Consider the following 72,089-nt stretch of genomic DNA (forward strand, 5'->3'; position numbering starts at 1 on the left):
AATTGACTCTATTGAAAACAGCTCCAAAAACGCCTGAAAAGAAGCCTCAAAAGAAGCTCCAAATTTCATTTTCAGCTTAAAAAACGCCTGAAAATCAGAGGCTGTTTTCTCTGAAATCAGCTCCGTATTTTCAGACGTTTTTTGTTAAGCGTGTGAACATACCCTAATTATTATGCTGTGTTTCAGAAACACCCTACATGTGACCCTAAGGGTATGTGCACACGGTAGCAGGCTTTAATGTCTGAAAAGACAGATTGTTTTGAGGAGAAAACAGCTGCCTCGTTTCAGACGTAAATGCTCCTCCTCGCATTTTGCGAGGCTTCTCTGACAGCTGTAAATTTTGAGCTGTGCTTCATTGAGTTCAATGAAGAACGGCTCAAATTATGTCTGAAAGAAGTGTCCTGCACTTCTTTTGACGAGGCTGTATTTTTACGCGTCGTCGTTTGACAGCTGTCAAACGACGACGCGTAAATGACAGGTTGTCTGCACAGTACGTCGGCAAACCCATTCAAATGAATGGGCAGATGTTTGCCGACATATTGTAGCCTTATTTTCAGACGTAGAACGAGGCATAATACGCCTCGTTTACGACTTAAAATAGGTCGTGGTGAACCCAGCCTAAACCCAGCCTAAACCTTTGCCTGGACATTCGACCAGGCTCAGGAGTGAAAGAGTACCATGTAAAATTGAGGCCTAATTTGGCGATTTGCAAAGTATTGGTTCACAATTGCAGAGGCTCAGATGTGAAATAATGAAAAAAACGTGACCCCATTTTGGAAACTAAACAAAATTACAAAATTACAAAAGTAATTTTAGGCTGGATTCACACGAGCATGTTCGGTCCGTAAAGGACGGAACGTATTTCGGCCGCAAGTCCTGGACCGAACACACTGCAGGGAGCCGGGCTCCTAGCATCATAGTTATGTACGACGCTAGGAGTCCCTGCCTCTCCGTGGAACTACTGTCCCGTACTGAAAACATGATTACAGTATGGGACAGTTGTCCCGCAGCGAGGCTGGGACTCCTAGCGTCGTACATAACTTTGATGCTAGGAGCCCGGCTCCCTGCAGTGTGTTCGGTCCGGGACTTGCGGCCGAAATACGTTCCGTCCTTTACGGACCGAACATGCTCGTGTGAATCCAGCCTAAAATTACTTTTGTAAAAATAATGTATTTTTTCTGTTGCCAAGTTGTGAGAACCACAACTTTTAACTTTTTCGTCGACGGAGCTGTATGAGGGCTTGTTTTTGCGAGACGAGCTATAGTTTTTATAGGTACCATTTTTGGATACGTGCGACTTTTTGATCACTTTTTATTTCAATATTTGTAGGGCAAAGTGACCAAAAAACAGAAACTCTGGTATAGTTTTTTACGTTTTCTTTTTACGCTGTTCATCGCGTGCAATAAATAATATAAGATTTTTATACCTCAGGTCGTTACGGTCACGGTGATACCAAATACATATGGTTTATTTATTTTTTTTCAATAATAAAGGACTTGATAAGGGAACAATGCGATTGTGTTTTATTTTATTACTTGAAACTTTTATTATGTTTTCAAACTTATTTTTTTCACTTTTTTGACACTTTTTGTCAAGTCCCACTAGGGGACTTGAAGGTCCAACTGTCAGATTTTTTTTTTTTCTAATACATTGCGCTACCTACGTAGTGCAATGTATTAGATCTGTCAGTTATTCACTGACAGCAAGCCGATTAGGCTTCGCCTCCCGGTGGGGCCTGATCGGCTTCCGTAATGGCAGAGCAGGAGGCCATTGTGTCTCCTGTTGCCATAGCAGCAGTCGCCAGTCCTGATTGCCTGTCAGGGCAGGCGACCTGCTAGCAACCCCTAAGATACATTGATCGCTGCATCGAAGGGGTTAATGGCAGGGATCGGAGCTAGCTCCGTTTCCTGCCCTTACAGGTGGATGTCAGCTGTAACATACAGCTGACTTCCACCGCTGATGATGCCGGATCAGCTCCTGAGCCGGTGCCATCTTGCCGGCGGCTACGGAAGCCGTTCATTGCCATTGCAGCCACCGGAACCCTGGAGATTTCATTGCTGGGGTTCCGATGAGCTGCAAACACCTTAAATGTAGCGATCGTGTTTGAGCGCTGCATTTAAGGGGTTAATGGCGGGGATCGAAGCTAATTTCGGTCCCCGCCATTACAGCCGGATGTTAGCTGTAAGATACCGCTTCCGGCGATGATGGCACCGACTCAGCTTCTGAGCCGGTGCCAAGCATTTGGCGTATGGATACAGCAAAATGCGGGAAGCACTAGCTTTCCATGGCGTACCCATACGTCAAATATCGGGAAGGGGTTAAAAATAACCTATAATTATCGATGGGTTATTCTCTTTATTGTAGTTTTTATTCATTTACATATAATATACTATATAAAAAAATCTAATGAGATAAATAAATAAGTATATTTACTTAATTTTCCCAATTCATAAATATTAACTTATCGTGATCTTGTGGGATATATAGATACATGTGTAACGTCTATGGCCCGTCGTTCTGACTTACCCTTCGACGGCCGCGACCATGGACATGTGAGTTCCCTGCAGCGTCGTCCTCCTGTGAGGCGCCAGCACTCACTTCCTGGTATCGAGACTGTCTCCAGAGGGCGCGCGCACACGTGCGTGCAAGGTCTTAAAGGGCCAGTGTGCGCATAATTGCAGGAAGTCTGCAATCAAGCCCAGAATGCCACTGGACTATAAAAAGTGCTCTGCCCTCTTGTTCTTTGCCTGAGCATTGTTCGTTACCCAAAGTTTGTCTTGCTAATGGTCCCCTAGTGTCTTCCAGTTCCCAAGTGTTTCCTTTATCCTGTACCCTGTGCTGTCCTGGTCTAGTGCCGTGCTGAAGCTGTTGTCGTTTTCTGCTACTCCACGCCTGATGTCTACCTGCTGCCTGGTCCCAGCCGAGCCTGCCTTGCTACTGTCCGAGTTGCCACAGGTACCCTTTCTGGACTATAGACTCTGTACTATACCTGTTTGGCCAGCTGCCATCCCGCTATGTGGTACGGCCGAGTGGGTCCACATCCCGCATCATGACAGTACGCTCAGGCCATGGACCCCGCTGGTCAATTCAAGGGCATGTCACCCTCCCAAGCCATGCAGGCGGACCTGCAGGATCTCCGAGCAAGACAGGATCAACTTCTTGTGGCAGTGTACTCTATTGCACAGCAGCTAGGGACGCTGGCTGCTTCCCTCTCGTCTCTTATGCAAGCTCCTTCGTTCAACCCTCCTGCTACACCTCCTGGCAGCTCCGGTTCGGATCATTGGTTCTCGCTGCCATTACCTTCTTGGTTCCATGGAGATGCAAGTACGTGCAGAGGGTTTTTGAACCAATGCCATATCCATTTTACCCTGCACACCCAAGCATTTCTGCCGGATGGAGCCAAAATCGCCTTCATCGTGTCTCTGCTTGCCGGCAAGGCCCTGGCATGGGCGAACCCAATCTGGGAACGTCAAGGACCCGAGACCCAAGACTTCCAGGGGTTCGTGCGGTTGTTCCGTACTGTTTTTGAGGAGCCAGGACGAGTCTCGTCGACAGCCACTGCTATCTTTAACCTTCGCCAGGGGGACACATCCGTGGGCGAATACACCATCCAGTTCTGCACCCTGGCAGGAGAACTGTCCTGGGACAATGAGGCCTTGGTAGTGTCCTTCTGGCATGGCCTATCGCCCAAGATCAAGGACGAACTTGCTGCTCGAGATCTACCACCTGCCTTGGACGACCTGATTCTACTTGCCACTCGAGTGGACATAAGGCTCAAAGAAAGATCTCAAGAGGTCCCACAAGAGAGACGGCTTCCTAGACTGCCGCCCAACTGTCCACAGGGTATGGCATGGCGTTGCAAAATGGAGTGATAGCCTTCCTTATTCAAAATCCCTTTTACCTTGTACAAATCTCCCACTTTACCAGAACCAAAGCAACCCCAGACCATCACATTACCTCCACCATGCTTGACAGATGGCGTCAGGCACTCTTCCAGCATCTTTTCAGTTGTTCTGCATCTCACAAATGTTCTTCGGTGTGATCCAAACACCTCAAACTTCGATTCGTCTGTCCATAACACTTTTTTCCAATCTTCCTCTGTCCAATGTCTGTGTGTTTTTGCCCATATTAATCTTTTCCTTTTTTTAGCCAGTCTCAGATATGGCTTTTTCTTTGCCACTCTGCCCTGAAGGCCAGCATCCCGGAGTCGCCTCTTCACTGTAGACGTTGAAACTGGCTGGTACTATTTAATGAAGCTGCCAGTTGAGGACCTGTGAGGCGTCTATTTCTCAAACTAGAGACTCTAATGTACTTGTCTTGTTGCTCAGTTGTGCAGCGGGGCCTCCCACTTCACTTTCTACTCTGGTTAGAGCCTGTTTGTGCTGTCCTCTAAAGGAAGTAGTACACACACCGTTGTAGGAAATCTTCAGTTTCTTGGCAATTTCTCGCATGGAATAGCCTTCATTTCTAAGAACAAGAATAGACTGTCGAGTTTCACATGAAAGCTCTCTTTTTTAGCCATTTTGAGAGTTTAATCGAACCCACAAATGTAATGCTCCAGATTCTCAACTAGCTCAAAGGAAGGTCAGTTTTATAGCTCCTCTAAACAGCAAAACTGTTTACAGCGGTGCTAACATTATTGCACAAGGGTTTTCAAGTGTTTTCTAATCATCCATTAGCCTTCTAACACAGTTAGCAAACACAATGTACCATTAGAACACTGGAGTGATGGTTGCTGGAAATGGGCCTCTATACACCTATGTAGATATTGCATTAAAAACCAGACGTTTGCAGCTAGAATAGTCATTTAGCACATTAACAATGTATAGAGTGTATTTCTGATTAATTTAATGTTATCTTCATTGAAAAAAAACTGTGCTTTTCTTTCAAAAATAAGGAAATTTCTAAATGACCCTAATCATTTGAACGGTAGTGTACATGTGAGTGTAGATATATATAGATTTGTCCCTCCAGAAAGGTGTATACCCATCCCCCTACTAGATAATGGTACTCCATGAGGCCCAGGCCCCCTCCCTTTCACGTGCATGAGCCTGTGACATCACACAGGTGTGCACGGGGGGGGTTTAAAAGGACAAACGGTCACAAAGTTCCCTCTCTTGTTCCTGCTACCTGGCTCCACTAAGGGTCTCCTCTTCCCTCCTGGCCTGCTCTTGCCTCATGGCCCTTCCTGAGAGACCACACCAACTTGTACCACATGGACTGCTAAGTATCCACGTGTAGCAGCAGCTACACGTTATGCTCTCCCCCTCCTTACTTCAACCCTTGTAGCCCTGAGTCCCTATTTACCCTTGCTGCCCTGAGTAACTTGCTAGCCCTGCTGTACCTGTTTAACCCTTTCCCACCATTTACACAGAAACCCATTCCCCTTGTTAACCCATTGCTGAACCCTTAGAGTATAGGGAAACTGATATTAGGTAGCGTGTATTGGATTGTAACGTAACTGTATCCATATGTATGTTTAGATAAGTGGGTGGCGGTATAATTAGGATTATGATATCATGTTTATAGTGTACTACGTATAGTGTGAGTATACTCAGTATATATTAACGTGTTATATGTATTGGGGTATACTGATACTATACGGTGATCAGTTACTGTGTTCTGTGTTTAGTTTGGTGTATTTTATATGTAAGTGTGATTATTGTTAGTAATAAATATTCCCCTTTATTTACTATACAATTGTATTTATTGTACGGTCTTATTCCTTTGAGTAGAAGCAAGCAAAGCAAGTAGGCGTTAGTATAAGGAAAAGGTAGGGGAACTAGGCATAACCCTAGTGACCCTGATTATAAAGGGGATAGTAATAGTGGGCGACCAAGTAGGTGAAACCCAGCTATTATATCAGCCCTTGTACACACGTGGGTGAGTGTGTAGTGAGTATTCATTATATATATATATATATATATATATATATATATATATATATATATATATAGATATATATATATATAGATATATATAGCCCTTTTTCACAGCGCACCTCTGGACTCTGTTTATATTGCGGCCTCGCTGGCCATGTCGTGCGTCTGTGTCCTCAAAAGCCCAAAAAAAAACAACGCCTATGTTTGCTGGAGAGACAACCCTGGGCGCTACTGCATTTAATCGAGAACTCTCCTCCAAACTGTTCATTCCCGTGACCATCATTGCTGGCGAGAGGCCCCATCCGGTCTCTGCTTATCTGGACTCTGGCTCTGCAACCAATTTCATCTGCCAAGACCTTGTGGATCTTCTTCAGTTGCCCACTGTCCTGCTGGAAAGGCCGTTGATCGTTGCCTCGGTAGATGGACTGCCTTTGCCTGACCCAGTTTTGTATGTGACCAAGCCATTGAGACTTCAAGTGGGAGCTCTTCACTCTGAGCTCATCTCCCTGTTTGTCTTGCCCAAGCCGTCAACCCCGTGCTGCTGGGTATGCCGTGGCTTCGTTTGCACGCCCCAGTCCTGGATTGGAACTCCGGAGAGGTTCTCCAGTGGAGTCCCAAGTGTCTCGACCGCTGTCATCCATCCACCACAGTCTCCTCCGCATCAGTCATTGGCAGGGTTGCCTTCTTTTTACTCTATGTTCTCTGATGTCTTTGATAAGAAGGAAGCAGAAACCTTGCCGCCTCATCGAGCATATGATTCTCCCATCGACTTGGTTCCTGATTCGTCTCCTCCTCGCGGTAGAGTGTACCCTCTCTCCTTGCCTGTGACCCAGTCAATGTCTGCCTACATTAAGGAGAATCTGGAGAGGGGCTTCATTCGTAAATCCTCATCCCCGGCCGGAGCTGGGTTTTTCTTTGTCAAGAAGAAAGATGGATCCCTTTGACCCTGCATTGACTACCGAGGCCTCAACCAGATCACGGTGAAGAACAGGTACCCACTGCCTTTGATTTCGGAACTGTTTGATCGTATACGGGGGAAATTTATTTTTCTAAAATGGACCTTCAATCTGATCCGGATTCGTCAAGGTGACAAGTGGCAGACTGCATTTAATACACGTGATGGGCACTATGAATACCTAGTTATGCCCTTCAGCCTACGTAACACTCCCGCAGTGTTTCAGGAATTTGTCAATGACATTTTTCGTGATCTCCTCTATGTCTGTGTTGTGGTGTATCTCGATGACATTTAGATTTTTTTCCCCAGATCCAGTAACTCATCAGAATCATATAGAAAGAATTGTATTCGGCACACTCTTGGAATATTTAACGTAAATTTGTTTCAATTTTTTCGTAATGCCAGTGGCTACATGTGCAATGTTTCGGTCGTGAGACCTTCGTCGGGCACTAAAGAAACATATATAGGTGATTATAGTATACTATACAGATTCCATAAATAAATACAGGATGTATGATACATAGATTTACATGGAAATGCATTCAAGAAAATATATACAAGGAGACAAGTACAATATTGGGTAATAAAAAAGTAAGGGACGGCGTCTGGCATCCTGAGACTGTGAAGCGCATCAAGTGGCGTGGAGATCTCCTTATAGAAAAACAATTTGTTTTGTATGTGTGACTGTACATACATGTGAGTGTGTTCCAACAGCAGTAAATGACATATATCAGAACCGTCTACAGGTGGTAGTTAGAGGAAATAAGTGAGCCTATGTAGAATACGTCAGCATAGAGCGCAGTCTATCTATTGATAACACACCATGAAGATGCATGAAATGGGTGTTGATGCCCATGTCAAGTAGGTATCTAAGAGGCAGTTGAGGAAGTAGGTCAATATTTTTCATACAAAAAAGCACAAGATGTACATATGTGTGATACATAGGGGGTGAATTAGGTTATAAGGCGGTACAGGAATGGACTCAGAAGCAAGATACATGCATATGGAAGAGATAAATAAATGAATAAGTCAATAGGAGAAATCAACAGTAAAAATAAAAAAAACAAAAAAACACAACTAGATAAAAATTTAATATACCTGAGCCGTACTGGGGACTGGTTTAGCGATTTTGCTGGCGCTGTATTAGTAATGGCGGCTTACCACTCTAAGTGGTGCTAGTAGTCCCTGGTAGCGTCCTGCTTTATGTACCAGGAAAGCAGGGAATATGGCGCTCAGGAGTGTGGGGACGTCATAACAGGCGTCAGCGCATGTGCCTTGGAACGCCCGGCAAGATGGCCATGCGTTTCACAGCAGTGATTCAGTGGGAGGCGTGGAACGCATGGGGGCACGCAGAGCGTCGTCAGAGACGGCGTTGTCTAGGCCATATGTGATGCAGTCCAGGACATCGCCGTTCAAGTGAAGAGAGGCCGATGCAGGAAAAGAAGAAATAGGTAACGTTAATTTGTAGGGGAAATTAAGAATGTGAATATAAAACCGGTGGAAAATAGAGGAGTTGGCATGAATCGGGTAATATGGTGTAGGTAAAACTGGTGGAATAATAATTAGACGAAACGCATAGAGTAGAAATAAAGTGGGGGGAGGGGAGAATGAGATGATTACTCTAGTATGCCCTATTATTCAAAGGATACCATGTCGATGGCGGATAGGTTAGATAGTCGTGAAAGCAGTCCCCCTTGCGGTACAGAGAGGCTCAGCGGGTCTATGACAGGAAAAGAATATATATTATATTAGAGCATGATGTGATACATGCACGTAGAGACAGTGGATGTACTTAGAGGAAACTACTAATCTCATACTCTCTGTTCAGACCTTTTGGTTCCAGAGTCTGGAGTTTGTGTATCCAGAATGCTTCCCTGCGTTTGAGATGTTTGATTCTATCACCCCCTCTTGTAGGTGCTGGAACGTGTTCGATCACTTGGAACATCAGTTGTGAAATGTTATGTTGGTATTTTAAAAAGTGTGTGGGAATGGGTAGTAGCGTTTTGCCACAGCGTATATTTGACTTGTGTTGGCCAATACTATCTTTGATTCGTTGTGTGGTTTCCCCTACATATGCTAGACCACAGGGATATTTGATCATGTAGATGACGTAGTTGGTGTTACAGTTGAAATGGTCACGCACTGGGATACTCTGGCTGGACAGAGAGTGATGGATTTTGTTTTCCCTGATAATGTGTGAAATATCCTTTTTATTGTCAGTTTTCACATTTTCTTACAAACATTTCACGTAAGAGTTACATCATGAGTGCGCAGCACTCAACTGTCATGGGATTAACTTTTAAATTAAATTCAACATAACATATAAACACACCAACATAGAAACATGGCATAATTGTCGATCTTCAGATGGACCAAACAAACATGACTCCCCCAACTCCAACACCACCTAGATCATCAATGAGTTTCCACTCATCCTTACTCCCCCAGTTGGTTCACAGTTGCATCCTCCCTAAAACGCCTGCCAAGAGCTGTGTGCAGTACCACTTTGTGTACTGGAAAGGCCTAACAATTTCCGCTATTTCGGCTGTTGTACATTGCGTTTCTATAAATACTTGCCACTTATCAAATAGCTTCTTGGTTCCCGTTTCCTTCCGCCTTTCCACCTCCACCCTCTCAAGAACCAATAACTGTTTCAGCCGTGACACAATCAATTCTAACCCCGGCGTGTCTGCCTCTAACCAGTGACTCAGGAGGCATCTCAAAGCTACCAGTAAAATCGTGTGCACCAACACGGGAGGTGATCTTACTCCTCGAGCACCCTCTTCCTCTGGCGGCCGCGCCTGATGGAATAGTAGCGCTTGAGGCGTCATTGGGAGATTCGTTTTCCAATGGTCCTTAATATATTTCTGTACCATCCCCCAAAATCTTTTCGTATGTACACACCCCCACACTCCATGCCACAAATTCGTCAGTGGTGTATTGAACTTGGGACAACTTGTAATGCGATCAGGGAAAGATTGTGAGGGCAAGATATTAAAGCCATATATAGCTGTATGCATCAACTTGAAATAGGTTTCCCTCCAGCTCTCATTTATCACACTCTTCCGTACCGTCTCCCAACCCCCCAGTATGGTCTCTCCTATATCTGGATCCTGAGTCCACCGTTCCCAGCTTTTAAAACTAATCCTTAATTGCGGACGAACAAAACCCTCTCTCAATGCTCTATACATTTCTGAAATGGTCGCCCGCCCAGTTGCTGGACCTATGACCACATCCAGAGTGTGCGTAGTAGCTTCCTTACTCAAATCCCTGAGCCTGGAGGTACAAAATGCTCGTACCTGAAGTACTTGCAAAAAATTGACTCTATCTACTATGGGTCTGAGTTTAGCGGTGATTTCCTCCCCAGTTAACCACCTCTTTTCCTCTGTATGCATAAGATCCCCTGCGCTACCAATGCCTACCCTCCCCCATGAGGCAATTCCGTCCCCCTTGTCCATTCCCGGTAAAAACTCCGGATGACCGCTCAACGGCATATACTTCGATACCAGGTGGGGTAACCCAAACTGCTTACGTACCACTTTCCAAGCTAGAACTGTATCTCTCAATACAATGGAGGTTTTGAGACGGCACGGAAGAGAAGCGATTCTACAATGTAACAAAGCTTTCAGGTTCCAAGGTGAAGCATACTCCCCTTCCAGATCTAAATTGGAATAATTACTTGTTTCATGAAGCCAATCTACAACATGACGCAAAAGACAGACCACGTTATAACCCCTGACATTCGGAAAGTTCACACCCCCTTCTTGTTTACCCATCATGAACTTGGTGAGTGCTATACGCGGCCTTTTTCCTGCACATATAAATTTAGTGAATGAAGCCGTAAATTTCGAGACATCCACATGCTTCAATAAGAGAGGTAGCGTTTGAAAGGGGTATAGCAATCTAGGAAAACTAACCATCTTGATCAGATGACATCTTCCCAAGAGGCACAACGGCAATTGGCCCCATCTAGTGAGTTCCGCTTGTATTTTTTTAATTAACGGGGGATAATTTAAGCCATACAGAGTGTCTGGTACCCCCCCTATTTTGATACCCAGATAGGTAATGCAGTGTTCCACCGGTGATATCCCACAACCCAAGGATTGCCAAAAGGTCTTTGGCAATGGCCTGCCCAACTCCAGCAGTTCGCTCTTAGCTATATTGACTTTGTATCCCGAGCATTGCCCAAATTCCTGCAAAAATTGAAAAACCTTCCCTAAATGCTCCTGAGGGTTTGACATAAAAAGTATGATATCATCAGCGAACAGGGCTAATTTCACTGCACAAGATCCCACTTGAATGCCTCTGAACATATCCGATTCCTCCAAGAATCTGGCCATAGGTTCCAGTGCTAGATTGAATAGCAGGGGCGACAAGGGGCAACCCTGTCGTGTTCCTTTATGTAATTGGAAGGGATCTGATAGGAACCCCGAGGAGTGAACACGTGCTTGCGGGCTATTGTAGACTCCCTTCAGGAAGACCCGGAAATCTCCCTGAATGTTCATTTTGTCTAGCACCATCCCCAGCCATTCCCATTGTATGTTATCAAAGGCTTTCTCTGCGTCTAGCGCTAAAAGTGCCGGCCTGGTACCTGGCTGGGGATCGTGCCTGACTGTTTCTAGCACCGTCAATACCTTGCGTAAATTTGTCACTGCAGCCCTGCCCTTTACAAAGCCTACCTGAGATTTTCCCACCAGTATGGGTAGATACATAGCCAGTCGATTGGCCAAAATTTTTGTGAGCAATTTCTGATCTTGATCTATCAGCGAGATGGGGCGGTACGACCCCGGGTCAAGAGGATTCTTCCCCTTCTTGGGTAACACTTTTATATGCGCTACCTTGGCCTCTGCTGGTAAAGCTCCCGTTCCTAGTAAAGTATTATAGTATGCCACCAAGGTAGGGCTGATTTCTTCTCTCAGAGATTTTAAAAACTCCCCTGTGAATCCATCCGGACCCGGGGCCTTTCCGTTAGATAATGTTTTAATGGCGCTCCAAACTTCCTCTAGTGTAATCTCCGCGCTCAAATGACCATTCTGCTCCTGGGTGAGCCCTGGCAACTTCACCTTCTCCAAAAATTCCCTCCCTTTTTGGAGATCTATGGGTGTTTCTGAGTAAAGGGCTTGGTAATATTTACTTAATATGGTATTGATTTTTTTGGGGTCCGAGGTAGGAGTTCCGTTTGATTCTTTAAGTGTTGAAATATGTGCCGGTGCATACCTCCCCTTTGCTAACCGCGCTAATAATTTGCCCGCCTTATTGCTGAAACGCATTAAATCAGCATCAAATTGGGACCGGTAAATACTCTCTCTTTTGTCTAACCATTGATCAAACTGTCGCTTGGCTTCCTTCCATTCCTCCCCCAATAGCATTGATGGCGAATGTAGGAATGCTGTGTACGCACGCCGTAATCTGTCGCTCGCTGCCTTGTATCCTTCAGTCGTCTTACGTTTAAGATTAGATATATACTGCATGATTTTCCCTCTTATTACCGCCTTGGCTGTACGCCAATACAATGACGGTTCCGAGCGATGCGCTACATTATCCCCATCAAATTCCATCCACCACCCCTTAAGCTTCTGTGTAAAGCCCTCATCCTTTGCCAGAAAAGCGGGAAACCTCCAGATAAAATCCGTTCCTCTAGCTACTGTGTCAGCCAATGTAATGGTAACCGGAGCATGGTCCGAAATAACTAGATCTTCAATTGCCGCTTCACGTAAACGTCGCGCCATTGCGTCACTAACTAACAAATAATCAATACGCGACCATGACTGATAAACATGAGAGAAATGTGTATATTCCCGCGCATCTGGGTGTAAACTCCTCCACGCATCTATTAGGGCCGTGTGTCTTAAAAAGTCGGGCAAGATCTTATCTCTATTTCTCTGCGAACTAGTCCCTGCGCTCCTATCCTCCTTTGAAGACCTTACAGTGTTAAGGTCTCCCCCTAAAATCAAAAACCTAGTGCGATCCTGCTGGAGTTGGGTTTCCAAGTGACCAAAAAAACCAGTGTTAACCGTATTTGGGCCATACACATTATAAATACTGATGGTTTCCCCTTCATGCTCCATCACTAGATGGATCCAACGGCCCTCGTCATCCCGCTCCTGGGACACCAGCGTAAACGCAAAGTTTTTATGTACCAGAATTATAACTCCCGCCTTACCCTCCCTTGCCGACGAGCCAAAAACCTGACCCACCCAGAACTTTTGCAAATACTTAAACTCCGGCTCGGTAAGGTGAGTTTCCTGCAATAGGGCCACATCAGGATGCAATCGTTTCATGTGCCTTAAAACTTTGGTCCGTTTCTGTGGGGATCTCAGCCCTTTAACGTTCCAAGAAACTATTTTCATGTTATTGGACCGTGTTTAAGATGAGCTAAAGTGCCTAAAAGTCGTGTGGAGTCCAGGGAGTCAGATCCGTCTTTTCCCAAGAGCCATGTACAAACATTAACATCATAACCAAACCCTGGCTTGTAAGCCAGAACCAACAAGGCCAACCATCCCTTACCTAAAAAAATCATAAAATCACCTGCGGCAAGGGTTAGCAGTCCCTTAATACCCACTGGTGTATGTGACTTCACTTTTTTCTGTTATGCCAGAACGCGCCCCTCCCTCCCCCTCCCCCCCAGCCTGCCTATATGGCTCCTTCCATGAGGAAGTAACACCTGCCCTTGCCCCCTCAGTACCTCTTTGTCGCCTGCGCACCCTTATGTACATTCCCTTATCATTACTTTAACAGCCTAGAGTCCGTTAGGATTGCATCCTCACATTTCCCTATGAACCTTGCTTTGCTTCAAGGTTTCCCTACCTTCGTGTCCCCTATCTCCTACCACAATTTCCCTCAGTCTGCCATTGTAACAGATAACACTAATCCCTTGCGTGGGGGAGGCATTGTATCACTCCCGGTCAATCCCGCCCACCAGGGACAATCTCAGATCCTGATCTAACTCCCTCACAAATATCTTGCAGTGAAAAAGCAGGGAAATATCAGAATGCATATACTTCAACCTTGATAACATTGTAACATTGTAACAATAGGTCAACTATTGACCGGTACATAGTGCTGTATAAGACCGCAAAATATCCCCCTCAATAACTTTCAGATTATCTGTAAACTTATCTGTAGCTGGTCGGAATCTGCAATTGGTCTACAGCGTCCACAAAATCATCATCACAACAGCTTAAATAAAATGCGCCAAAAAGGACTTCGTCCGTCAATCAGGAGACGTGGATCGGGTGCGGTCCCGTGTTCGCCTCTGCGGCTTCGGAGAGTCCCCTCTATTTCCGGCTCGACCCCCCCGGGATCTTCCAGGTGTGGGCATTAAGGCTTCTGCCCAGGTACGCTCCATATTTAGCCGGTTCCTTTTGTCTTCTGTGTGAGCATTGTAAACATGATCTGCAGGGAAAAGTTCCCATCTTGGGTGTATTGTCTGGATGGTTTCTTGGATGATCCGACATCCGCTCTAACAATCCTATCCCTGAGATTTTTGTTTTTTTTAGAGCATGGTAAGAAAGGGGATTTGAATTCCGTAATTTGGGGGTAAGCTTCCCTAAATAGGGGCCAATGATTTCTAATGATGTGGTGAATTCTGTATGTGCACGGGTGATATACATGTATTAATGGAATGCGTTTTGGTTTCTCCCTAGTGTGGGGGGTTTTAGGTAATTGTGTTGCGTGTAAGACCTTTTCAGGGTAACCTTTTTCAAGGAATTTGGCCGTCATGTTCTCAATTCTACGATTGCGTAGAGAGGGATTATCTACAATGCGAGAAACCCGTGTGTATTGGGATCTCGGTAAGGCACTTTTAGAGGCTAGGGGATGGCAGCTGGAATAATGAAGAAGGCTATTTTTATCTGTCTCTTTGGTATACAGGTATACTAAGTTTGCCATATTCGTCCTTTTTGACTGTTGTGTCCAAGAAGCTTATTTTGGACATATTGTGACTAAAGGTGAATTGCAACTCGGGCCAGACACTGTTGAGATAAGTCGCAAAGTTTTGGAGGCTATCAGGGGGGCCATCCCAAAGGCAAAAGATATCGTCGATATATCTTTTCCATAGGCGGGCATGTTTTTTGAAAGTGGTATTGGGATAGATTAAATGTTCTTCGAAGTAGGCCATGTAGCAGTTGGCGTAGGGGGGCTACATTAGATCCCATTGCCATGCCCTGTAATTGTATATAAAAGGTGTCTGTAAAGGATCTGCCAGGCACAGCTTCGGGGTTAACTCCCAGAACTAATCAGTCAGCACCTGAGAATACTTCCCTGAGACTGAATCCTGCTTCCACCATTCAGGCTGGCAGGCTTAGGAGTGGGAGAGCCTATCGTAACCTGGCCAGACTCAGCTAGCTCCCGCCCTCGGTCTATTTAAGCCTGCACTTCCTGTCCCTCGGTGCTTGTTATTGCTTGTGTTTCTTTCCTTGTGGTTTCCTGGCCCAGCTACAGCTCCTGCTATTTTTGATCCTGCTCCATACAGACCCTGGCTTACCGACTACTCTTCTGCTTTTCGTTTTGTACCTCGCACACTCCTGGCTTGACTCGGCTCGTTCACCACTCTGGTTGCTCACGGTGTTGCCGTGGGCAACGGCCCCTTTTCCTTGCTTGTGTTCCTTGTATGTTTGTCGTGTTTGTCGTGCACTTACTGAGCGCAGGGACCGCCGCCCAGTTTTTCCCCCGTCGCCTAGGGCGGGTCGTTGCAAGTAGGCAGGGACAGAGTGGCGGGTAGATTAGGGCTCACTTGTCCGTCTCCCTACCCCCTGCCATTACATAATAACAAGCCCATACCTAGTCTACCCCTGGTCCCTGACACCACTATGGATCCCCGTGAGACCCTGGCTCAGCAAATGCAGGGTCTCTCCCTACAGGTCCAGGCCCTGGCTCAGAGGGTCAACCAGCCTGATGCTACCCTGGTAGTTCCCCTCACCGCACCTCTTGAACCCCACCTCAAGTTGCCCGACCGGTTCTCAGGGGACCGGAGGGCTTTTCTCTCCTTTCGGGAGAGTTGTAGGCTTTACTTTCGTTTAAAGCCTCATTCCTCAGGTTCTGAGAGCCAGCGGGTGGGTATAATTATGTCCCGGCTCCAGGAAGGGCCCCAAGAGTGGGCCTTCTCCTTGGCTCCTGACGCCCCTGAACTTTCCTCCGTTGATTGTTTCTTTTTTGCTCTCGGACTTATTTATGACGAGACTGACAGGACTGCCTTTGCCGAGAGTCAGCTGGTGACCTTAAGTCAGGGTAAGAGACCTGTTGAGGAGTATTGCTCTGACTTTCGGAAGTGGTGCGTAGCTTCTCGGTGGAATGACCCTGCCTTAAGGTGCCAGTTTAGGTTGGGTCTGTCGAATGCCCTGAAAGACCTGCTAGTTAGCTATCCCTCTTCTGACTCCCTAGACCAGGTTATGGCTTTAGCGATACGACTTGACCGACGTCTCAGGGAACGACAACGTGAACGTTTATGTGTTTTCTCCTCCGACTCCCCCATGATGCCTCCCGAAGCTCCGTTGCTTCGTTCCTCCCCGAAAGATTCAGAGATACCTATGCAACTCGGGGCCTCCGTGTCCCCCCAACAACGTAGAGAATTCCGCAGGAAGAATGATCTCTGCTTCTACTGTGGGGACGACAAGCATCAAGTGAACAACTGTCCTAAGCGTAAGATTGCAGCCAGAGAACTTCCGCGTCTAAGTGATCATCGGGGAGGTCACTTGGGCGCACAGGTATTTCCCGTAAATATGAAACGTACTAAGATCTTGCTTCCCTTTCAGGTCTCTTTTGGTGGTAGGTCTGCTACCGGCAGTGCCTTCGTGGATTCAGGGTCCTCTACTAATATCATGTCTGTGGAATTTGCTATGTCCCTTGCTATGCCTCTTATTGATTTGCCTAAACCTGTCCCGGTAGTGGGTATCGACTCCACTCCTCTTGCTAATGGTTATTTTACACAGCATACCCCTGTTTTTGAACTCCTTGTTGGCTCCATGCATTTGGAGCAGTGCTCTGTACCGTTGATGCAGGGATTATCGTACGATTTGGTTCTAGGTCTTCCCTGGTTGCAGTTGCATAATCCTACGTTTGACTGGAATACTGGGGAGCTAACCAAATGGGGTAATGAATGTTGTACGTCATGTTTTTCTGTTAATTCTATTTCTCCCCCTAAGGAGGCGAATACGCTACCCGAGTTTGTTCAGGACTTCGCTGATGTTTTCTCTAGGGAGGCCTCCGAAGTGTTACCTCCTCATAGAGAATACGATTGCGCTATCGAATTGGTACCAGGAGCTAAGCTTCCTAAGGGTAGGATATTTAATCTTTCTTGTCGCGAACGTGAAGCTATGAGAGTGTATATCCAGGAATCCCTGGCCAAGGGTTACATTCGTCCCTCTTCTTCTCCGGTAGGTGCTGGCTTCTTCTTCGTGGGGAAGAAGGATGGTGGTCTTAGGCCATGCATTGACTACCGTAGCCTGAATAAGGTCACGGTAAGGAACCAGTATCCCCTTCCTTTGATTCCTGATCTCTTTAATCAGGTTCAGGGGGCCCAATGGTTTTCTAAATTGGATCTACGGGGGGCGTATAACCTTATTCGCATCAAAGAGGGGGATGAGTGGAAGACTGCGTTTAACACGCCCGAAGGCCATTTCGAATACCTCGTCATGCCCTTTGGGTTGTGTAATGCCCCTGCGGTCTTCCAGAATTTCATAAATGAGATTTTGAGAAATTACCTGGGGATTTTTCTGGTAGTGTACCTTGATGACATACTGGTGTTTTCCAAGGACTGGTCCTCCCACATTGAGCATGTCAGGAAGGTGCTCCAGGTCCTTTGGGAAAATAAACTGTTTGCCAAAACCGAAAAATGTGTGTTTGGGGTACAGGAGATTCCATTTTTGGGTCAAATCCTCACTCCTCATGAATTCCGCATGGACCCCGCCAAGGTTCAGGCTGTGGCGGAATGGGTCCAACCTGCCTCCCTGAAGGCGTTACAGTGTTTTTTGGGGTTCGCTAATTATTACAGGAGATTTATTGCTAACTTCTCGGTCATCGCTAAGCCCCTTACGGACCTCACTCGCAAAGGTGCTGATCTCCTCCACTGGCCTCCTGAGGCTGTCCAGGCTTTTGAGGTCCTTAAGAAGTGCTTTGTCTCGGCCCCGGTGCTGGTTCAGCCCAACCAAATGGAGCCATTTATCGTGGAAGTTGACGCATCTGAGGTGGGAGTGGGGGCTGTCTTTTCCCAGGGTACCAGGTCCCTCACCCATCTCCGCCCCTGTGCCTACTTCTCCAGGAAGTTTTCGCCAACTGAAAGTAACTATGATATTGGCAACCGCGAACTCTTAGCCATTAAATGGGCATTTGAAGAGTGGCGCCACTTCCTGGAGGGGGCTAGGCACCAGGTAACGGTCCTTACCGACCACAAGAATCTGGTTTTCCTAGAATCTGCCCGGAGGCTAAACCCGAGACAAGCTCGATGGGCGTTATTTTTTACCAGATTCAATTTTTTGGTTACCTATAGGGCTGGGTCTAAAAATATTAAGGCTGATGCACTGTCGCGTAGCTTCATGGCCAGCCCTCCTTCGGAGGAAGATCCTGCTTGTATTTTGCCTCCAGGTATAATCATTTCCTCGATCGATTCTGATTTAGTCTCTGATATTGCTGCTGATCAAGGTGCAGCTCCCGGGAACCTTCCTGAGAACAAGCTGTTTGTTCCCCTGCAATTCCGGCTAAGGGTACTTAGGGAAAATCATGACTCCGCACTATCTGGCCATCCAGGCATCCTGGGTACCAAACACCTCATTACCAGAAATTATTGGTGGCCTGGGTTGCCTAAAGACGTTAAGGCCTACGTCGCCGCTTGTGAGGTTTGTGCTAGGTCCAAGACTCCCAGGTCCCGACCAGCGGGCTTACTGCGTTCGTTGCCCATTCCCCAGAGACCTTGGACACATATCTCCATGGATTTTATCACCGATTTGCCTCCATCCCAAGGCAAGTCGGTGGTGTGGGTGGTGGTGGACCGCTTCAGTAAGATGTGCCACTTTGTGCCCCTCAAGAAACTACCCAACGCCAAAACGTTGGCTACCTTGTTTGTCAAACACATCCTGCGTCTCCATGGGGTCCCTGTCAATATTGTTTCGGACAGAGGGGTACAATTTGTTTCATTGTTTTGGAGAGCCTTCTGTATGAAGTTGGGGATTGATCTGTCCTTCTCCTCTGCCTTCCATCCTGAAACCAATGGCCAAACGGAGAGGACTAATCAATCTCTAGAACAATACTTAAGGTGTTTTGTCTCTGACTGTCAATTTGATTGGGTCTCTTTCATTCCCCTCGCCAAATTTTCCCTTAATAACCGGGTCAGTAACTCGTCAGGGGTCTCTCCTTTTTTTTGTAATTTTGGGTTTAATCCACGGTTCTCCTCCGTTTCACCTGGTAGTTCCAACAATCCTGAGGTAGAGGTCGTTCATCGGGAACTGTGCACAGTCTGGGCCCAGGTTCAGAAAAACCTAGAGGTGTCCCAGAGCGTACAAAAAACTCAGGCTGATAAAAAACGTTCTGCTAACCCCCTGTTTATGGTCGGGGATCTGGTGTGGTTGTCGTCTAGGAACTTGCGTCTCAAGGTTCCGTCCAAGAAGTTTGCTCCCCGGTTTATTGGGCCGTATAAGGTCATTGAGGTCCTCAATCCTGTCTCCTTCTGGCTGGAGTTACCCCCGTCTTTTCGGATACACGACGTGTTTCATGCCTCCCTCCTCAAACGCTGCTCCCCGTCCTTGGCTCCCTCGAGGAGACCTCCTGTTCCCATCCTCACCCCAGAGGGGGTGGAATTCGAGGTGGCCAGAATTGTGGACAGCAAGATGGTCCAAGGCTCCCTCCAGTACCTGGTCCATTGGAGAGGATACGGGCCCGAGGAGAGGACTTGGGTACCCGCCCGGGATGTTCACGCTGGGGTATTGGTCAGGAGGTTCCACCTGCGTTTCCCCAGTAAGCCAGGTCCACTTAGAAAGGGTCCGGTGGCCCCTCATAAAAGGGGGGGTACTGTAAAGGATCTGCCAGGCACAGCTTCGGGGTTAACTCCCAGAACTAATCAGTCAGCACCTGAGAATACTTCCCTGAGACTGACTCCTGCTTCCACCATTCAGGCTGGCAGGCTTAGGAGTGGGAGAGCCTATCGTAACCTGGCCAGACTCAGCTAGCTCCCGCCCTCGGTCTATTTAAGCCTGCACTTCCTGTCCCTCGGTGCTTGTTATTGCTTGTGTTTCTTTCCTTGTGGTTTCCTGGCCCAGCTACAGCTCCTGCTATTTTTGATCCTGCTCCATACAGACCCTGGCTTACCGACTACTCTTCTGCTTTTCGTTTTGTACCTCGCACACTCCTGGCTTGACTCGGCTCGTTCACCACTCTGGTTGCTCACGGTGTTGCCGTGGGCAACGGCCCCTTTTCCTTGCTTGTGTTTCTTGTATGTTTGTCGTGCACTTACTGAGCGCAGGGACCGCCGCCCAGTTGTACCCCGTCGCCTAGGGCGGGTCGTTGCAAGTAGGCAGGGACAGAGTGGCGGGTAGATTAGGGCTCACTTGTCCGTCTCCCTACCCCCTGCCATTACAGTGTCTTTAAAAAGAAAATAGTTCTCAGTCAATATTACATTGAGCAGATCATCACACAGGTTCATGATATCTGGATGTATGTCAGCATTAGTAAGCATATCATGTACTGCTCTCAGACCTCTATTGTGCTGGATCGATCAGTAAAGGCTACAGACATCAAATGTAACTATTATGGTTCAAATTGGTAGTTGGTCATGTGTTCTAATGCATATTAGGAATGCTGAGGTGTCAAATAGGAAAGATTTAGTTGTTTTAACAAGAGGTGTTAATAGTTTTTCTAGGAACATTGAGAGAGATGAAAAGATAGAGTCGGTGGACGCTACTATCGGACGGCCAGGGGGTTTGTCTAGTCTTTTATGAATTTTAGGAAGGATGTAGAACACAGGTGTTACTGGGTCTGTTGGTTAAGAATGTGACCGTTTCTTGGTCTATGGTGCCCTTGACCATGTGCTTGTTCAGTATATTTACAACTTTTGTCGTAATTTTTCTTGTATGGTCGTAACTAATGGGTTTATAGACTGTCTGGTCTAGTAGTTGTCTATTTGCTTCCTCCATATAGATGTTTCTATCCATGACTACTATGGCACCACCCTTGTCTGCTGGTTTAATGATTAAGTCTTTATCGCTTGTAAGGGAGAGTAGAGCCTGTCTATCAATGTTGCTTAAATTAATCTGGCATTTAAAAGGCCTAGGCCAAAGTCATGGCGGAAGGCCTCCACGTCTCTGTGGACCAGTCCAACAAATGTCTCGAGTGGGGGTGAGTTCTTAGGGGGAGAGAACAAGCTCCTGTTCCTCAACCCTAGTTCTTTGGAGGTGACCATAGGGGTCACTGCTGTTATCGTAGGGTCCTCTAGTCTTCTGGTTTCCCCCTTGTCGGAGAAAAATACCTGTAGGCATAGAGTTCTAAAGAAGCGGTTTAGATCCATATCCAGCTGGAATAGATCATATCTGTACGTGGGACAGAAGGATAGACCTTTTTGTAGCAAAAGGAGTTGTGCTGGATCTAGGGATTTAGAGGAGATGTTCACTACCATATATGGACAGTGTTGTCAAGGTCTTCCCCGAGCACAGCGCTTAAAGTAGCTTAAATCCCGAGGAATTCTCGGCGAGTGGAGGAGCTACCTCTGCTCCTCCGCTCTGAACTCATTCTGAAGCAGTATTAAGTTCAACTGTGTCTGCGTTCTGAGGACGCAAACACAGTTGACAGCGGGACATACCCCCGGCCGCATGGAGCAGCCGGACACCGCCCGGAATCCGGGACTGTCCCGCTGAATCTGGGACGGGTGGGAGGATAGTCGTCAGGGACTCCATCTGGAGCGGAATCCCCGGCAATGCTATGACCGGGGATTCCCCTCCTAGCTCACATCCACCTTCCCACCGGGTGCTGCCGGAAGGTGGATGCGGCAGCACCTGGCGTTCATCCGGCCACAATTAAAATAGATAGGATACGGTGCTGAACCTCCCTGGGAGCCAGAACCAAAAACGCTGCAGGTTAAGTTTTTGGATCCGGCTCCCAGAGAGGTTCGGCGCCGACAACTGATGTTCCCTGTGCCAGAACAGATCCCATAGAAAGCTATGGGATCCGTTCTAGCATCAGTTTGCCTCCGGATTTTCTTCAACATGTCGGAGGTAAACTGAAGCGGACGCAGGACATATGTGAACGGTCCCTAAGCCTTGACGTGTGTCCAAACAGCAGTTTATTACCACATATTGGATATTGCTGTGTTCAGGAGAAATTACTTTAAAAATGTTGGGGTGCTTTTTATCAATTGTGAAAATCTGACCTACATTTTATTGGCCTAATTCCGCTAATTTCAGCAAAATACCCATGGGGTTAAAATGCTCTCTGGAACGGCCTAATAGGCATTTAGCCTGGAGGCCTTTGTTAGGCAACCAGCTGCCATGACACCCTATCGGAGGCCCGCAATTGCATTTGCTCCTTCCCTCTGTAAATGATTTATATGCTGCAGTCGCTATTGACAGCAGCATTTAAGGGATTAAACGGCTCCTACCATTGCAGCAGACAGCCGAGCACCTGCTCCTGCCTGCATGGGACACTCATGCAGGACTTAGACTAGGCTGCCGTGAAAAGGCGGCCTAGCATAAGGCCCCTTAGTGACCGCCGTGAAAAGGCATATTGGTGGTCACTAAGGGGTATAAATTAACATTACAAGGTTAGATTAAAGGGGTTGTACCAGAATGGACATTTATCCCCTTTCCAAATGGTAGCTTCTAATTGTCTGATCACCGCAGGTCCCACCATTTGTGGGAACAGAGATCCCAAACCCTTTTACCGCCGTTGAATGGAGCGGCGATTGAGCATGTGTGTTGCCGCTTCATTCATTGTCTATGGGAATGATGGAAACAGCAGAGTGCTGTACTGTGGATAGGTGAGAATTGTCCATTGTGGGAATACAGAAATATTGTGGGCAGGGGCGTAGCTAAAGGCTCATGGGCCCCGATGAAAAAGTTCTTATTGGGACCCCCCCCCGCAAACTTCTCATGGCCGACATTCCGCAGCTTTTAGCTGCATTGCTGGGTCTCCTAAGTGACCCAACAATGCAGCACTAGCAGCGGGCGTCACTAAGGACTTAAAATGTCTGGGGAAATAGCCCCATTACATATACCACCCCCAAAAAAAATGTGTGTGTGTGTGTGTGTGTGTGTGTATAGGAGACAGCATAGGATATTTATAGCACTACGACCCTATCAACTATGGATAGGATTAGATGCATTGGCTCAGCAGACAGTATCACACAGGATAGGATTATATACAGTGGCCCAGCAGACAGTATCACACGATAGGATTAGATACAGTGGCTCAGCAGACAGTATCACACATGATAGGATTAGATATAAGGCCCAGCAGACAGTTTCACACATGATGGGATTAGATACACAGCTCTGCAGACAATATCACACATGATAAGATTAGATACAGTGGCTCAGCACAAGGCTATTGACCCATCAGCAATTGATAGCCTATCCTGAGGATAGGCCATCAATGTTTAGGGACTGGACAATCCCTTTAAGCCTACGATGTAGCAGACTTAGAGGGCCTATGAGACAGGATCACAGATTGTGTGATGCTGTCTGCTGGGCCCTGTATCTAAGCCAATAACATGGTAGGCTTAGATACATGGCCCATGTGTGATCTTGTCGGATGGGCCCTGTATTTAAGCCTACCACAAGTCAGGCTTAGATACAGGGTCCAGCAGACAGTAATCTTATACAGTAATATAGGGCCCATCAGACAGGATCACACATGGGCCATGTATCTAAGCCTACCATGTGATTGGCTTAGATACAGGGCCCAGCAGACAGCATCACACAATCTGTGATCCTGTCTCATGGGCCCTCTAAGCCTGCTACATCGTAGGCTTAAAGGGGTTGTCCAGTCCCTAAACATTGATGGCCTATCCTCAGGATAGGCCATCAATAGCTGATGTGTCAGGGTCCGACTCCCGGGAGCCGGCCAATCAGCTGTTTTGAAGGGGCCGCAGCACTCGTACGAGAGCTGCTTCCCCTTCATTTCCCTTACTGGCTCACACTGTGAATCGCAGACACGGATTCAGTGTAAACCAGTGACCAGAATGAAGTGACCGGAATGAAGGGGAAGCAGCTCTCGTACGAGTGCTGCGGACCCTTCAAAATAGCTGATTGGCTGGCTCCCGGGAGTCGGACCCCACCAATCAGCTTCATCAGACAGGGATATTAATCTTACCCTCCTCTTCAGCCGCGGCGGAAGTTCTGCCCTGACTATCCAGGATCACGATGCTGTGCGCGGCACACAGCGTTGTGACGTCAGGACCTCCGCTGCGCTCCGAAACCCGGAAAGTAAGTACTGTCAGTTACTATAGTAACAGGGGCCCGCGGCCCGAGTTACTATAGTAACTTTTTATTGATGAGGTGCGGGGGGCCGCGAGCCCCCTGGCTTCGGGGTCCGGTCGCAATTGCGACCGCTGCGACCCCTATAGCTACGCCACTAATTGTGGGTAAAACTCTTATCACAATGAATCCTCGCAGGGAGCGGATACCGTCCACCTGCCTATAGTATCTTTGACCCTATGTTTGCCAACAGTTATTGTATGTGGTCGTTTCCCTGCACCTGTTCTGTAGTGTGCTTTGTTTATCTGGAAAATTATCGTTACTAGACAATAAGTTATCTGCACACGAATACAGAATAGATCCTGGAAAATTGAGCTCTTAACACTTGCATCGCCACTAATGTACAATCATTTCTGGCAAACAAAGGTTGTTTTGTGCAGTTTTAACACTTCTCGTGTGACCACTAGCAGTTACAGGTGACACACCGTGACAGAAGGGCAATGGGCAGGTGGACAGTCAGCACCTCCGCCCTGTACAGTGTAATGAGGAATAGTGCTGCTCAGTACTTCTATATCTAGCGTGACATTAAGGAGGACTGACAGCAGGGGGAGCTGGAGAGCTTTCTGGCAGCTAACATTACAGATAGGCTGGGTTCACACGAGCACATTAACGTCCGTAATGGACGGACGTATTTCGGCGGGAAGTCCCGGACCGAACTCAGTGCAGGGAGCCGGGCTCCTAGCATCATAGTTATGTACAATGCTAGGAGTCCCTGCCTCTCTGCAGGACAACTGTCCCGTACTGAAAACATGATTACAGTACGGGACAGGTGTCCTGCAGAGAGGCAGGGACTCCTAGCATCGTACATAATTATGATGCTAGGAACCCGGCTCCCTGCACTGTGTTCAATCCGGGACTTCCGGCCGAAATACGTCCGTCCATTACGGACGTTAATGTGCTCGTGTGAACCCAGCCATATAGGTACAACTGACCAAATCAGTGACCAGCCCACCAAATACAGAAATTACATCTTCCCTGCGCTTCAGTCTTCCTCTGACTGACCGAACTTTCTTCAGAGAAGTCACATGATCTGTCATGTGACAGTGACGTAATCAACTGCCTATTATAGGTTTCTCGAATGCCTTTCGGCCATGTCTGATCCTGGCAAGAGACACCTTGTTAAATAAAGATGCAGTGTAGACCTCTATGTGCTGGAGTTGCCTGATGTGGCTGTTTCTTGTGTTATACTATAAATACTCATGCAGGGTATGAATGTAATGTGGAGCGCAGCGCAGGGCAGGTCACGGACTCTATATGCGTGTGTCTTCCTGGTCATATGATAGAGAAGTAGAAGTGTGTGGTGAGGAGGCAGCAGGACGGCAGGCAGTACAGTGGGCTCTGCATTGTCAGGGGTATGGGTCATCACTGGGATAAGTATAAGCAGCGGGCGGCCGCAGTATTGCTGCTGACTGGGCTGTTCGTGTGGAGCACAGCAGGGGTGCGGTGGCCGGTGCCGTACAAGTAAGTGACCCCCTCATTGCCAGTGCTCCCCTCATTGCCAGTGCTCATACTTGTGTAGAGCTGCAGCTTATTCTGTCATCAGACAACACGTTATTTTTGTAGAACTTTTAGATATGATTTATAGTGAGACATAACACACCTGTTCCTCCTGTTAGGCAATGTTTACACGTCGCGGTTTTGCCACTGTTCGCGGCAAAATTTGTGGCGTGCGAATACAGCCTTGTATACTTTTATGTATTTTTCCTTTCATGAGTGAAAGGGGTATTCCCATCTCCGACACTAGTATATACACAGTATGTGCCATAAATGTCCGATAGCCTCCAGAGTTCTGGAAACAACTTGGCGCTGTGAGTGGCCACGCATGTGTGATTATTGCGTGCGTATAATCGGAATGGAGCCCTGGCCTAAAGGGGTTTTCTAGAAATAGATCGGGAAAATAATAGATTATGCAGGTCCGTAAATAATATTGGTAGAACCAACACACTCTGCTGTCAACTTGACGATTAACTCCTTCCCGCCGTAGTAATTTTTGAGCTTATCACTCTCTTCCCCCCCCCCCCCTATTCCAAAAGCCCTAACTTTTGTATAATTTATAGCTGTATGAGGGCTTGTTTTTTGCGGGAAAAGTTGTAAATTTTCACTGCACCATTCATTGAAACATATAATGTAGTAGGAAACTGGAAAAAAGTTCTCTGTGGGGTGGAATGGGAAAGAAACATAAATTTTTTTTTCATTTTCTTTTTTTCCCCCATATTTATTGGGGTTTAGTTTTTTATGGCATTTACCGTGCGGTAAAAACTGCATATCAGCTTTTTTTTCTGCGCATCAATAAGATTCAGGTGATCCCATTCAATAAGATTCTGGCTTATATTTTTGTGGGGCGGGCTGTAGTTTTCTATTGGTACCATTTTGGCGTACATGAAACTTTTAAACACTGTTTAAATTTTTTTGTAGAAGATGATGTGACAAAAAAAAAGATTCTGGTGGGTTTTTATTTATTTTTACGGCGTTCACCGTGCATGTCAAATAATGTCATTTTGTAATTTGGACTTTTATGGCTGCGGCGATACCAGTTGTGTTTTATTATTATTAATTTTATATATATATATATATATATATATATATATAGCGCTGGGTTTCCACGGCTGCCTATTAGGCCTAATTGCCTGTCAGTTTAAGGCTATGTTCACACACTTAAAATACAGAGCTGATTTCAAGGGTAAACCGCTCTTGATCTTTCCAGACGCTTTTTGCGACTTTTTTACAGCAGTTTTTGGAGCTGTTTTTATATTGTCCATGAAAAACGGCTCAAAAGTGACATGCACTACGTTTTCCTAGGCGTTTTTTTTTACGTGGCCGTCTTTAAAAGCGGCCGTGTAAAAAATGCCCTGTAGGAACGGAACGCTGGTTTTCCGATTGAAATCAATGGGCAGATGTTTGGAGGCATTCAGTCCCCCGTATTTTTTGCTGTTTTTCGGGCAGTTTATGGTCTGAAAAACATCTGAAAATAGCCGGTGTGAACATACCCTTATGCTGACAGGCAATAATGCTTTGGTATACTAAGGCTGGATTCACACGAGCATCTTCGGCTTGTAAAGGACGGAACGTATTTCGGCCGCTAGTCCCGGACTGAACACAGTGCAGGGAGCCGGGCTCCTAGCATCATAGTTATGTACGATGCTAGGAGTCCCTGCCTTGCTGCGGGACAACGGTCCCGTACTGTAATCATGTTTTCAGTACGGGACAGTAGTTCCACGGAGAGGCAGTGACTCCTAGTGTCGTACATAACTATGATGATAGGAGCCCGGCTCCCTGCAGTGTGTTCGGTACGGGACTTGCGGACGAAATACGTTCCGTCCATTATGGACCGAACCTGCTCGTGTGAATCCAGCCTAAGTGTACCAAAGCATTATATAAGCGATTAGAAGATCGCAAAGTGAAGTCCCCTAGTGGGACCAAGAAAAAAAAAAAGTAAAATAGTTAAATAAGGTTTATAAAAATAAAGTTTACAGTAAAAATAAAATAGCCACTTTTTTCCCCCCAAAAAAGTGGTTTAATTTAGTAAGTGTCAAAACTAATAACACATACTGTATTTTTTGGACTATAAGACGCAGTTTTTAGTAAGAATAAATCTTGATAAAAAGTCCCTGCTTCTTATAGTCGGCAGTCAAGCACCCCCTGACCGCTCCTTACTTAACCCCTTACCGACCCGTGATGTGCCGGCACATCGTGGAGCGGGGAGGGGATGATGTTTGGAGTGGGCTTGTGCGCTGAGTCCGCTCCATACGCTGCAGATGTCAGCTGTGTTTTACAGCTGACACGCTGCTCTAACGGCCAGGAACAGCGATGGCACTGTTCCTGCCCATTTAACTAGTTAAATGCCGCGGTCAATAGCGACCGTGGCATTTTATAGGGGTCTTCCCATAAAGGACATTTATGACATATCCACAGGATATGTCAGATAGATGCAGGTCCTGACAAAGCCAGGACCCACTATGCTTGCTGTCAGTGAGTAGCTGACAGCTCCAGTTTACACTGCACTACGCATGTAGTGCAGTGTATTAAAATTGCGATCAGGGCCTCCTGCCCTTAAGTCCCCTAGTGGGACAAAGTAAAAAAAAGTTGTGTAAAAATAAGAAAAAAAAAAGTTTTAAAAGTAAAAATCTCTCTTTTTCCCTTATCCGTCCTATTATTATTATTATTATTAATAAACAAACTATACATAATTGGTATCGCCGCGTCCGTAACGGCCTGAACTACAAAATTATTTCATTATTTAGCCCGTGCGATGAACGGCATAAAATAAATTAATAATAAACCATATCAGAATCACAATTGTTTGGTAATTTCACCTACCAAAAAATAGAATAAAAAGAGACCAAAAAGCCACATGTACCTAAAAATTCTTCTGATCGAAACTGCAGTTCGTTACGTAAAAAACAAGTCCTCACACACGGCTTTCTTGATGGAAAAATAAAAAAAGTTATGGCTTAGAATAAGGTAACACAAAAAGTAAATGATTTTTTACAAAAAGTATTTTACTGTGCAAACGCCATAAGACATAAAAAAAACAATAAACATAAGGTATCGCCATAATCGTATCTCCCTGCAGAATAAAGTGAATGTCATTTATAGCGCACGGTGAACACTGTAAAAAAACAATAGTAGAATTGCTGTTTTTTTAGTCAACACGCCTCTTAAAAATAGAATAAAAACTGATCAAAAAGTCGCATGCGACCCATGAAAACTACAATGAATTCCTCAAGGGGTCTAGTTTCTAAAATGGGGCCACTTTTGGGGGGTTTTCACCGGACATGGTGCCTAATAAAAAGGAGGCCTCAAAATCCTCTAGGTTCTCCTTTGCTTTGGAGGCCGGTGTTTCAGTCCATTACCAGACTAGGGCCACATGTGGGATATTTTTCAAAACTGCAGAATCTGGCCAATAAGTATTGAGTTGTGTTTCTCTAGTAAAACCTTCTGTTTTACAGAAAAAAATGTAATAAAAAAGATTTTCTGCCAAAAAAAAATAAATATGTAAATTTCACCTCTACTTTGCTTTAAATTCCTGTAAACACTTCAAGGGTTAATAAACTTTATAAATGCTGTTGTGAATACTTTGAGGGGTCTCGTTTCTAAAATGGGCTGTTTTCTAATATATAGGCCCCTTGAAGCAACTTCAGAACTGAACTGGAACCTAAAAAAAGAAAAAGGGGCAATACTTTGCTTCTTACATTATACTGACAATGAGCCGTGCCCACCCCGAGATGACCCCAGTTTTGAGCGTTTGTATAAGCGGAGACCCTATTAGACCATTCCAGTGCCCGGTTTTCCCAAGCATACACCCCCTGAGACGTGTTTTTCTGTCCCTGGTACATTTTAAAGGGAGGCTTCAATTCTGCTAGTACCTGCCAAGTAAGAGGGCAAGGTATGGCGTGAAGATGTATAAGCTGTGCGAGAGTGCATCAGGGTATACCTACAAATTTAGGATATATGAAGGGAAGGACACCAGTATTCAGCCCCCAGAATGCCCCCCCCCCCCTTACTGGGAGTTAATGCAAAAATTGTGTGGGATTTGGTGCACCCGCTGCTGGACCAGGGTTACCACCTCTACCTGGATAATTTTTATACCAGCGTCCCACTCTTCAAGTGCCTCGCTTCCAGAAGTACTGCGGCATGCGGCACTGCTAGAAGAAATCTGAGAGGCCTCCCTAAGACTCTGCTTGGGCAAACACTCAGAAGGGGTGAGAGCAGGGCACAATCTAGCAGCAACATATTGTGTGTCAAGGACAAGAGAAATGTCCTTGTATTGACAACCATACATGGCCACACCAATACCCATGTACCTGTACGTGGTACCAGTACAGAGACCCCCAAACCAGACTGCATCCTGGACTACAATAGGTACATGGGAGGGGTGGACTTGTCAGATCAAGCCCTGCAGCGCCATGCGGTGTGGTATAAGAAGCTGGTCGTGCACATCATTCAGATGGCATTGTACAACGCATACGTGCTACGTCGATGTACAGGCCAGATGGGAACTTTCCTGGAATTTTAAGAGGATGTTATCAAGAACCTAATCTTTAAGGACCAAGAAGGGGGGCACCCAGTACTGCTGGAAGCGATGCCACACGCATCGTACCAGGGCAACACTATCCAGGAGAAGTTCCCCAAACTGGCAAGAAGGGGAAAAAGTAAAAAGAGGTGCAAAGTCTGTTGTAAGAGGGGGATAAGGAATGACAGAATATATCAATGTGACACGTGTCCCGAAAAACCAGGGCTCTGTATGAAAGTGTTTTAAAATTTATCATACATGCTTTGATTTTTAATGTACCCCAGTTTTACTTACCATGATGCACTCCGCACAGCTTATCCCCCCTCATCTTTCCCTTCTGAGCCCTGCTGTGTGCGCAGGCAGCTGTTAACAGCCACATTGAGGGTATTGCCATACCCGGGAGAACCCACATTACAGTTTGTGGGGTGTATGTCTCTGGTCAAAATGCTCACTACACCTCTAGATGAATGCCTTAAGGGGTGTCGTTTTTAAAATGGGGTAATTCTCGGTGGTTTCAACTGTACTGGTACCTCAGGGGTTTCTGCATTCACGACTTAGCACCAGAAAATCCCCAGTAGGCCAAATGGTGGTCCTTTCCTTCTGAGCCCTGCCGTTTGCCCAGGCAGCAGATAACCGCCACATGTAGGGTATTGCCGTACCCAGGAGAACCCACATTACCATTTATAGGGTGTATGTCTCCGGTGGATTATGATGGGCATAATATATTGGACACTGAAATGGCATACATATATAGAAAATTGAAAATCTCACACTGCACCATCTGCTGCACATTACCTTTTAGACAATACCTGTGGGGTCAAAATGCTCACTACATCTCTAGATGAATGCCTTAAGGGGTGTAGATTTTAAAATTGGGTCGCTTCTTGGGGTGTCCATTGCTTTGATACCTCTGGGGCTCCGCAAATGCGACATGGCACCCGAAAACCAATCCAGCAAATTCTGGACTCCGAAGAACAAATAGCGCTCCTTTCCTTCCGAGCCCTCCCATGGGCCCAAACGGCAGTTTATCCGCACAAATTGGGTATTACCGCACCCAGGACAAATTGGGCAACAAATTTGGGTATTTTATTTCTTGTGAAACTAAGAAATGTTGAGCCAAAACTACATATTATTGGAAAAAAATTACATTTTTTTTATTTCTTTTTTATTTTAATTCACAGCCCAATTCAAATAAGTTCTGTCATAAAACTGTGGGGTCTAAATGGTCACAACACCAATAAATGAATTCCTTGAGGGGTGTAGTTTCTAAAATGGGGTTACTTCTGGTGGGTTTCCATTGCTTTGATACCTCTGGGGCTCCGCAAATGCGACATGGCACCCGAAAACCAATCCAGCAAAATCTGAACTCAGAACAAATAGCGCTCCTTTCCTTCTGAGCCCTCCCATGGGCCCAAACGGCAGTTTATCGCCAAATGGGGTATTGCCGCACTCTGGAGAAATTGGGCAACAAAATGGGGTGTTTTGTTCCCTGTGAAAATAAGAAATTTTGATCAAAAATGACATGTTGTTGGAAAAAATGTCATTTTTTTTAATTTCACAGCCCAATTCAAATATGTGCTGTGGGGTCAAAATGGTAACAGCAACCAAAAACGAATTCCTTGAGGGGTGTAGTTTCCAAAATGGGGTCACTTTTAGGGGATTCCTACTGTTTTGGCACCTCAACACCTTTCCAAAACTGGCATGCTGCCAAAATATATTCTAATAAAAGAGGCCCCAAAATGCACTAGGTGTTTCTTTGCTTCTGAGGCCTGTGTTGTAGTCCACGAGCACACTAGAGCCACATGTGGGACATTTCTAAAAACTGCAGAATCTGGACAATACTTATTTAGTAGTGTTTATCTGGTAAAACCTTCTGTGTTACAGAAACATTTTTCTAAAATTTTAGATTCCGCAAGAAAAATGAAATTTGCACATTTCCCCTCCACTTTGCTTTATTTCCTGTGAAATGCCTAAAGGGTTAAAAAGAACTTTCTAAATGTTTTAACTACTTTGAGGGGTCTAGTTTTTAAAATGGGGTGTTTATGGGGGTTTCTAATACATAGGCCCCTGAAAGCCACTTCAGATCTGAACAGGTACCTTAAAAAAAAAAAGGCTTTTGACATTTTCTTAAAAATATGAGAAATTGCTGTTTTACGTTTTAAACCTTGTAACGTCCAAGAAAAATAAACGAATGTTCAAAAAACGGTGCAAATCTAAAGTAGACATATGGGAAATGTGAACTAGTACCTATTTTGGGTGGTATAACATCTGTTTTACAAGCAGATGCATTTAAATTCAGAAAAATGCAATTTTCTCTACATTTTCTCTAAATTTTGCAATTTTTCTCAAACACTGAATATGCCAGATTTGAAAAATGGGCTCTGAGCCTTAAGGCCCAAACTAGGCTGCGTCCTTAAGGGGTTAAGGGACTGCAGGAGTCGGATCCTGACCGATCAGATATTGATGGACTATCCTGAGGATAGGCCATCAGTTTTTGGGGACTGGACAACCCCTTTAAATATGGTCATTGAACCCCTCAGTGATATTCTTATAATTTACGAAAGGGGATACAATAATTATGTGTGTGTTTTTTTTTTTTTTGTAAATGTACAGTTAGTCCTTTTATAGAGTATATTTTATTGTCCCTTTCTACAGGCGTTTTGACCATCGACCCAGGTCTGATCCGTACTGTCAAGCCCAATACACATTTTGTCCTACTGGATATGCAGATGGCTCTATTCCCCTAATGAAGAATGAAGATATAATTGAGGTTTTACGATTGCAAGCTCCAGTCTGGGAATTCAAGTATGGAGATTTGCTTGGACACTTTGTATGTATAAATTTATTGGATTAAGAAATGTTTAATAGGTGCTGTGATTTTTTTATTTATTTTTTTTTGTCTGCATGGCTCGTACAGGTAAAACACATGGTTTCACCAGTATAAGCTGTGCAGCCAAAAAAAATACATCGCAAATTTGCGGCATTTTACAGTAAAACAGTGTGTGATTTTGGTGCGTTAGTTTGGGATGCACGGCACAGTATCGTTGTGTACGGACACCCTAAAGAGTATTCTCATGTGCCAAATGGCATGGAGTGTTCTAAGTGGCCAATTACCACACGGCAAAACTGAGCATTTTTCTGTGGTTTGTAATATGGTTTTTGGTGCAGATAACTTGTTCTACCTAGGGCTGAGTGATCTCACGTAAAAATACAATCTCAATATTTATTTATTTATTTATTCATTCTTTCTTCAAGCTTAGGGACGATTCTTGATTTTAATCTCCATTTTCTTGTTTTTTGCTAAAATAACAAAAACATTTCAGTGAACTGGCACCAGGAAAAGGGGCCGGATATATATGAGACCGCCGTCCTCGTCCTGCCACCGAGCTATTAATAACTATAGCACAGAAACCGCCATGGAGGCTGGTGGCGGCAACAGGAAATCTGCATGGATTATGTTGGTCGCTTTCTCCCAGCATAGAGCATCATAGCTGGATGCAGCCACGTTTTATAGGTGACATGACCGATAAACTTTTAGGAATTGCTGTACATGCTGCATTTATGTAAAAGGATCGGGTTTAATAAAGTAATATATACCTTCATGTGTTATTGAATCCCATTCTTTTACATAATGCCCAGCAATTCCTTAATAATATATACAGCTTATCCACAGAATGTTTATATTACTTTATTAAACTTCATCCTTTTACATAAATGCAGCATAATAAATAGCATGTTCATGGATTTATTATCCTCATAGAATCCAACCACGGCCAAAATCAGCATGGAGTTTGTATGTTCTCCCTGTGTTTGCGTGGGTTTCCTCCGGGTGCTCCGGTTTCCTCCCACACCCCAAAAACATACCAATAGGGAATTTAGATTGTGAGCCCCAATGGGGACACTAAGGACCTCTGTACAGCGCTGTGGAATATGTTGGCGCTATATAAGTAACAGAAATAAATAAATAGAAACTGATGGCGCTGGTATATGGCCTGATCTCTACGCAGTTGCAAAGTAAAAGTTCCACTGTTTTACTTTGTATAGAGATTATCCCATAAACCACCACTTTCAGTCCAGTAGTGATCTATGGCTCCTTTGGGACAACAAATGTATTTCTCCGCATACTAGCCCCTATAGATCCTGGTAGCGCTAGTCTGTGCAAGATACATATGTTATCCCACTGGGGCCTAAATAGATTGTCTATAAAACCAAGGGGCCCTATACCTGGCTGGCTGCAGTGGCTGGTTGGCTGCTGAGTGTAAGAGATGGGTCCACACTTCACTCCTATGTCGTCTGCGGCGGGTCCAGCATGCCTTAGAGGGCCAGGCTAGATGTTTTATATTTAGCCCTCTTCATTAAGAATAAGAAGGCTTTCAATGTTTTTTTTTTAAAAAAACCTCTCCAGCGGCCGTGTCACAATAACAGTTTGTACCTAAACAATAAATTACTGGCACCGCAGAATTACATCAATGGCTAATAATAGTACAAAATAGAAAAGAAAGCGGTGTGTTTATCCGGCAAAAAATGCACTCAAATATTATCCATGGTACAAAAGATATGTAATTTTATTGTATCAACATGCAAGGATACGGACAAAAAGACTATTCAAAACATTGGAAAGCACCAAACGGTGCTTGACAAATACAGGGGGTATACACCATTATAAGTAATGACCACATCTCTAATGTTAACCCAAAACACAGTAGATAACAATCAAGCATAAGAGGCACATACAAGGAGGGATCTATGAAAAGAAATCAAGCAAAAATATACAGTGGAGGAAATAAGTATTTGATCCCTTGCTGATTTTGTAAGTTTGCCCACTTTCAAAGACCTGAACAGTCTAGAATTTTTAGGCTAGGTTAATTTTACCAGTGAGAGATAGATTATATAAAAAAAAAAAAATAAATCACATTGTCAAAATTATATATATTTATTTGCATTGTGCACAGAGAAATAAGTATTTGATCCCTTTGGCAAACAAGACTTAATACTTGGTGGCAAAACCCTTGTTGGCAAGCACAGCAGTCAGACATTTTTAGTAGTTGATGATGAGGTTTGCACACATGTTAGATGGAATTTTGGCCCACTCCTCTTTGCAGATCATCTGTAAATCATTAAGATTTCGAGGCTGTCGCTTGGCAACTCGGATCTTCAGCTCCCTCCATAAGTTTTCGATGGGATTAAGGTCTGGAGACTGGCTAGGCCACTCCATGACCTTAATGTGCTTCTTTTTGAGCCACTCCTTTGTTGCCTTGGCTCTATGTTTCGGGTAATTGTCGTGCTGGAAGACCCAGCCACGAGCCATTTTTAATGTCCTGGTGGAGGGAAGGAGGTTGTCACTCAGGATTTGATGGTACATGGCTCCATCCATTCTCCTTAGCAGAGAAACACCCCCAAAACATAATGTTTCCACCTCCATGCTTGACAGTGGGGACGGTGTTGTTTGGGTCATAGGCAGCATTTCTCTTCCTCCAAAAACGGCGAGTTGAGTTAATGCCAAAGAGCTCAATTTTAGTTTCATCTGACCACAGCACCTTCTCCCAATCACTCTCAGAATCATCCAGATGTTTATTTGCAAACTTCAGACGGGCCTGTACATGTGCCTTCTTGAGCAGGGGGACCTTGCGGGCACTGCAGGAGTTTAATCCATTACGGCGTAATGTGTTACCAATGGTTTTCTTGGTGACTGTGGTCCCAGCTGCCTTGAGATCATTAACAAGTTCCCCCCCGTGTAGTTTTCGGCTGAGCTCTCACCTTCCTCAGGATCAAGGATACGCCACGAGGTGAGATTTTGCATGGAGCCCCAGATCGATGACAGTCATTTTGTATGTCTTCCATTTTCTTACTATTGCACCAACAGTTGTCTCCTTCTCACCCAGCGTCTTACTTATGGTTTTGTAGCCCATTCCAGTCTTGTGCAGGTCTATGATCTTGTCCCTGACATCCTTAGAAAGCTCTTTGGTCTTGCCCATGTTGTAGAGGTTAGAGTCAGACTGATTAATTGAGTCTGTGGACAGGAGTCTTTTATACAGGTGACCATTTAAGACAGCTGTCTTTAATGCAGGCACCAAGTTGATTTGGAGCGTGTAACTGGTCTGGAGGAGGCTGAACTCTTAATGGTTGGTAGGGGATCAAATACTTATTTCTCTGTGCACAATGCAAATAAATATATATAATTTTGGGAATGTGATTTTTTATTTTTTTTATATATATATATATATATATATATATATATATATAATCTATCTCTCACTGGTAAAATTAACCTAGCCTAAAAATTCTAGACTGTTCATGACTTTGACAGTGGGCAAACTTACAAAATCAGCAAGGGATCAAATAAATACATCTTTCCTCCACTGTATGTGATCAATCCCAATAGAATCAAAATAGCCATGTGCCTAACAAAAGATCATATCAGAAATGCATTGGGTTAAGCAATAGGTATCTCCAATCTGAAAGGGTGATACCTATCCATAGAGTACCCTTTCTCTAATCCTAGCAGGTAGGTAATACCTATGGGTGGGCATTACTTATTATGGATGGTACCCCCCTGTATTTGTCAAGCACCATTTTTGGTGCTTTTTGATTTTTGTTTTTAATCATATCTTTTTTTGTTTTGTCTGTGTGTTTACATGTTAACCCCTTAATACCAAGGGTGTTTTAAACCTTAGTGACCAGAGCAATTTTCGTAGTTTTGCTATTCCCAGATGTAACGCAGTCTGTATGTGTTTTAAGTATCGATGTGAATTTTGCACTATTTTCTTGGGACATGTAGTGCTTCCTATTTGTGGTATATATGTGTAGGTAACATTTTTTACTTTTTTTTTATAGCCGTGGAAAGACAGAAAAAAAAGAAAAATTGAGATTTTTCATCATTTCAAATTTAACCGTTTGAAAATAAAAGTAATTGTATCATACAAATGTATTGAAATATATTTTTTCATTTATCCTGATCATAAGGGCACCTGACTTAGAGTTTATTTTTTTTGACTAGAAATCTAGTATAAAACACAAGTGCCCCTTTTTACAATTGCGCACTAAAATGTCTTAATTTCGTTTTTTACACCATGGTAGTAATGTATGGGTAATGGACTTGAAGTCCAATAAATAATGGTAAAAAAACATTGTGTTCTACAAACTAGACACTCTAAATTCTATTTCTAGTGGTTCAATTTCCGTTTTAACCCTTCATATTTTTTACAGAATTTGTCCAAACTTGGGCCAAAAAAAATATAAATTGTATTTTTTTTTTTTTTACAAAAGTGGCACTTTTCTTAAGTCATTTCGAAACACCATATGACATACTGGTAAAAGTGACACCTTTCCACATTCTGCTATTTCTCCCGTGTATGGCGATACCAAATATGTGTGTCTAATCTATTATATGGACCCGTTATAAGGCATATCATAGAAGGAGTCCGTTTTGGCATTTGGAGGACTTTTTACGCCAGAGCTGATTTTGGGGAACCACACTATATTTGCCGTGGTACTGCAGGTCATTTTGACAAGTAGAAATGTCCTGCTAATATTAATCTAGGGGTATAGTGAGTATTTTTAATAGGTGGAAAGAAATAAAAAATAGTTTTTTCCAGAAAATACAGTATTGCTGCATTTTTACAGTGAAACATTATCCAATAAGCAACCCTCCCTTTTGGTTCTCCCTACAAAAACAGTGTGAAAGTAAATGAGTTAATAATGTGGGTAATATCACGGTCTTTGCCTTCATAGATTCTAAAGGCAGAAGTGTAGCCTGTACCGCTCTCACAGAGCTTGTAGATTTTAACCCCATATATTACTCTCTTTCAGGGGATGTACTGGCGGAATGAGAGCCTGCCTTTGTAACTCATCAGCGATTCATCCACCGCTAGGTTTTTTTTGTTGTTGTACACCGTCATAAATGACTCCTCCAAAGTTTTTATGAGGGGACTTATTTTATATAGGCGGTCACTGCCGGGATCACTACGTTGCTGGTGATTGTTGTTAAAATGAAGGAAGCGCATTAGCACTTCATATCTGCTCCTTCATAGCGGCTGGAAAAACAGGTGTGGTATGTGTAGGGCTGGTTGCCCAATATGACCGGATTGAGGGCTTTTTCACTGACCCCATGTTGAGGATGAGCCCCAATTCTTTTTTAAGTTCGCCAGTATTTGTGGGGTGCCACTGCTTTGCATAGGAGGACGTTGGCTTTTCAGCAAAGAATTGGCGAGCATACAGATTGGTTTGGTTGACAACCAGCTCCAATAGTTCATCTGTAATGAATATTTAAAAAAAATCGGGGGCTGTAAAATTTTCCACATTAATATTTATCGCTGGTGTGGCAATAAATCCTGGGATATTAGGGGTAAATGACTCTGTGGGTACCCACTAAATATATTCTGGGGGAATAGAGTGGGCCGTGTTTTGTGGTACTTCTGCGACATGCCCTGTGCTTGTGGACTCTGCAGCGACACTTGAATTGCAGAAAGCGTATCACTGTCGTCGCTATCACTGGTAGACAACATTTTTACCTCGGACGCGCTTTCTGTATCGCTTTCATCAGAGTCAGAAATTAACAGGGCGTATGCCTCTTCCACCGTGAACCTTCTATGGGCCTTTGTAATTACACACCCGTACAACAAAGACTGTAACCAGACGCACACGCAGACAAATTTTTATTTTTTTCTTTACTTTTTTTTTTTTCCCACAAAAATACACGGACGTCACAAAAGCACGCTCCACAAAAAACTGATGTCAAACAAACACGTGGACTATAAAACTTTTTTTTTTTTTACATATATTTTTTGTAACTTTGTGTATTTTTTTGCGTAAAAAAAAAAAAAAAAAGACGTCACACGTACGCTACACAAAGAACCTAGGCTAACCCTAGGCTGAACCCTTGGCTGAACCCTAGGCTAACCCTAGGCTAACCCTAGAATGGAACCTAGAATAACCCTAAGGGAACGTTCACACGTGGCAGAATTGCTGTGGAATTCCGCTGCGGACAGTCCGCAGTGGAATTCTCCAGCGGCCGTTTTTTACATTTGTTTCTATCCATTTTTAGGAAAGTTAGTTCAGACGTTGCGGAAAACTCCGCTGCGGACCATAGGATGTGGTGCGGAATTTTCCCTCCGCAGCATGCACTGTCTGTTGCGGAGAAGAAGCGGAATTTCACTGCGGATTTCAGCCTTTGCAATGCAAAAACTGAAATCTGTGGTAAGTCCACTGTGATATCTGCAACATCTGAATTACCTGTCAAATATGCAAATGTTGGTGCAGATTCGTTCCGTAATTGCCCCAAATCTGCACCAACATTTGCAGCGGAAAAACTCCGCCACGTGTGAACGTGCCCTAAGGATAACCCTAGCCTAGGTATGCAATTGAAGTTTATATATTAGATTTTTTATAATTTAGTGTCTTTGGTGTCACGGTAAAATTCTGTCTCTTCTCATAAAGAGTAACAAGTGTGAGGAGAGACAGAGAGAAAGGTAGGAGAAACACTTAGTTTTTCATTTTGTGATCACTGTGAATGGTTCTCACAGTGCTCACATGAACGGAGACCACTGTTATTGGTCTCCGATCATCACTCTGAAGCCAAGGCTGTTGCTAAGAGCCTTGGCTTCAGAGGCAGATTACCCGATGACCGGGAAAACCACTCCGATGCGGCCCCCTCCCTCCCAAACCACTGAGGAGTTAAATATGATCGGAGACCACTGCTAGCAGCCCAGACTTCAGGATATCCCCGCGAAAACCGCTCTGATGGGGCCCCTTCCCTCCTAAACCACTCAGATGCGGCATTTACTAGTGGTCCCCGATCGTTGCCCTGAAGCCAGAGGCTGTTACTAACAGCCCGGTCTTCAGGAGATCCCCGCACGATAACAGAAAAGTTCTTCTGAAGTGCCGACGTGAAAAGCCGACACTTCAGAAGAACTACCCTGAACGGCCGACGTAAAAACACTATACGTCGGTCGTTAAGGGGTTTTCCCATGAGACATTTATAACATATCCACCGGATATGTCATAAATATGTCAGATAGATGCAGACAAGGCCGGATTGGGACTTAAAATCGGCCCAGGCATTTTTAAGCAGACCGGCCCACCGCAGGCCATACGCAGCCACCAGTGTTGGGCTAGAGTACATGGGACCACCTTTCAGCTATACAAAACATGGGGAAATTCATTAAAACAGGTGTAAATGAAAAGAGGAATAGTTCCTGATCACTCCAACGAATCCACTGCTTTTCCACGAGAATAATGATCATGCTCATTATTCTAGAGGATTTTTTTTGCGGAGCTGAAAAAAATTCAAACACTTATTTTCGCTGCATGTGAATGGGGTTTAAAATAGTCCATTCACTTGTAATGGATGCAGAATGTTAGTGGATTTGAAACGGATTTAGGTGTGGTATCAGGTACTTGGTTATAATCAAATCCTGATTGCGTGATCATGGCCTAATACTGATGTATATATTGAAAATTATACCATTATACAATGCTATAATATCACCATACTGTAACTAAATAGAATGATTTAAATTTTATATTCAGGTATATGCACAAACACTCACATGCTGGACACATGACACACGGATGCAACCCACAAGCTGGACACATGCTGTATTCGTGCCACTCACACCTAGGACACATGCGCACTCACACCTAAGACACATGCGCGCGCACACCACTCACACCTAGTACACATGCGCGCGCGCGCGCGCGCACACACCACTCACGCCTAGGACACATGTGCACGCACACCACTTACACCTAGAAAACATCTCCCACGCACACCTAGGACATATGCCGCACATGCACTACTCCCACCTTGGACACATGCACACCACACACACCTAGGATATATCCTCCACTCTCGCACCTAAGACATATGCCGCACGTTGTCTACCCACATCAAGGACACATGTTGAACACGCACTACTCTCACCTGCCACAGATGCTGTACACACCACTCACATACTAGACACATACCTCACATAACACTTACACACTAGACCTATACCACACATACACTCACACTGAAAACAACACGCACACAAATGTCACTAATACATTCGAAGAAGACACAAAACTCACACAAATGCATATTTGTGCTCAGGGGACAGTAGAAAGAGCAAGCCCATCACTGATTGGCTGATTCTCAGCCAACCAGTGTTTGGTTTGATTTGTACATGCAGACTGGGCAGGTACTGATTCTCCTTTTCCTCTCTGGCGCCAGAGATGTGCGCTAATGAGCGAGGCATCAGTGCAGAAAAGCAGTCTAGAGCTGATTATCATTTCTGCAGTGCTCCTTCCCATCATTGCAGAGTACACCGCAATAAATCTCGAAAAGATGTGGTTTTAAACACCAGGAGGCCACAGTTATTGTAATGTTGGTGCATGTGTTCACCACAGGGCCGATTCTAGCTTCTCTGCTGAAATGACACCCCCTAGATTTTGATTAACATCGCCCTGGCTGTTCTACATCACTAGCAGCCTCCTCAAAATCTTGCGGATTTGCTGTTGCCTTGTACTGGCATGCATGGTGCAGCCGGGCAGAGTACACCTTACTGCACGGTGTGCGCTAAAGAAGTACAAGGCAATAGCGCATCCGAGAAACTTGGAGGAGACTGTGAGTGACATATAACAGCCAGGGGGATGTCAATCAAGCATGGAAAATTGGGTTTGGAGGCAGGATTATGTGACTCTTCAGGATAGCGGCACCGCCCCATGACCCTTTATTGAGTAAATCGCATATAGCGTATGCCGGTTTAAAAGTTGATTTTATAGATTTTTATGCATCTCAAAACATACAGGGGAATGTTTGGAAATCTTGTCAGGTCACGTATAACCCCATGATGGCGGTTCAAGGGGTTAAAACTACCTGACAGGTTCCCAAATACACAATGAATTGAAAACCATTCCATATGCCCTGTAATATTGTTATAAATATATTCTATTTAATTACAGCATCAGAACCAAGCTCTGACATATATGTCTCCAGAACCAAGCTCCTACATAACAGCACCAAAACCAAGCTCAGTACATATATGCAACACCAGAACCAAGCTCAGTGTGTGTGTGTGTGTGTGTGTGTGTGTGTGTGTGTGTCTGTATATATATATATATATATATACATACACACACACACACACACACACACCACCAGAACAAAGCTCAGTACATATATACAGCACCGGAACTAAGCTCAATGCCTGTATACAGTACCGGTACAAAGCTCAATACGTGTATACAGGACCAGAACAAAGCTCAATACGTATATACAGGACCAGAACAAAACTCAGTATGTATATACAGTACCAGAACCAAGCTCAGTATGTATATACAGCACCAGAACCAAGCTCCGTACGTATATACAGCACCAGAACAAAGCTCAGTACATAAATACAGCACCAGCACAAATACAGCTCAATTTAGTGCAACCCCTGCCGTATAGGTTTGTACGGCATAAAACTACAGCTCCCAGCATGGACCGAACAATGGTAAGGATATGCTGGGAGTTGCTGTTTCACAAAAAAAAAAATCATACCACGCATCATCTCGCTGCAGATCATACAGTGACTACATTACTGATTAGAGGCAGAATAAACATTTACATTAAGTGACTCACTGGTGACGTCTCAGATTCTAGTTGTTCTTTTTCTCTCTTCTCCATCCGGTCCAGACCTCTATGATGACTTCTCCAGGCCACGGCCTATTTTTGTAGTTTCCCGCTCAGATGTCTTCAGCTTCTCACTATTCAAACATTTCTGCACCTATAACCGAAGATAAAATTCTCATGGTGACACACACTGTAAATGTGACACACCCCCCTAAATCTAATAGTTCCATACACTGCACCTCTAATTATAATAGCACCATACACTGTGTCCTACACACACACACGGTGCACCCTGTAGATGGTGCCCCACATATAGCCTCCCCTGTAGATGGTGTCCCACATATAGCTCCCCTGTAGATGGTGTCCAACATATAGCTCCCCTGTAGATGGTGTCCCACATATAGCTCCCCTGTAGATGGTGTCCCACATATAGCTCCCCTGTAGATGGTGTCCCACATATAGCTCCCCTGTAGATGGTGTCCCACATATAGCTCCCCTGTAGATGGTGTCCCACATATAGCTCCCCTGTAGATGGTGTCCCACATATAGCTCCCCTGTAGATAGTGACCCACATATAGCTTTCCCTCTATATAGTGTCCCACATATAGCCTCCCCTGTAGATTTGGCCCCATGTAAAGCCTCCCCTGTAGGTTTTACCCCACATGTAGCCCCCCCTATAGATGATGCCACTCACACTTTTAAGTGTAAAAAAAACAAACTTTGCATACTCATCTTGATCCCGTTCCCATGCCGTCCTGTATCAATGCATGCCTGCTTTCTTCTGAACAGGTCTGCTGGGGCTGAACAACGGCGCTGATCAGCAGGGCAGAATTATTTGCCCCGTCAATCGGTGCCTTTCAACAACGGAAGTGGCGCGATGACATTGCGCTGCTAGCATCGTCATTGTAAGGCCGGTGCAATTAGTGCAGAAGGGGGTGGCGGCGGTTGGTTTCAGTGGCACTGCCGCCCCCTCAGAGAGGCAGCATTCCGCCGGTGCTAATTGTTTGGGCGACCAGCAGGGGGCCCACTGTTCACCTGCCCATATGACATTTGCCAGATGGCCAGTCCGGCCCTGGATGCGGGTCCCACCTCTGGGACCCCCACCTATCTCCAGAACGGGGCCCCCTAAATCCCGTTCAGCCGCTCTGAGTTACGGCTGAATGTGGTGAATTCCGACCATGAAAGGTTATGTGGTCGCTGAGCTACGCTGTTTCCATAAGTCCCATGGAAGTTACGGAAACAGCATAGTACGCATGCTACGCTCGCATTCCGTAACTGCAATTTACTACTATCGGAGTTACGGAAACCGCGTAGCTCAGCGAGTTACGCTGTTTACATAACTCCTGGTCGGAATTCACCTCATTCAGCCGCAACACAGAGCGGCTGAACGGGATTTAGGGGGCTCCGTTCTGGAGATTGGTGCGGGTCCAGAGGTGGGACGTGCATCTACCTGTCATTTATGACACATCCTGTGAATGTCACAAATGTCTCTCATGGGAAAACCCCTTTAATGCAATATAATTACACAGCTTTTGGACTATGTATCATATTTTCATGCATATATTTTGAACAATGGCAGTTTGACACGGCCAGTCAGGACACACTTTCTGTGCAATGTACAGGTGTCCCATACATTGCACAGAGAGTAAGAGAGGGGGGCCATGTACGAACCTGAGCGCCACTGCAGTGTTTACATGCAGCAAAGCCCAGGTCAACGCTGGAGGGACCTTCTTTTGTTTTTTTACACACTGGAAAGTCCTCTTTATTCTTCATGAATAAGAGGGCTAAATAAAAAAAACATATAGCCTAGACCTTCGGCCCCACCGCAGACCAAACAGGAATGGAGTGTGGACATGTCTTTCACACTCACAACTGAAACAACAAAGGAGATGCCTGATGTGGAGGTACTATGGGCCCACCAGCAGCAGCATCATCACGCTGCCATAGGGACGGGGCCAAGAGTGAGGGTGGTAATATTACGATTCTGTACAAAAAAAATGAATCCTGAAGCGTTCATTTGATTTCTATGATTTATTTTTTTAATGTTGCTCTGTCAAGGAAAAAAAGTAGCTACTACTTTTTAAAATTATTCTGAAATCTCTGCATGTAAATTAAAAAATAATATATATCTTTAGCGATATGCTTGACTGGAGAGATTTTCAAACTGCTCAATGCTTCTGCTTATGCGAAGCTATTTCATAGCTATTTTTTTTTGTCGGAAGCGGTAAAAGTTTGTTTAGCCTTAAAAGGCTGTAGCACCCGGGCAAGGTATCATAGCAAACAGTCTGTCTCAAGTGACTCAGTTGTTCAAGTTAAAGCTGGTGTGGCCATGCTGACAGCAGAGTGGGGGAAAAGCAGCTTGGCTACTGCCGACTAAATGTCTGAAGTAGAAATCAGAAATTCTGGCATCCATAGAAAAATATCTAAAATTTACTTGTAAACCGTGGCGGCTTAAGGGTACCATGGGCACCGGGCAGTTCACAGTGGTGAAGTAGTCTATGTGTAATGGATGATAACCAGATGAGGGGGCAGTGTAATACGAGACTAGAGCTGCTAGAGGCCCTAGTAAAGAGAGGCTGTGGAGTTTGCAAACTTTAAATTAATTTTTTGTAAAATACTAAATAAAAAGATTCATTTAGAAGGGCTTTCTATGTATACTAAATTCAGCTTTTTTTTTTTACTTAGAAAATAATGCATGATGCCATTGGTTTCCGGAGTACATTAACTGGACAGAACTATACAGCAGAATGGTATGAACTCTTCCAGCTGGGTAACTGCACATTCCCGCATCTCAGGCCTGGCATACCAGAGCCATTCTGGTGCAATCAGGGAGCAGCATGTTTCCTTGATGGAATAGATGATCAGCACTGGAAAAGTAATGGCACTTTAGTTCCTGTAGCTACGATATCAGGTAAGTGGAAAAATAAGGTTTAGTATAACTTGGGGTTATCTGTGAGAAGACAGGGCTGTCACTTTGATAAGATCACTATTTAGAGACCTGGATATAATCAGTGGTGAAAATGCAAAGGCTCACCCCAGGGGCGTAGCTATAGGGAGTGCAGAGGCAGCACCCGGGTACTAGAGCCTAATGGGGCCCAAAGCCCCTCAGCCGCATAAGAAGACATCAGTATTATAAATTATATATGGTAGGTGGGGGCCCTGTTACAGACTTTGCATTGGGGCCGAGAAGGTTCAAGTTACGCCGCTGGCTCACCCTATCCAAAAATGGTGGAACTAACTGATTTTAATTCAATAAGGAGATTTACTAAAGCTTGCTGTACGTGGGTCAAACCACCCATGATCCAACAAATATTTTTCATTGTCTTCATGCTGGTGGTTGAAGGGGAATACATGGCATGGTTTGAGTGATTTTCCCTGTGGAAGTTCATTCTGATCATTCCAGAGCAGAGCAACACGTGTATTTCCATTTACAGTATCTACATGATTCTGTAAGAAATACAATTCTGGAAATAATTAAAGCCCTATAATAATGTATACTGGGCACATTTGTACCCATACATTTGAATTCAAGACTCACAGGCTGCCTCCGTGACGTCGCTATAGACGACATGTGACTGCAAAGGTTCTTATGAATGACAGGACATACATTGCCAATTTAAACAAGCATTTTTGCTGGTGATTTATATAGCTAAATGTTGTTATTTATTTGGTTTTGCAGTCATTTAGGAAATCTTCGAAAGACTTTTACGTTCTTTAATTTTTAAGAGTTTTGTTTTTTCCCTTTTAGGCTCTATCTTTAATCAGCTGGCGGAATGGATACGAGAGGATAATAACACTGGCATTTATTATGAGACGTGGACTGTGCAGGGTTCATTTGGACCGAACTCATCTGTGTGGTTTGATTCGTACGACTGTAGCAAGTTTGTGCTCCGAACTTATGAAAAGCTTTCAGAGCTTGGGGCTACATTTAAGAAGAATATACAAACAAACTACACGCGCTTGTTCTTGTTCAGTGGAGAGCCTATTTATCTAGGGAACGAAAGCTCAATCTTTGGCCCACATGGAAATAAAACCTTGGCATCTGATATTCAAAACTTTTACTTCCCTTACAGACCCCATCAATCCTTTCCAGAACTTCTCATGAGCATTCTAGATATATATGGGAAGGCCGTCTTAGAAAACACATTTTATATGTATTATAATTTTGAATATTGGTATTTACCCATGAAGCCTCCTTATATTAAGATAACCTATGAGCAAATTCCCCTCCCATACAGATAGTATGGGTTTGGTTGTACGGTCACAAATCACATATCTTCAGTAAAATCCATGTATGTAAACAACACTTTGGAGATGATATATCAAAACTACCACTGGGGAAAAGTGGAGGATTTGCACATAGCAACTCATGAGCTTGTTCCTTTTATTTTCAAAGGACCACTAAACAATCCAATTTGCAATCTTTCTTCCAGCTGCATATTTCCCCCTTGTTTCTATCCTGGCACAGCAAGTTTACTGCCCCCTTAATAGGAAGCCTTTAGAAAGGCAGTATATTGTATATCAGATAAACCCTTCCTTTGAGCACGTCAAGGTGTGCAGCTCCATGTACTACATGGTCTTCACCCAAATAGGATGTCATGTGGTTGATAAGTAACTTAAAGGGGGTTGTACGATAGTTTCGTTTATTTTACAAGCTGCAGTAAATATTATTAAATAAATAAACATTACTCCCTTGTAAATCACATGCCGTTCCATAGCCGATACTTCGGTGGTGCCAACAGGTCTTTGTTTTTCTGCAGTGATGACGTTCTGTACATCCACATAACAGCTGCAGACTATCACTGGCCTTAGTGGTCCGATGCAGTATATTCTAGCATCACCACCGAGGTCCGTGATTGGCTGCATGTACGGCCTTACACATATGTTTAAGGCCCCCATGCACATGGCCGTGCCCGTAATCACTGCCTGCGATTTCGGGCACGGCCGGTTGCTGCGGACAGCCACCTGCATTTGCAGGTCGTGCTCTCATATAAAGTATGGGAGCACGGTCCGTGAAAAGCAAAAGATAGGACATGTCATACGGCCCGGACACCTTCCCGTAAATAAAGGGGAAGGTGTCCGTGGGCAATCGAAGTGATTGGGTCTGTAATTACGGTCCGCAATTACTTACTTTTTATGGTCGTGTGCATGGGGCCTTAGTGTTAATTTGCAAACCCTGCAGAGCTACACTTCAACTTACCAATATATATAATAATTAAGCCATATTTATTCCGTTACTGCAGCAGAGTCAGGGTCTGTTCACATCACCGTTCGGGTTCCGTTCAACCTTTCCGTCAGAGGAACCAATGAAAGGAAACTATAGCTTCCGTTTGCATTGCCATTGATTTCAATAGTAATGCTTCCGTTTTAGTGTGTTTCAGTTTGTTTGCATTACGTAAAGTAGTCGACTACACTATTGTTTCTGTGAAAAAAAACTGAAACTTTATGGAACGTAAACAATAGTAAAGCATACGAAAGCTATTGTTTCCGTTCGGCTTGCCGTTCATTGGTTCCTCTGACGGAAAGGTTGAATAGAACTCGAGCAGTGATGTAAACAGGCCCTTAGTAATTTTGAATAGTAGAAATATACTGTAGTTTTAAGGTAGCGTTTTACATAATAAACTTTGTTAGTCAAAATGATAAATACTAGAAGATCCTAGTCAAACACTAGAAGATCCTGCCACTCAGTGAAGTGCCCAGACTACATTCCAAGGTTGCTACACACAAGTTTAGCTGGTATTACTCTCCACTTTCCCTTATTGACTGCTGGAGCAATACAATAATAGTGATCTTAGGAATATGGATTTCCTTCACTGTTGTCTTCATCCTATAGAAGTCCACTAAAAAAATGCACATGGCATCGGTAAGGAATGCGAATTCATTGAACCGACCTGTTTCATTTTTGGATTTTATCACAAATGATTATGTGAAAAACATTTTATTGGGGGATTGCTCTTTAAGCTTATTTACATATTAGCAATTCTTATTTAAAATCATATTCATTATTTAAATATTTTTTACAATAAAGTTTCCTTGTGAATAAAGTAGATTTTTGTAATGTTTTATATTCGGTTTTCCAAAAATGAAGGATTTATATTCCTAAAATATCCTTTAAGCAGTTAGTTAGATGGCAGGTTCTTGACTTTTTATTTTTGCTATCTTTTTGCTTTTGTGGACAAAGCCTGTTTAAGGAAAAAATAAAACTTATGGCAAAAGCAATTTCTCTTTAATGTATCTACCGTGATGTTGGTTATACACCACATTCCAAATTATTATGCAAATGTTATTTTTCGCTGATTTTCCTAAATAGTCGATGCAAATGACAGTCAGTATAATCTTCAAGCCATCAACCGTTGGAGTATAATGCAAATTTTATTGAACAAATCTCCTAATAATAACAGATTTTTTTTTCTAGAAGTAAAAAACTCAAAATGAACTGTTTCAAATTATTATGCACAACAGAGATCAAAACATTTTAAAGGTTGTAAAGAGAACTAAAATGGTAATTTGTTGAATTTGCAGCATCAGGAGGTCATATTTACAGAAATCAAAAGCTCTTTCAATAAAAATAAACGTAACAGGACAAGTTACATGTTAACATAGGACCCCTTCTTTGATATCACCTTCACAATTCTTGCATCCATTGAATTTGTGAGTATTTGGACAGTTTCTGCTTGAATATCTTTGCAGGATGTCAGAATAGCCTCCCAGAGCTTCTGTTTTGATGTGAACTGCTTCCTACCCTCATAGATATTTTGCTTGAGGATGCTCCAAAGGTTCTCAATAGGGTTGAGGTCAGGGGAACATGGGGGCCACACCATGAGTTTTTCTCCTTTTATGCCCATAGCAGCCAATGACATAGAGGTATTCTTTGCAGCATGAGATGGTGCATCATCATGCATGAAGATAATTTTGCTACGGAAGGCACGGTTCTTCTTCTTTTTGTACCACGGAAGAAAGTGGTCATTCATAAACTCTACGTACTTTGCCGAGGTCATTTTCACACTGTCAGGTACCCTAAAGGGGCCTACCAGCACCCTCCCCATGATTCCAGCCCAAAACATGACTTCGCCACCTCCTTGCTGACGTCGCAGCATTGTTGGGACATGGTGGCCATTCACCAACCATCCACTACTCCATCCATCTGGACCATCCAGGGTTGCACGGCACTCATCAGTAAACAACACGGTTTGAAAATTAGTCTTCATGTATTTCTGAGCCCACTGCAACTGTTTCTGCTTGTGAGCATTGTTTAGGGGTGGCCCAATAATAGCTTTATGCACACTTGCAAACCTCTGGAGGATCCTACACCTTGAGGTTCGCGGGACTCCAGAGGCACCGGCGGCTTCAAATACCGGTTTGCTACTTTGCAATGGCATTTTAGCAGCTGCTCTCCTAATCCTATTAATTTGTCTTCCAGAAATCTTCCTCATTATGCCTTTATCTGAACTAACCCGTCTGTGCTCTGAATCAGCCACAAATCTTTTCACAGTACGATTATCACGCTTACGTTTTCTTGAAATATCCAATGTTTTCATAACTAGTGCAATACCTTGGGCAATTTCACGCTTTTCGGCAGCAGAGAGATCCTTTTTCTTTCCCATATTGCTTAATAATGTGGAACGTCCTTCTTAAGTAGTTTTCCTTTGATTGGGCACACCTGGCAAACTAATTATCACAGGTGTCTTAGATTGATTACAATGATCCAAAGAGCCCTAAGACACAATACCATCCATGAGTTTAACCCCTTCCCGCTCCTGTACGTACTATTAGGTCATGGTAACTATAGCGTTCGCGCTCCATGACCTAATAGTACGTCTCGGGAGTAACGGCCGTTTCAGCCGTCCTCCCGACACATACAGGAGCTGTGACAGCTGCTGTCTTGTTCAGCAGCTGTCACAGCTCCTACAGCGGGGACCGATCGCTTTGTCCCCGCTGATTAACCCCTTAAAAGCCGCGTTCTATAGAGATCGCGGCTTTTTAGGGGTTAAGCTGCCATCGCCGGCCTGCTACACGATAGCGGCCGGCGATGGTGACTATGGCAACCGGACACCAAACAATGGCGTCCGGCTATGCCATAGACGGAAGCCTAGTGGGTCCTGACAACGTCAGGACCCACTATGCTTGCTGTCAGTGAGTAGCTGACCGTTCTAATACACTGCACTACGCATGTAGTGCAGTGTATTAGAATAGCGATCAGGGCCTCCTGCCCTCAAGTCCCCTAGTGGGACAAAGTAATACAGTAAAAAAGATGTGTAAAAATAAGAAAATAAAAGTTTTAAACGTATTAAAAGTAAAAATCCCCCTTTTTACCTTATCAGTCATTTATTATTAATAAAAATATATAAACAAACAAATAAACTATACATAATTGGTATCGCCGCGTCCGTAACAGCCTGAACTACAAAATTATTTCGTTATTTATCCCGCACGGTGAACGCCGTAAAAGAAAATAATAATAAATCGTACCACAATCACAAATGTTTGGTCACTTCACCTCCCAAAAAATGGAATAAAAAGAGATCAAAAAGTCGCATGTACCGAAAAATGGTACTGATCGAAACTACAGTTCGTTACGCAAAAAATAAGTCCTCGCACGGCTTTATTGATTGAAAAATAAAAAAGTTATGGCTCTTGGAATAAGGTAACACAAAAAGTGAATGATTTTTTACCAAACTTATTTTATTGTGCAAACGCCATAAGACATAAAAAAAAACTATAAACATCTGGTATCGCCGTAATCTTATCGCCCCGCAGAATAAAGTGAATGTAATTTATAGCGCACGGTGCACGCTGTAAAAAAAATAGAATAAAAAAACAATAGTAGAATTGCTGTTTTTTAGTCACCACGCCACCTAAAGATAGAATAAAAACTGATCAAAAAGCTGCATGCACCCCAAGAAAACTACAATGGATTCCTCAAGGGGTCTAGTTTCCAAAACTGGGTCACTTTTGGGGGGTTTCCAATGTTTTGGCACCACAAGACCTCTTCAAACCGGAAATGGTGCCTAATAAAAAAGAGGCCTCAAAATCCACTAGGTGCTCCTTTGCTTCGGAGGCCGGTGCTTCAGTCCATTACCGCACTAGGGCCACATGTGGGATATTTCTAAAAACTTCAGAATCTGGGCAATACGTATTAATTTGCGTTTCACAGATAAATCCTTTTGTGTTATAAAAAAAATGGTATAAAGAGGATTTTCTGACAAAAAAAAATGTAAACTTCACCTCTACTTTGCTCTAAATTTCTGTGAAACACCTAAAGGGTTCATAAACTTTCTACATGCTGTTGTGAATACTTTGAGGGGTCTAGTTTCTAAAATGGGGTATTTGATAGGGGTTTCTAATATATGGGCCCCTCAAAGCAACTTCAGAACTGAACTGTAACCTAAAAAAATAAATAAATGAGGCAATACTTAGCTTCTTAAATTATACTGATAATGAGCCGTGTCCACCCCGAGATGACCCCAGTTTTGACCGTTTGTATAAACGGAGACCCCTATTAGAACGTTTCAGTGCCCGGTTTTCCCAGGCATTCACCCCCAAGAAGTGTATTTCTATTGATGAGTCCCTGGTACATTTTAAAGGGAGGGTTCAATTCCGCGAGTACCTGCCGGGTAAGAGGGCAAGGTATGGCGTGAAGATGTCTAAGCTGTGCGAGAGTGCATCAGGGTATACCTACAGGTTTAGGATATATGAAGGAAAGGCCACCCCCAAACCAGACTGCATCCTGGACTACAATAGGTACATGGGAGGGATGGACTTGTCAGATCAAATCCTGAAGCCCTACAGCGCCATGCGGTGTGGTATAAGAAGCTGGCCGGGCACATCATACAGATGGCTTTGTACAATGCGTACGTGCTACGTCGATGTGCAGGCCAGACGGGAACTTTCCTGGAATTTCAAGAGGTGATTATCAAGAACCTAATCTTTAGGGACCAAGAAGCGGGGCCACACGCATCGTACCAGGGCGGCAACTCTTTGCAGGAGAAGTTCCCCAAACTGGCAAGAAGGGAAAAAGTCAAAAGAGGTGCAAAGTCTGCTATAAGGGATGACACAATATATCAATGTGACACGTGTCCCGAATAACCAGAGCTCTGTATGAAAGAGTGTTTTAAAATTTATCATACATCCCTTGGTTTATAATTTACCCCAATTTTACTTACCCTGATGCACTCCGCACAGCTAATCCCCCCTCGTCTTTCCCCTCTGAGCCCTGCTGTGTGCCCAGGCAGCTGATAACAGCCACATGTAGGGTATTGCCATACCCGGGAGAACCCACATTACAGTTTATGGGGTGTAGGTCTCCAGTCAAAATGCTCACTACACTTCTAGTTAATGCCTTAAGGGTGTAGTTTTTAAAACGGGGTCACTTCTTGCGGGTTTCAACTGTACTGGTACCTCAGGGGCTTCTGCATACATGACTTCGCACTAGAAAATCCCCAGTAGGCCAAATGGTGGTCGTTTCCTTCTGAGCCCTCCCATGGGCCCAAACGGCAGTTTATCACCACAAATGGGGTATTGCGGCACTCAGAACAAATTGCGCAACAGAATGGGGTATTTTGTTTCTTGTGAAAATAAGAAATTTTCAGCCAAAACTACATATTATTGGAAAAAAATAATTTTGTTTTCATTCCCAGCCCAATTCAAATAAGTTCTGTGAAAAAACTATGGGGTCAAAATGGTCACAACACCCATAAATGAATTCCTTGAGGGGTGTAGTTTCCAAAATGGGGTCACTTCTGGTGGGTTTCCATTGCTTTGATACCTCTGGGGCTCTGCAAATGCGACATGACACCCGAAAACCAATCCAGCAAAATCTGGACTCCAAAGAACAAATAGCGCTCCTTTGCTTCTGAGCCCTCCCATGGGCCCAAACAGCAGTTTATCACCACAAATGGGGTATTTCCGCACTCAGGACAAATTGGGCAACAAAATTGAGTATTTTATTTCTTGTGAAAATAAGAATTTTTGAGCTAAAATGACATATTATTGGAAAAAATATATATTTTTTTCATTCCCAGCCCAATTCAAATAAGTTCTGTGAAGAAACTATGGGGTCTAAATGGTCACATTACCCATAAATGAATTCCTTGAGGGGTGTAGTTTCCAAAATGGGGTCACTTCTGGCGGATTTCCATTGCTTTGATACCTCTGAGGCTCTGCAAATGCGACATGGCACCCGAAAACCAATCCAACAAAATCTGTACTCCAACAAACACATAGCGCTCCTTTCCTTCTGAGCCCTCCCATGAGCCCAAACAGCAGTTTATCACCACAAATGGGGTATTGCCACACTAAGGCCAAATTGGGCAACAAAATGGGGTTTTTTTTCCCTGTGAAAATAAGAAATTTTGATCACAAATGACATTTTATTGGAAAAAATGAAATTTTTTTCATTTCACAGCCCAATTCAAATACGTGCTGTGAAAAAACTGTGTGGTCAAAATGGTAACAACAACCATAACTGAATTCCTTGAGGGGTGTAGTTTCCAAAATGGGGTCACTATTGGGGGATTCCTACTGTTTTGGCACCTCAACACCTATTCAAACCTGGCATGCTGCCGAAAATATATTCTAATAAAAAAGAGGACTCAAAATGCACTAGGTGCTTCTTTGCTTCTGGGGCTTGTGTTTTATTCCACGAGCGCAGTAGAGCCACATGTGGGACATTTCTATAAACTGCAGACTCTGGACAATACATATTTAGTAGTGTTTCTCTGGTAAAACCTTCTGTATTACAGAAAACAAGATGAATAAAATAGAAATTCAGCAAGAAAAATGAAATTTGCAAATTTCACCTCCACTTTAATTCCTGTGAAATGCCTGAAGGGTTAAAAAACTTTCTAAATGCTGTTTTGAATACTTTGAGGGGTCTAGTTTTTAAAATGGGGTGTTTTATCAGGGTTTCTAATACATAGGCCCCTCAAAGCCACTTCAGATCTCAAGAGGTACCTTAAAAAAAAAGGCTTTTGAAATTTTCTTAAAAATATGAGAAATTGCGGTTTATGTTCTAAGCCTTGTAACGTCCAAGAAAAATAAAAGAATGTTCAAAAAACGATGCCAATCCAAAGTAGACATATGGGAAATGTAAACTAGTAACTATTTTGGGTGGTATAACCGTCTGTTTTACAAGCAGATGCATTTAAATTCTGAAAAAAAACGATTTTTTAAAAATTTTCTCTACATTTTGCAATTTCTCACCAATAAACACTGAATATATCGACCAAATTTTACCACGAACATGAAGCCCAATGTGTCACGAGAAAACTATCTCAGAATCGCTTGGGTAGGTTTAAGCATTCCGACATTATTACCACATAAAGTGAAATATGTCAGATTTGAAAAATGGGCTCTGAGCCTTAAGGCCAAAACTAGGCTGCGTCCTTAAGGGGTTAATTGAAAAATTAATAATTAAATGTTTGACACTTAAATCCAATGTGCATAATAATTTGGAACACGGTGTACTGTAGCAGTAATATACAGCTAACACCCGCTGTGGATGGAGCAGGCTCCCAGGGCTCTACATTGAAGGCGCTTAGTGCTAATCACATATCGCCAGCTGTATTGTCCATGGCCATGGGCCGTCGGGTTCACTCACCTCCCGACGCCCGCAGCCATGGATCTGTGAGCGCTGGTCCCCATCTCCTTCCTAGGAGACGCCAGCGTTCACTTCCGGTCTGCTGTATCCTGTAGTGTGTGCGCGCACGCACTCGTGCCCGCTCTTAAAGGGCCAGTGCGCGCACATGAATATCATCATCATAAACCCACAAGATTTCCTGGTCTATAATAAGGCCCCAGCCCTTCTGACCCTTGCCTGTCTCGATGATATTTTGATTTTCTCCCCAGATCTGATGACCCATCGGAGGCATGTCCGTCAGGTTCTTCTGCGACTAAGGGAGAATCGCTTATATGCCAAGTTGGAGAAGTGTGTCTTTGAAAAGAGGTCTTTGCCCTTTCTGGGCTACATCATATCGGATCAAGGTCTTAAGATGGATCCTGAGAAACTAAAGTCTGTCCTGGAATGGCCACGTCCACAAGGCCTGAGGGCCACAGAGTGGTTCCTGGGATTCGCCAATTTCTACCGGCAGTTTATTCCAAACTTCTCATCTCTGACGGCTCCCATCTCTACCCTTACCATGAAGGGTGTGAACGCCAAGGTGTGGACTCCAGAGGCAGAATCCGCATTTATTAGCCTCAAGAAAGCCTTCACTTCAGCCTCAATCCTCCATCATCCTGACGTGTCTCGGCAGTTCTCATTGGAGGTGGACTCTTCCTCTGTTGGTGCAGGTGCACTCCTGTTCCAGAGGAGCTCCAAAGGAAAGGCAGTAGTATGTGGCTATTACTCAAGACTTTTTTCTTCTGCAGAGCGCAATCACTCTATTGGGGATCGGGAGCTACTGGCCATCAAATTGGATCTGGAGGAGTGGAGACATCTAGAGGGCACAGCTCACCCCATCTTGGTCTACACCGACCACAAGAACCTTACCTATCTTCAGTCCGCTCAACTACTAAATCCCCGTCAAGCCAGGTGGTCGCTGTTCTTCACCCGTTTCCAATTTGTGCTCCACTACAGTCCCGCTGACTAGAATGTGAGGGCCGATGCCCTGTCTAGGTCTTTTGAGATGGATGACACGGTGGAGTCCCTTCAAACTATCATAGACCCGTCCTGCATTGTCACTGCTAATCCTTTGCAGGTTAGAGACATCCATCCGGGAAGGAGTTTTGTTCGATTGGCGGACAGGAGAAGAATTTTTCCGCTGGGGACACAGTTCTAAACTAGCTGGGCATGCTGGTATTCGTAAAACCCGAGACCTGATTGCTCATCATTTCTGGTGGCCCACGCTACCTATAGATGTTCTAGACTTTGTCTCTTGCACGGTGGGTGCTTCAAACAAAGTTACTCACACCAAGCCTGCCGGCCTGCTTCAACCTCTGCCTGTACCCAATGCCCCCTTGTAGCACATTGCGATGGACTTTGTCACAGACCTTCCTCCCTCAGCAGGATGCAACACTGTCTGGGTGGTGGTGGACCGGTTCTCAAAAATGGCACATTTTGTCCCGCTGACCGGCCTACCTTCTGCTCCCCGACTGGCGAGTCTCTTCATTCAGCACATCTTTCGCTTGCATGGCTTGCCCCTTCACGTTGTGTCCAACCGGGGGGGGGGGTCATATTACCTCAAAATTCTGGAGAGCCCTCTGTAAACTCCTGAACGTGAGATTGGACTTTTCCTTAGCTTATCACCCCCAGTCCAGTGGGCAAGTCGAGAGGATCAATCAGATTATGGAGAATTATCTCCGCCACTTCATCTCTTTACAGCACGATAACTGGGTACAGCTTCTTCCATGGGCCGAGTTCTCGTACAACAACCACACAAGTGAGTCCACCACTTCCACTCCGTTTTACATTGTGTACAGTCCACATCCTAGAGTCCCTCTTCCTGTGTCGATTACATCTCAGGCACCTGCTGCTGACGCTGCATTTGGGGACTTTCTGACATCAAAAATTCCTATCATGTAGGTGAAAGATAGGATAGTGCCTGATGGCCCAGAAAGTACGACGCTCTCGAACGCAATTGGTGTCCATATCTACCTAAATGTGATTCTCCATGATCTGACTGGGGCGTAGCGCGCCACATTCCTCTTCATCCTATGGAGGCGCGTTCTTCTGGTACCAATATTAGTACACTATTCCTCTTCTTCCTACGACAAATTACCCATTCTTTGCCCACAATGTGAGAAAGAATTAGGGGCACAATGCGAATTCGAACTAAAACACATTCGCCGACTCAACTTGCGACAAACTTCTATATATTCTGGACTATCAGGCTGAGAAAAATGTATTTAACAACATGTATGTAAGCCTTCAGGACATTCACACATGCTGATAAAAGAAAAAAATCCGACCTCCTCCTACCCCTTCAGCCGGCCATTCCATCTCCAGAATTGGTGCATTTTAAAGAAGTGTTATCACACCAAAAATTCCTATCATGTAGGTGAAAGATAGGAAAGTGCCTGATGGCCCAGAAAGTACGACGCTCTCAAACGCAATTGGTGTCCATATCTACCTAAATGTGATTCTCCATGATACGACGGGGGCGTAGCGCGCCACATTCCTCTTTATCCTATGGAGGCGCGTTCTTCTGGTACCAATATTAGTACACTATTCCTCTTCTTCCTACAACAAATTACCCATTCTTTGCCCACAATGTGAGAAAGAATTAGGGGCACAACGCCAATTCGAACTAAAACACATTCGCCGACTCAACATGCGACAAACTTCTATATATTCTGGACTATCAGGCTGAGAAAAATGTATTTAACAACATGTATGTAAGCCTTCAGGACATACACATGCTGTTAAAAGAAAAAAATCCGGCCTCCTCCTTCCCCTTCAGCCGGCCATTCCATCTCCAGAATTGGTGCATTTTTTAGAAGTGTTATCACATCAAAAATTCCTATCACGTAGGTGAAAGATAGGATAGTGCCAGATGGCCCAGAAAGTACGACGCTCTTGAACGCAATTGGTGTCCATATCTACCTAAATGTGATTCTCCATGATACGACGGGGGCGTAGCGCGCCACATTCCTCTTTATCCTATGGAGGCGCGTTCTTCTGGTACCAATATTAGTACACTATTCCTCTTCTTCCTACGACAAATTACCCATTCTTTGCCCACAATGTGAGAAAGAATTAGGGGCACAACGCCAATTCGAACTGAAACACATTCGCCGACTCAACTTGCGACAAACTTCTATATATTCTGGACTATCAGGCAGAGAAAAATGTATTTAACAACATGTATGTAAGCCTTCAGGACATTTACACATGCTGTTAAAAGAAAAAAATCCGGCCTCCTCCTACCCCTTCAGCCGGCCATTCCATCTCCAGAATTGGTGCATTTTTTAGAAGTGTTATCACATCAAAAATTCCTATTGTGTAGGTAAAAGATAGGATAGTGCCTGATGGCCCAGAAAGTACGACGCTCTCAAACGCAATTGGCGTCCATATCTACCTAAATGTGATTCTCCATGATCCGATGGTGGCGTAGCGCGATGTTCCTCTTCATCCTATGGAGGCGCGTTCTTCTGGTACCAATATTAGTACACTATTCCTCTTCTTCCTACAACAAATTACCCATACTTTGCCCACAATGTGAGAAAGAATTAGGGACACAACATCAATTCGAATTGAAACACATTCGCCGACTGAACCTGCAACAAACTTCTATATATTCTGGACTATCAGGCTGAGAAAAATGTATTTACCAACATGTATGTTAGCCTTCAGGACATTCACACATGCTGTTAAAAGAAAAAAAATAGGCCTCCTCCTACCCCTTCAGCCGGCCATTCCATCTCCAGAATTGGTGCATTTTTTAGAAGTGTTATCACACCAAAAATTCCTATCATGTAGATGAAAGATAGGATAGTGCCTGATGGCCCAGAAAGTACGACGCTCTCGAACGCAATTGGTGTCCATATCTACCTAAATGTGATTCTCCATGATCTGACTGAGGCGTAGCGCGCCACATTCCTCTTCATCCTATGGAGGCGCGTTCTTCTGGTACCAATATTAGTACACTATTCCTCTTCTTCCTACGACAAATTACCCATTCTTGCCCACAATGTGAGAAAGAATTAGGGGCACAACGCCAATTCGAACTACAACACATTCGTCGACTCACCGTGTGACAAACTTTTATATATTCTGGACTATCAGGCTGAGAAAAATTAATTTAACAACATGTATGTAAACCTACAGGATATTCACACATGCTGTTAAAAGAAAAAAATCCGGCCTCCTCCTTCCCATTCAGCCAGCCATTCCTTCTCCAGAATTGGTGCATTTTTTAGAAGTGTTATCACATAAAAAATTCCTATCATGTAGGTGAAAGATAGGAAGGTGCCTGATGGCCCAGAAAGTATGACGCTCTCGAACGCAATTGGTGTCCATATCTACCTAAATGTGTTTCTCCATGATCCAAGTGGGGCGTAGCGCGCCACATTCCTCTTCATCCTATGGAGGCGCGTTCTTCTGGTACCAATATTAGTACACTATTCCTCTTCTACCTACGACAAATTACCCATTCTTTGCCCACAATGTGAGAAAGAATTAGCGGCACAACGCCAATTTGAACTAAAACACATTCGCCGACTCAACATGCGACAAACTTTTATATATTCTGGACTATCAGGCTGAGAAAAATTTATTTAACAACATGTATGTAAGCCTTTAGGACATTCACTCATGCTGTTAAAAGAAAAAAATCCGGCCTCCTCCTTCCCCTTCAGCCGGCCATTCCATCTCCAGAATTGGTGCATTTTTTAGAAGTGTTATCACATCAAAAATTCCTATCATGTAGGTGAACGATAGGATAGTGCCTGATGGCCCAGAAAGTACAACGCTCTCGAACACAACTGGTGTCCATATCTACCTAAATGTAATTCTCCATGATCCGACGTGGGCGTAGCGCGCCACATTACTCTTCATCCTATGGAGGCGCGTTCTTCTGGTACCAATATTAGTACACTATTCCTCTTCTTCCTACAACAAATTACCTATTCTTTGCCCACAATGTGAGAAAGAATTAAGGGCACAATGCCAATTCGAACTAAAACACATTCGCCGACTCAACGTGCGACAAACTTCTATATATTCTGGACTAACAGGCTGAGAAAAATGTATTTAACAACATATATATAAGCCTTCAGGACATTCACACATGCTGTTAACCCCTTCCCGCTCCTTGACGTACTATTACGTCATGGCAGCTGTATCGTTCGCGCTCCATGACGTAATAGTACGTCACGGGAGTAACGGCCGTTTCGGCCGTCCTCCCGACACATACACGAGATGTGACAGCTGCTGTCTTGTTCAGCAGCTGTCACAGCTCCTACAGCGGGGACCGATCGCTGTGTCCTCGCTGATTAACCCCTTAAAAGCCGCGTTCTATAGAGATCGCAGCTTTTTAGGGGTTAAGCTGCCATCGCCGGCCTGCTACGCGATAGCGGCCGGCGATGGTGACTATGGCAACCGGACACCAAACAATGGCGTCCGGCTATGCCATAGACGGAAGCCTAGTGGGTCCTGACAACGTCAGGACCCACTATGCTTGCTGTCAGTGAGTAGCTGACAGTTCTAATACACTGCACTACGCATGTAGTGCAGTGTATTAGAATAGCGATCAGGGCCTCCTGCCCTCAAGTCCCCTAGTGGGACAAAGTAATACAGTAAAAAAAAAAAGTTAAAAAAAGATGTGTAAAAATAAGAAAATAAAAGATTTAAAAGTAATAAAAGTAAAAATCCCCCCTTTTCCCTTATCAGTCATTTATTATTAATAAAAATATATAAACAAACACATAAACTATACATAATTGGTATCGCCGCGTCCGTAACGGCCTGAACTACAAAACTATTTCGTTATTTATCCCGCACGATGAACGCCGTAAAAGAAAATAATAATAAACCGTACCACAATCACAATTCTTTGGTCACTTCACCTCTCAAAAAATGGAATAAAAAGAGATCAAAAAGTCGCATGTACCTAAAAATGGTACTGATCGAAACTACAGTTCGTTACGCAAAAAATAAGTCCTCGCACGGCTTGATTGATTGAAAAATAAAAACGTTATGGCTCTTAGAATAAGGTAACACAAAAAGTGAATGATTGTTTACAAAACGTATTTTATTGTGCAAACGCCATAAGACATAAAAAAAAACTATAAACATATGGTATCGCCGTAATCGTATCGCCCCGCAGAATAAAGTGAATATTTTATTTATAGCGCACGGTGAACGCTGTAAAAAAAAAAGAATAAAAAAACAATAGTAGAATTGCTGTTTTTTAGTCACCACGCCACCTAAAAATAGAATAAAAACTGATCAAAAAGCCGCATGCACCCCAAGAAAACTACAATGAATTCCTCAAGGGGTCTAGTTTCAAAATGGGGTCACTTTTGGGGGGTTCCCAATGTTTTGGCACCACAAGACCTCTTCAAACCGGACATGGTGCCTAATAAAAAAGAGGCCTCAAAATCCACTAGGTGCTCCTTTGCTTCGGAGGCCGGTGCTTCAGTCCATTACCGCACTAGGGCCACATGTGGGATATTTCTAAAAACTTCAGAATCTGGGCAATACGTATTAATTTGCGTTTCACAGATAAATCCTTTTGTGTTATAAAAAAAATGGTATAAAGAGGATTTTCTGACAAAAAATTTTTTTACAATTTCACCTCTACTTTGCTCTAAATTTTTGTGAAACACCTAAAGGGTTCATAAACTTTCTAAATGCTGTTGTGAATACTTTGAGGGGTCTAGTTTCTAAAATGGGGTATTTGATAGGGGTTTCTAATATATGGGCCCCTCAAAGCAACTTCAGAACTGAACTGGAACCTAAAAAAATAAATAAATGAGGCAATACTTCGCTTCTTACATTATACTGATAATGAGCCGTGCCCACCCCGAGATGACCCCAGTTTTGACCGTTTGTATAAACGGAGACCCCTATTAGACCGTTCCAGTGCCCGGTTTTCCCCAGCATACACCCCGAGAAGTGTATTTCTATTGATGAGTCCCTGGTACATTTTAAAGGGAGGGTTCAATTCCGCGAGTACCTGCCGGGTAAGAGGGCAAGGTATGGCGTGAAGATGTATAAGCTACGAGAGTGCATCAGGGTATACCTACAGGTTTAGGATATATGAAGGAAAGGCCACCCCCAAACCAGACTGCATCCTGGACTACAATAGGTACATGGGAGGGATGGACTTGTAAGATCAAGTCCTGAAGCCCTACAGCGCCATGCGGTGTGGTATAAGAAGCTGGCCATGCACATCATACAGATGGCTTTGTACAATGCGTACGTGCTACGTCGATGTGCAGGCCAGACGGGAACTTTCCTGGAATTTCAAGAGGTGATTATCAATAACCTAATCTTTAGGGACCAAGAAGGGGGGGCACCCAGTACTTCTGGAAGCGGGGCCACACGCATCGTACCAGGGCGGCAACACTTTCCAGGGGAAGTTCCCCAAACTGGCAAGAAGGGAAAAAGTCAAAAGAGGTGCAAAGTCTGCTATAAGAGGGCGATAAGGGATGACACAATATATCAATGTGACACATGTCCCGAATAACCAGAGCTCTGTATGAAAGAGTGTTTTAAAATTGATCATACATCCCTTGGTTTATAATTTACTCCAATTTTACTTACCCTGATGCACTCCGCACAGCTTATCCCCCCTCGTCTTTCCCCTCTGAGCCCTGCTGTGTGCCAGGCAGCTGATAACAGCCACATGTAGGGTATTGCCATACCCGGGAGAACCCACATTACAGTTTATGGGGTGTAGGTCTCCGGTCAAAATGCTCACTACACCTCTAGATGAATGCCTTACGGGTGTAGTTTTTAAAACGGGGTCACTTCTCAGGTGCTTCTGCATACATGACTTCGCACTAGAAAATCCCCAGTAGGCCAAATGGTGGTCCTTTCCTTCTGAGCCCTCCCATGGGCCCAAACGGCAGTTTATCACAACAAATGGGGTATTGCGGCCCTCAGAACAAATTGCGCAACAGAATGGGGTATTTTGTTTCTTGTGAAAATAAGAAATTTTCAGCCAAAACTACATATTATTTTAAAAAAATTATTTTGTTTTCATTCCCAGCCCAATTCAAATTAGTTCTGTGAAAAAACTATGGGGTCAAAATGGTCACATTACCCATAAATGAATTCCTTGAGGGGTGTAGTTTCCAAAATGGGGTCACTTCTGGTGGGTTTCCATTGCTTTGATACCTCTGGGGCTCTGCAAATGCGACATGGCAGCCGAAAACCAATCCAGCAAAATCTGGACTCCAACAAACATATAGCGCTCCTTTCCTTCTGAGCCCTCCCATGGGCCCAAACGGCAGTTTATCACCACAAATGGGGTATTGCCACACTAAGGACAAATTGGGCAACCAAATGGGGTATTTTGTTCCCTGTGAAAATAAGAAATTTTGATCACAAATGACATTTTATTGGAAAAAATGACATTTTTTTCATTTCACAGCCCAATTCAAATACGTGCTGTGAAAAAACTGTGCGGTCAAAATGGTAACAACAACCATAAATGAATTCCTTGAGGGGTGTAGTTTCCAAAATGGGGTCACTATTGGGGGATTCCTACTGTTTTGGCACCTCAACACCTCTTCAAACCTGGCATGCTGCCTAAAATATATTCTAATAAAAAAGAGGACTCAAAATGCAATAGGTGCTTCTTTGCTTCTAGGGCTTGTGTTTTATTCCACGAGCGCAGTAGGGCCACATGTGGGACATTTCTAAAAACTGCAGAATCTGGACAATACATATTTAGTAGTGTTTCTCTGGTAAGACCTTCTGTGTTACAGAAAAAAAAATTAATAAAATTGAAATTCCGCAAGAAAAAAGAAATTTGCAAAGTTCACCTCCACTTTGCTTTAATTCCTGTGAAATGCCTGAAGGGTTAAAAAACTTTCTAAATGCTGTTTTGAATACTTTGAGGGGTCTAGTTTTTAAAATGGGGTGTTTTATCAGGGTTTTCTAATACATAGGCCGCTCAAAGCCACTTCAGAACTGAACAGGTACCTTAAATAAAAGGCATTTGACATTTTCTTAAAAATATGAGAAATTGCTGTTTATGTTCTAAGCCTTGTAACGTCCAAGAAAAATAAAAGAATGTTCAAAAAACGATGCCAATCTAAAGTAGACATATGGGAAATGTGAACTAGTGACTATTGTGGGTGGTATAACCGTCTGTTTTACAAGCAGATGCATTTAAATTCTGAAAAATGAAATTTTTTCAAAATTTTCTCTAAATTTTGCAATTTTTCACCAAAACCACAAAAAAGGCCATACTCACTAGGTAGGTGGGTGGGTGAAAACCCGTTCCCATCAGGACGTAGACGGGTCAAAGAATGCTGCAGAAGGAGTGTGCATTAAATAGTGATAGCCCCTCCCACTAGTCTTGAGGGGAGTGGCGGACTAAGTGCTCAAAGGTGTGCGATAAATGTGTGTCAGTGTAGTGCTAGGGTGTGAATGGATGGTAAAAAATAAATATGTATGTATGAAAGTGTCAGAACTGTGTAATAATGTAATAAAAATAAATAAAATAAATGTGATGAATAGGGGTCAGTGCTGTGAATAGTACATGGGGTGTCAGTACTATGTGTAATACGTGGAGGGATAATGTGCTGGTCGTCAGGCATGGCGTATCTTGCCGAATAACAGCCTATTTGTAACGCCGCTAGTGTTAGCTAAAGCGGGCTGCTCTGCATTCCAAACCAAACGCCAGCACATCATGCCCTCCCAGCATATAAGACCCGGCTGCGTCCTGAAAAAAAGTGTAGTATACGTAGTAAGAAATATCCATGAAACATGGGGTATTAGTTGTTATTTTGGCCAAAATACGCAAAGCTCGCAACCCAACGTCAAGGGTCCCCAGTGCCTTGCGAGTCCCTAACCAGAACTTTTCGTTCCTAATTTAAAAACACAAACAGAAAAAATGGGACATAAATATCAAAACCACAAAAAAGGCCATACTCACTAGGTAGGTGGGTGGGTGAAAACCCGTTCCCATCAGGACGCAGACGGGTCAAAGAATGCTGCAGAAGGAGTGTGCATTAGTGACACCCCATGTACTATTCACAGCACTGACCCCTATTCATCACATTTATTTTATTTATTTTTATTACATTATTACACAGTTCTGACACTTTCATACATACATATTTATTTTTTACCATCCATTCACACCCTAGCACTACACTGACACACATTTATCGCACACCTTTGAGCACTTAGTCCGCCACTCCCCTCAAGACTAGTGGGAGGGGCTATCACTATTTAATGCACACTCCTTCTGCAGCATTCTTTGACCCGTCTGCGTCCTGATGGGAACGGGTTTTCACCCACCCACCTACCTAGTGAGTATGGCCTTTTTTGTGGTTTTGATATTTATGTCCCATTTTTTCTGTTTGAATTTTTCACCAATAAACACTGAATATATCGACCAAATTTTACCACGAACATGAAGCCCAATGTGTCACGAGAAAACAATCTCAGAATCGCTTTGGTAGGTTTAAGCATTCCCACGTTATTACCACATAAAGTGAAATATGTCAGATTTGAAAAATGGGCTCTGAGCCTTAAGGCCAAAACAAGGCTGCGTCCTTAAGGGGTTAAACAAAAAAAATCCGGCCTCCTCCTACCCCTTCAGCCGGCCATTCCATCTCCAGAATTGGTGCATTTTTTAGAAGTGTTATCACACCAAAAATTCCTATCATGTAGGTTAAAGATAGGAAGGTGCCTGATGGGCCAGAAAGTACGACGTTCTCGAACACAATTGGTGTCCATATCTACCTAAATGTGATTCTCCATGATCCGACGGGGGCGTAGCGCGCCACATTCCTTTTCATCCTATGGAGGCGCGTTCTTCTGGTACCAATATTAGTACACTATTCCTCTTCTTCCTACAACAAATTACCCATTCTTTGCGCACAATGTGAGAAAGAATTAGGGGCACAACACCAATTCGAATTGAAACACATTCGCCGACTCAACGTGCGACAAACTTCTATATATTCTGGACTATCAGGCTGAGAAAAATGTATTTAACAACATGTATGTAAGCCTTCAGGACAAACACACATGCTGCTAAAAGAAAAAAATTCGGCCTCCTCCTACCCCTTCAGCCGGCCATTCCATCTCCAGAATTGGTGCATTTTTTAGAAGTGTTATCACATCAAAAATTCCTATCATGTAGGTGAAAGATAGGAAAGTGCCTGATGGCCCAGAAAGTACGACGCTCTCGAACGCAATTGGTGTCCATATCTACCTAAATGTGATTCTCCATGATCCGACGGGGGCGTAGCGCGCCACATTCCTCTTCATCCTATGGAGGCGCGTTCTTCTGGTACCAATATAAATACACTATTCCTCTTCTTCCTACGACAAGTTACCCATTCTTTGCCCACAATGTGAGAAAGAATTAGGGGCACAATGCCAATTCGAACTAAAACACATTCGCCGACTCACCGTGCTACAAACTTTTAAATATATACTGGACTATCAGGCTGAGAAAAATTAATTTAACAACATGTATGTAAACCTTCAGGATATTCACACATGCTGTTAGAAGAAAAAAATCCGGCCTCCTCCTTCCCCTTCAGCCGGCCATTCCATCTCCAGAATTGGTGCATTTTTTAGAAGTGTTATCACACCAAAAATTCCTATCATGTTGGTGAAAGATAGGAAAGTGCCTGATGGCCCAGAAAGTACGACGCTCTCGAACGCAATTGGTGTCCATATCTACCTAAATGTGATTCTCCATGATCCGACTGGGGCGTAGCGCGCCACATTCCTTTTCATCCTATGGAGGCGCGTTCTTCTGGTACCAATATTAGTACACTATTCCTCTTCTTCCTACAACAAATTACCCATTCTTTGCCCACAATGTGAGAAAGAATTAGAGGCACAACGCCAATTCGAACTAAAACACATTCGCCGACTCAACATGCGACAAACTTCTATATATTCTGGACTAACAGGCTGAGAAAAATTTATTTAACAACATGTATGTAAACCTTCAGGATATTCACACATGCTGTTAAAAGAAAAAAATCCGGCCTCCTCCTTCCCCTTCAGCCGGCGATTCCATCTCCAGAATTGGTGCATTTTTTAGAAGTGTTATCACATCAAAAATTCCTATCATGTAGGTGAACGATAGGATAGTGCCTGATGGCCCAGAAAGTACGACGCTCTCGAACGCAATTGGTGTCCATATCTACCTAAATGTGATTCTACATGATCTGACTGAGGCGTAGCACGCTACATTCCTCTTCATCCTACGGAGGCGCGTTCTTCTGGTACCAATATTAGTACACTATTCCTCTTCTTCCTACAAGAAATTACCCATTCTTTGCCCACAATGTGAGAAAGAAATAGGGGCACAACGCCAATTCGAACTAAAACACATTTGCCGATTCAACGTGCGACAAACTTCTATATATTCTGGACTATCAGGCTGAGAAAAATGTATTTAACAACATGTATGTAAGCCTTCAGGACATTCACACATGCTGTTAAAAGAAAAAAATCCGGCCTCCTCCTACCGCTTCAGCTGGCCATTCCATCTCCAGAATTGGTGCATTTTTTAGAAGTGTTATCACATCAAAAATTCCTATCATGTAGGTGAAAGATATGAAAGTGCCTGATGGCCCAGAAAGTACGACGCATTCGAACGCAATTGGTGTCCATATCTACCTAAATGTGATTCTCCATGATCCGACGGGGGCGTAGCGCGCCACATTCCTCTTCATCCTACGGAGGCGCGTTCTTCTGGTACCAATATTAGTACACTATTCCTCTTCTTCCTACAACAATTTACCCATTCTTTGCCCACAATGTGAGAAAGAATTAGGGGCACAACACCAATTCGAATTGAAACACATTCGCCGACTCAACATGCAACAAACTTCAATATATTCTGGACTATCAGGCTGAGAAAAATGTATTTAACAACATGTATGTAAGCCTTCAGGACATTCACACATGCTGTTAAAAGAATAAAATCCGGCCTCCTCCTTCCCCTTCAGCCGGCCACTCCATCTCCAGAATTGGTGCATTTTTTAGAAGTGTTATCACACCAAAAATTCCTATCATGTAGGTGAAAGATAGGATAGTGCCTGATGGCCCAGAAAGTACGACGCTCTCGAACGTAATTGGTGTCCATATCTAACTAAATGTGATTCTCCATGATACAACTGGGGCGTAGCGCGCCACACTCCTCTTCATCCTATGGAGGCGCGTTCTTCTGGTACCAATATTAGTACACTATTCCTCTTCTTCCTACAACAAATTACCCATTCTTTGCCCACAATGTGAGAAAGAATTAGGGGCACAACGCCAATTCGAACTGAAACACATTCGCCGACTCAACTTGCGACAAACTTCTATATATTCTGGACTATCAGGCTGAGAAAAATGTATTTAATAACATGTATATAAGCCTTCAGGACATTCACACACGCTGATAAAAGAAAAAAATCCGGCCTCCTCCTACCCCTTCAGCCGGCCATTCCATCTCCAGAATTGGTGCATTTTTTAGAAGTATTATCACATCAAAAATTCCTATCATGTAGGTGAAAGATAGGATAGTGCCTGATGGCCCAGAAAGTACGACGCTCTCGAACGTAATTGGTGTCCATATCTAACTAAATGTGATTCTCCATGATACAACTGGGGCGTAGCGCGCCACACTCCTCTTCATCCTATAGAGGCGCGTTCTTCTGGTACCAATATTAGTACACTATTCCTCTTCTTCCTACAACAAATTACCCATTCTTTGCCCACAATGTGAGAAAGAATTAGGGGCACAACGCCAATTCGAACTGAAACACATTCGCCGACTCAACTTGCGACAAACTTCTATATATTCTGGACTATCAGGCTGAGAAAAATGTATTTAATAACATGTATATAAGCCTTCAGGACATTCACACACGCTGATAAAAGAAAAAAATCCGGCCTCCTCCTACCCCTTCAGCCGGCCATTCCATCTCCAGAATTGGTGCATTTTTTAGAAGTATTATCACATCAAAAATTCCTATCATGTAGGTGAAAGATAGGATAGTGCCTGATGGCCCAGAAAGTACGACGCTCTCGAACGTAATTGGTGTCCATATCTAACTAAATGTGATTCTCCATGATACAACTGGGGCGTAGCGCGCCACACTCCTCTTCATCCTATGGAGGCGCGTTCTTCTGGTACCAATATTAGTACACTATTCCTCTTCTTCCTACAACAAATTACCCATTCTTTGCCCACAATGTGAGAAAGAATTAGGGGCACAACGCCAATTCGAACTGAAACACATTCGCCGACTCAACTTGCGACAAACTTCTATATATTCTGGACTATCAGGCTGAGAAAAATGTATTTAATAACATGTATATAAGCCTTCAGGACATTCACACACGCTGATAAAAGAAAAAAATCCGGCCTCCTCCTACCCCTTCAGCCGGCCATTCCATCTCCAGAATTGGTGCATTTTTTAGAAGTATTATCACATCAAAAATTCCTATCATGTAGGTGAAAGATAGGATAGTGCCTGATGGCCCAGAAAGTACGACGCTCTCGAACGTAATTGGTGTCCATATCTAACTAAATGTGATTCTCCATGATACAACTGGGGCGTAGCGCGCCACACTCCTCTTCATCCTATGGAGGCGCGTTCTTCTGGTACCAATATTAGTACACTATTCCTCTTCTTCCTACAACAAATTACCCATTCTTTGCCCACAATGTGAGAAAGAATTAGGGGCACAACGCCAATTCGAACTGAAACACATTCGCCGACTCAACTTGCGACAAACTTCTATATATTCTGGACTATCAGGCTGAGAAAAATGTATTTAATAACATGTATATAAGCCTTCAGGACATTCACACACGCTGATAAAAGAAAAAAATCCGGCCTCCTCCTACCCCTTCAGCCGGCCATTCCATCTCCAGAATTGGTGCATTTTTTAGAAGTATTATCACATCAAAAATTCCTATCATGTAGGTGAAAGATAGGATAGTGCCTGATGGCCCAGAAAGTACGACGCTCTCGAACGTAATTGGTGTCCATATCTAACTAAATGTGATTCTCCATGATACAACTGGGGCGTAGCGCGCCACACTCCTCTTCATCCTATGGAGGCGCGTTCTTCTGGTACCAATATTAGTACGCTATTCCTCTTCTTCCTACAACAAATTACCCATTCTTTGCCCACAATGTGAGAAAGAATTAGGGGCACAACGCCAATTCGAACTGAAACACATTCGCCGACTAAACTTGCGACAAACTTCTATATATTCTGGACTATCAGGCTGAGAAAAATGTATTTAATAACATGTATATAAGCCTTCAGGACATTCACACACGCTGATAAAAGAAAAAAATCCGGCCTCCTCCTACCCCTTCAGCCGGCCATTCCATCTCCAGAATTGGTGCATTTTTTAGAAGTATTATCACATCAAAAATTCCTATCATGTAGGTGAAAGATAGGATAGTGCCTGATGGCCCAGAAAGTACGACGCTCTCGAACGTAATTGGTGTCCATATCTAACTAAATGTGATTCTCCATGATACAACTGGGGCGTAGCGCGCCACACTCCTCTTCATCCTATGGAGGCGCGTTCTTCTGGTACCAATATTAGTACACTATTCCTCTTCTTCCTACAACAAATTACCCATTCTTTGCCCACAATGTGAGAAAGAATTAGGGGCACAACGCCAATTCGAACTGAAACACATTCGCCGACTCAACTTGCGACAAACTTCTATATATTCTGGACTATCAGGCTGAGAAAAATGTATTTAATAACATGTATATAAGCCTTCAGGACATTCACACACGCTGATAAAAGAAAAAAATCCGGCCTCCTCCTACCCCTTCAGCCGGCCATTCCATCTCCAGAATTGGTGCATTTTTTAGAAGTGTTATCTCACCAAAAATTCCTATCATGTAGGTGAAAGATAGGAAGTGCCTGATGGCCCAGAATGTACGACGCTCTCGAACGCAATTGGTGTCCATATCTACCTAAATGTGATTCTCCATGATCCGACGGGGGCGTAGCGCGCCACATTCCTCTTCATCCTACGGAGGCGCGTTCTTCTGGTACCAATATTAGTACACTATTCCTCTTCTTCCTACAACAATTTACCCATTCTTTGCCCACAATGTGAGAAAGAATTAGGGGCACAACACCAATTCGAATTGAAACACATTCGCCGACTCAACATGCGACAAACTTCTATATATTCTGGACTATCAGGCTGAGAAAAATGTATTTAACAACATGTATGTAAGCCTTCAGGACATTCACACATGCTGTTAAAAGAATAAAATCCGGCCTCCTCTTTCCCCTTCAGCCGGCCACTCCATCTCCAGAATTGGTGCATTTTTTAGAAGTGTTATCACACCAAAAATTCCTATCATGTAGGTGAAAGATAGGAAGTGCCTGATGGCCCAGAAAGTACGATGCTCTCGAACGCAATTGGTGTCCATATCTACCTAAATGTGATTCTCCATGATCCGACTGGGGCGTAGCGCACCACATTCCTCTTCATCCTATGGAGGCGCGTTCTTCTGGTACCAATATTAGTACACTATTCCTCTTCTTCCTACAACAAATTACCCATT

General features: G+C 43.9%; 1 protein-coding gene and 1 long non-coding RNA gene across 2 annotated transcripts; one reads left to right on the plus strand and one right to left on the minus strand.

The window, feature by feature from the left end:
• Positions 1 to 7,224: 7,224 nt before the first annotated feature.
• On the minus strand, positions 7,225 to 25,337 carry LOC142740836 (uncharacterized). The gene is made up of 3 exons (XR_012880891.1): positions 25,259 to 25,337; positions 8,487 to 8,557; positions 7,225 to 7,706 (listed from the first exon to the last, which is right to left on the minus strand). It is a non-coding gene; the product is annotated as an uncharacterized LOC142740836 (long non-coding RNA).
• Positions 25,338 to 25,377: 40 nt separating this feature from the next.
• On the plus strand, positions 25,378 to 48,894 carry CLN5 (CLN5 lysosomal BMP synthase). The gene is made up of 4 exons (XM_075850259.1): positions 25,378 to 25,751; positions 32,959 to 33,133; positions 45,584 to 45,809; positions 46,647 to 48,894. Exons 1-4 carry the CDS (start codon positions 25,645 to 25,647, stop codon positions 47,138 to 47,140), a joined length of 1,002 nt encoding a protein of 333 aa, XP_075706374.1. The 5' UTR covers positions 25,378 to 25,644; the 3' UTR covers positions 47,141 to 48,894.
• Positions 48,895 to 72,089: the final 23,195 nt, after the last annotated feature.

Source organism: Rhinoderma darwinii, chromosome 2, assembly GCF_050947455.1.
Source record: "Rhinoderma darwinii isolate aRhiDar2 chromosome 2, aRhiDar2.hap1, whole genome shotgun sequence".
NCBI classification, from domain to species: domain Eukaryota; kingdom Metazoa; phylum Chordata; class Amphibia; order Anura; family Rhinodermatidae; genus Rhinoderma; species Rhinoderma darwinii.

Coding starts and splice junctions, on each gene's coding strand:
- CLN5 (XM_075850259.1), top strand. CDS start 25,645: ATGGGTCATCACTGGGATAAGTATAAGCAGCGGGCGGCCGCAGTATTG. Junction 25,752..32,958: donor CGGTGGCCGGTGCCGTACAA/GTAAGTGACCCC, acceptor CCCTTTCTACAG/GCGTTTTGACCATCGACCCA. Junction 45,810..46,646: donor TCCTGTAGCTACGATATCAG/GTAAGTGGAAAA, acceptor TTTCCCTTTTAG/GCTCTATCTTTAATCAGCTG.